Source organism: Coloeus monedula (assembly GCF_965178545.1).
Source record: "Coloeus monedula genome assembly, chromosome: 18".
NCBI lineage: Eukaryota > Metazoa > Chordata > Aves > Passeriformes > Corvidae > Coloeus > Coloeus monedula.
In genome coordinates this window covers 408,194-480,282 of record NC_138798.1, presented here as the reverse complement: position 1 = coordinate 480,282, position 72,089 = coordinate 408,194, and the positions used below count along the sequence as shown (strand labels likewise).

General features: G+C 38.6%; 1 protein-coding gene across 2 annotated transcripts; it reads left to right on the top strand.

The window, feature by feature from the left end:
- The first annotated feature begins 31,539 nt into the window (after window positions 1-31,539).
- Window positions 31,540-70,461, top strand: SFSWAP (splicing factor SWAP). 2 transcript variants are annotated; one of them, XM_082293332.1, is made up of 18 exons: window positions 31,540-31,912; window positions 34,382-34,551; window positions 35,074-35,211; window positions 36,696-36,781; window positions 39,562-39,787; window positions 40,222-40,337; window positions 41,196-41,331; window positions 43,630-43,867; window positions 44,085-44,216; window positions 44,573-44,666; window positions 46,930-47,107; window positions 48,926-49,159; window positions 50,672-50,862; window positions 58,487-58,752; window positions 64,581-64,706; window positions 66,942-67,112; window positions 67,695-67,767; window positions 70,040-70,461. In XM_082293332.1, exons 1-18 carry the CDS (start codon window positions 31,659-31,661, stop codon window positions 70,103-70,105), a joined length of 2,895 nt encoding a protein of 964 aa, XP_082149458.1. In that variant the 5' UTR covers window positions 31,540-31,658; the 3' UTR covers window positions 70,106-70,461. The 2 variants fall into 2 exon arrangements, with proteins under 2 accessions (XP_082149458.1, XP_082149459.1); XM_082293333.1 differs by having other exon boundaries at window positions 31,776-34,504.
- The last annotated feature ends 1,628 nt before the right edge of the window (window positions 70,462-72,089 follow it).

Genomic DNA, 72,089 nt, shown 5'->3' with positions numbered 1-72,089 from the left:
TGCTTTTGAACAATAATTTAGTTTCAGTTAATTAAGCCAGTAATATTTAACTGGTGCCTTCTTTGCTACATTAAGTGATGCAAAAGTCTAATGCATGATTTACTTTTTAAAACTATAATGGTTCCAGAATTTTTCATCAGTGTATGATTCATTGGACAACGCCAGATTTAAATATCTGGCAAAGATTTCTTCTTATAAAGAATTACACACTCCTAAACCCTGAGCAGAGTAGGCTAAAGTTGACCATTAATTTTTTTCTTCAGTTTCAAAGTCATTGGTCATTAAATATTAATCTGCATCCCTGACGAACTAGAGTGCATGGCCTTAGGCATTGAAGCAAAAGAAGAGTTCCTTGTGATTATTTCCAAGGCCTGAGCAGTCTCCAGGGGTTGGTAGGGAGGTAAAGAAAGTCTTTATTACCCTCTCCTGCCAGCCTTGGCAATAGAAACCCCATCGTGTCCAACACAAAATCATGGCTTTGCCACCACACGTGGCTGTGGAGTTTTCAGAGGAGTGATGCTGATGCCTTGTGCAAGTGCAGCACATCAGTGTTGGATTGTAAAACCTGCAAACCCAGAAGAAACCTGTTCTAGGGAAACCCCTTGCTCTTTCCACACTTCCACAAGACCAGTTCCTTCCTCCTTCCTCAGTTTAATTTTAAACCTCTGCTTTTGCATTCTGCCTGGGCAGCCCAGATCCAGCCATCATCCTTCTATCCACACAGCTTCAATCTGTCTCATATAATCCTACCTAGGGAATTTTGACAACTCTCTTATAATTCTTTCCAACTAAAGGAATCCCTACAGGTCCCAAATGGATTATTTGGACATTTATCCCTCCAAGACAAGCCAAATATGTATTTTTTATTATTTTATCGGTTTTCTTTTTTTCCCAGGGCACAGTCTCTAGTTTCCTACCAGGGCTTTCCTATCATGCACTGCCCCATATTCTACCAAATTATCTCCATCCCCTTCCTGGGCTGCCCAGCTTGCTTTTAACAGTCACTGTGAGGAATTTTACCAGAACAGAAACAACTGGAAAAAAATTACTCTCAAGGAAGCAAATACCCTGATTGTTTTCCAGGAGTGTTAAAATAATTGTTTGCACTCCTTTATAAAAAAGGTTAGTAGGCTTCATTTCCAGCAGAATGTCTGTGTATCTGACTGGTCCTATTCCTTGAGCCAAACCTCAGAAGACAAAAAATTAATACCTGTTTCTGGAAGAGTCACATTCAGGTGTTTAAAACCCAATTTGCTCATTAGGGGGAAGGCAGCGGAGAACAAATGTCCTGTACTGCAGTACATTCTCTTTGTTCCTTTATGAATACCTGAAGGTAAACAGAGACCAGAGCCAGTTTTGGGGTTTGTGCTTGCAGCATAAAACAAACCGAGCAGAATTGGTCTTGCTTTTTTAAGGGAAAGATCAACCACATGCACAAAGTGTCTGAAACTGCTGGAGCTGTAAGACTGGGGGTGATGCACAGTTCACATAGCTCACAGATGGACTGGACCATGAAGAGGAATTTCCCCACTAATGACTGAAAGATCACCTTATATCCGAAACAAAAGAGTGGTTTTCTCCTAATATGCATAAGGGCATAACGGTATAAATTTCATACATCCAGAGAGAAATGTAATTCATGCTGCCATTTCATAACCATATCAAAGCCCACTAGAGGCAGCCACATGCAAAACGATGAAGAAAACAGCCCAGTAAAGGTGGTGAGCTGAATTACAAAGTGCTGTATTCCAGCACTGAACCGAAGGTGACATGCTAAAAATTAGAAGGGAATTCAGCTGCTATGGTCGATTTATTCCTCCCTCCTTCTGAGACTGCAAACTAGCTGGCTGTGGGCAGCATCAACCCACTTAGTCATAGACCACAAACAAATAAGAGCCAGCACAACCCAAACTGAGGAGCAGACCAGCAAAGATTAAATGCTCCACAGCTTGTTGCTGGCTGTGTAAATAACCCACTCCTTCAAATCATTGTTTAAGAGACATTTTAAAGACCTTTAGGGTAATTACTACATTTGGTTTCAGGATCAACATAGCCTGTTGCTAATGAATTACTTGTATTAGGAGTTAGATCCTAATACAAGTAATTTCTTCAGACTGCTGCAAAAGAAAATTAGTTATAATGCATCCAAAGATTGAGAGGAAAAACAGTTTGGTGGCCATATGTTGAGCTTCAGACTGTGAAAACCCCAACAATGATGCCACAAATTTTATGTTGGTTAAATTACCCAAAGAGAGGAGCATCACGAAGTTATGTTTTCTCTTTCTTCTCCCTAAATCCCAATGGAATCCTCAAAATAGCAATAGATGTCTCAGGAAATTGTTAAAAGATGACAATTGCAGCCCTGTTAAAGGGAACATCTCGCTCTGGCCAAGGACAGTTAATTCTAAGGCCACATCTGAAAATCAGGAAGAGCTGGAACAAAAGCAACCGTAATTATATTAAAAGTGCCTCATTAACGTAGTGTTAAGCATCAGAATATTGTAAGGAGGGGAGGGTGCAAGAGCTAATAGTTTTATTGTAAAAATAAATTGCTCTGTCGTCCTTCTTTTTCTATCTAAAGCTTCCACTTGTAATTGAGCCCGCTAAATGTAGCCTTTGTTAGATGAAAATGTGGCCAGGCTGTTAGCACCCTTTTTATCTGTTGGCTTAATGCAGTAAAGCCTGCATTATAAAAATGAACACTTCAAAGGAAAATTAAGTTGAAAGAATTGACTAAGGATCATGTTACTTTTTAAGGTAAGTACTTTTTAAAGGAGTTCAGTCAGTGCTACTGTTTCTTTTGGTTTTACTAGAATCCATATATTTATATATTACATAAAAAATCCCAATAATGGGATTTTCATGTAGAGAGTACATTAAATTTATCACTGGTACACAATGAAATCGATCCATTGTGCTGCAACATATGACTGATTTTCTAATGACTGGCATAAGAGAAAGGTAAAAGGATAGTATATTCCTTCTCAGCAATCTTTTTTATGCGTTGTAGACACATTTATGGTAAGTTACTGTAAAGGTGTTTACACCATTCTAAAGATGAAAAATATAAGTACTGTACATGATAAGGGTTAGTTATTTTTCTACACTAATATACACACAAGGGGGAAATATTTGCAGAAGGGTTTGCAAGACTGGAGAAGGGATTGGTCCGGCCTGACACACAAAACCTGTTTCTTCTCCTAAGTGGGATCCAAGAAACATTTTTGGGTAACCCTCCATTGTTTCCTTGCTATGCCACAAGTGTTTAAGCAGAGCAGATGTTACAAGGCTCCTCTTTAAGACAGCCTACTTAACAACTGGTGTGAGCTGTATCCTGCCCATTCAGTGTCCTGCTATTTGTAAATTGTAATTGAAAAATTATCCATCATAGCCACCCACTACAGAATCTGAAAGACACAGCTCTGATTTAGACACCGAACCTAACAAACTTCCAAAATACTTAGACTGAATTACACCATGCAACAGGACACAACATAGTCTCTGCACATGTCAGGACAGAAAGTGTTTATTCTTCCAGAGAAGAATGGCAAATGAGGGGTTTCCCCCATCAGTGTTAGAAATATGGGACTGCTCCTCATGGAAATCAGTTGCTATTCCAAAGTTATAAGAAACCTGTTGGTGACTTGAGACCCTTTCTCCTGAGTTGTGTTCTTGTGCTCTAAGCTTTGAGCCATTTTCTCTATGCCTAATGTTTGCAGGTAAATACTTTCATCAATACAAGATCACAGTGACCCCTTCACTTTTAATTTCCTACGTGCCTTTACACATTCTTAACTTTCTTTCTAACTTTACACGTTCCTAACTTTCAGCTCAGCTTGTTTCTGTTTCATCTTCAACACCAGTGAAAGATGAAAATAGAAATCAAAGTGAGGTGGAAGAACAGAATCTTGGGGTCAATTTTCAGGAGTTTAGCCCTGCCAGGTACTAAACACTCAGGAGCTGCTCCATGTCTTGCAGAGACACAGCTTTGAGTCCTTTGACTCTACCCACATGTTGTTATTTTTGGACTTGTTCCTGCCTGGCTGCTGCAGTGTCGTGACGATGCAGTCTCTGAAGGCTCTCTCTCTCCAATCACTACCCTAACACAATGGCACTCTGAAGAAAGGAAGGATTTTTAATCATCTTTTGGTTCTGAGCTGTCTTTTTCATTGCTATTAATGTTGCCTATTTCTAGAGGAAAGAAAATTATGTATATGTATATATACCAACAATCCTGTGGAAAACTGCCCATCCAATAATTCACAATTCTTATTTGTCAGTGACAAGAATATTAACTGGCTAATTTTCAGCTTTATCAAAACACTAAATTACAACTGCAATGACTTCATTGATTTTCAAGGCAATTTTTTTCACCCCAGAGGGGTGGTTTTCTTTCAACAAACCCTGAAAACTTATGTATTACAGAAACAAATTTAATGATTGATATCTTCCTATTGTCACCTTGCAGTTGGAGGTCTGTACTTTACTCCTTGCTATTTGAATAGCAATTAACATAATAATTAGATTTTTACATTAAGCCGTGATCTTCCCAAAGGAACTCCAGATATTCTGTTGAATATAAGGTATGCAGCTCTGCTTTAAAAAACAGCAGAGTTTGAAATTAGCTGCAGTAGACCAGCTGATTTGTTGGACAATTAAGAGCATCTAGTTATTCAAGCTCTTCTTACTATCCCTTCTCCAGACAAGTTCTTGGGTACAAAAGGCTATTTTTTCCCACTTCATCATCTGATCTATTAAAAGATTTTATCTCTGCCTACAGCATTTTTTCTTCCTGTATTCTTAAACAAACAAAATGTCTAGTGCCATCACTAAATAAAAGCATAATCTGAAAATCAGGCTCCAGACTCTTCAAAGTAGATTTTCTACATATTTACTTCATGTGATCACTTGGTCTTCAAAAATACTTTTAAAAAATATATGATGATGCAAGGAGTTGTAGAGAAACCATTAACAGCACCAAGCCAGATTGAGGCAGGGCAACGTGACTGCCTCCCTGCACAGCTCTCAGCAGAGAGGTTTTAGACAGTTCTGTGAAGAGTTCTGGAAATCCAGGATTTCAGAGAGATTATGAAAATCCTCCCAAGATAGATTTTAGAGGATAAGGGCAGACACCACTTCCCCAAAGTCTCATCATTTGCAGTGATGTAATCTTTATGGAGGATTTGGAATTGTACTCATGTTTGACAGACAGTGAATGTTGGACACCTAAAACTAAAGCACTGGGAAAAAAGTTTTCAAGGATTTATCACCAGTGGAGCTTTGAAGACTTGGTAAATTCAAAGACCTCTATGTTGATCTGGCTCTTCCTGGCAAATAATCAATACCTAGTACCACTCTCTGGTCTCTTGTTTAAGATTATTCACAATTAGTTGACATTTCAAGACTCAAAGAAGAAAAACTGGTATCCCTGGAATAAAATGCACAGAAAATCCTTGTATTGCAAAGCAGAAAAGGAACATGGACTCACACTCTGGGAAGGGAGTGAATTGGAAGAACATCTCCTTTTGGGAACAGTGAATTTAGTGCTTTCTCACTGAATTTCTTGAATGCCTTAGGAAATACTGGTTATCTCCATCAATGTAGAACATCAGTACTCTACATGCCACAGTATGGACTGCAGATTAAATCATACTTCTAATAAAATCACTGGTGTCCCAATGAGGTCAATAGCAAAGAACTCTTGTGTCCTCTTTCACTTTTTCACCGTTCATATTTGTAAAAATAATTTACTGTCAGGCAAATAGCTTAGTTTGTCCAACTGAATGGCCAAACTAAAGGAACTCAATTGTTTTCCTTTGTATATTAAGATATGAATGAAGATAATGGCTACACCATTTTGCAATATTCATTGGGATAATGTAAGAAATAGAAACCAATATAACCTTAGTGGGGAAGTTTTAATTCCCCTTTTTCGGTGCAACACCAAAAAGCACAGGAAAATGGCAGAATAAAACTTAGCAAAGCTACTAAGCTCATCTGAATTTGTACTGCTGCTAATAACAATTTCCTATCTTACTTTCAAGTTATAAAAAGTTACTTTTAACATTTGGTCAAAGGAGTACTTTGGAGGATGACTTTGGTGGGAATTAATAAATCTGAATCTTGCTCCTGGGTAGCTATTAATTACTTATGGTAATTAGAAAGAAAAGCTTGAACAGCTGCTGTGATGGCTCAAAACATGTTTAACTACATCATTCCATGTTAGTAACTGTTTCTCTCTGTCCCGGCCTGATGGAATCACAGCAAAAGAAGCTAAAGCTGAAGGAAAGGGTAGCATAGGGGCAAGGAGACAAAAAATTGGAAAGTCTGGCAGAGGAAGGAGGGATTAAAGATTTGCAGAGGCTCATATTTAGTCTGTTGGTGTTGCTGTAGATCTGAATGTGAGAAAATAGTAGACATAGATAATTTAAGTAACTTCTAAAGAGAAGGAATTAATCTTCTCAGGCTCCCTTTGCATGGGGTGGATTCAGCAAGGAACTTTGTCAAGGTTGGTGGCAGCACCATGTCCCCTGGAACAAAATGCCTCACCAAGGGGCATAAAAAGTGTTCTTGCAGCAGAAAACAAGCACCATCTATAAAATGTTTTACTAGCTGACAGATTATCCTCACATGGAAACCAAAATAAAACCAGTTACAAGAGTACCTGAAAGAAACATGGTTGATATTGTTGAAAACACAGGAAGGAGGTTAAGTAAGATTGAAAAAACTTGCAGTTCACCCAGGGAAACCATGTCAAATGTAAAACTCAATGGAAGAGATGCAGGGAAAGCTGTACCAGTGAAAGAAATGCAAGAGCATAGAAAGACAGCAGATTAAGTACAACATTCAGTTATACAGAAACAGAAAATACTGAAAGAATTTAGGGCCACAGAATGGGATTTCAATCACATCAGTTGCCTCTCTCTCCAGCCTGCTATAAGCCCTCAGTTTCATTATCATCATTACTATCATTCATCACCACAGAAGCGGAGAAAGATTGTGAGTAAACTGAAAGTAGTGCTGATGGGGGTAAAAGGCTTATCTAATTGAAAGTAAGCATCAAAGAGAACAGAAAGTTGTTTACTTTGAAGCACAAACCAAAAGGGATCAGTTAAAGCATGGAAAGTCCAGGGTGAATAAAATGGAATTTACCCCCTTCACTGTGTCTGTTCCCCTCAAGAATTTGTAGAAACTTTTACCTAGGATACCACAGATCTTCACTGCTCCCTTGATGAAAAGGAAGGACCCAGACATACTTCACTCAGTGCTCTGTGCCAAGCTCCACAACAATGTGGTCCTGGACAGAAGGCAGAAGTGCTGCTGGGAAGCATTCCTGGAAAAATATACCACCTCATATGAGGGTGAGGATGGCACTATATTTTCCCTGGAGCTATAGGTCTTTTGGAAGGTATGCAAAGCACTGACACATGTTTTTGTACCTGTTCCTCTTCGCTGCTCCACAAAGTCAAACAGATGGTATTGAAATTGTTTTGTTTTGGTTTGGTTTTTTTAACATGAATAGAAGAGGTTCTGTCTTTTTCTGGTTAATGTTCAGGGTTTTTATTTTAAAGGGATTAGGAGCTTAGGTTTGATGTAGCTTTCACTTGAAACTAAATCCCATCTCTATGTATGATTAAGCTATTTAATAACTTTTGCACAGGACCCAGATTCCTGTGCTTTGTTCCAAAATACCCCCAGCTCTAAACTTATTTACAAAAATTGGCTCAACTTCCTGCCCTGCCATTTATTATGCTACCATTTTCATTAAAAATTAAATTAAGTTTTAATGTCAAAAATATTTGTGTTGTGTGTCATCTTTTTAATCCTGAAAATCCTGTGCCCCTCAGTGTACCTTTGGAATCCCTACCATTAAACTCAGCTTCAATGAGCTGGTGAATCTGATGCTGTAGTAATTTCCTAGCAGCTCAGTCTTCAGGGTCTCCTACTGGGATGAAGCCTGTGAGTTTGGTTAATTCTCTTCTACGCCAAAGACTTCTGACTAGCAAAAGCTGTCACTAAAATATCCCAGATAAGGAGCAGGGATTCTCTTGAAGAAGTTCCAGACCAAATTTGTCTCTCCTGCCTTGTTAGCAGTTTTGTGGTATACCTTTCCATCCATGAACCCTCAAAGTACAATTAGCAAAGGGAAAGAAGATCCACAAGGACAAAACAGCAGTTGTTTGCAGAGCACAGAGGATAAGAGAGATCCCTCCTTCCCTGTAGGCTCCAGGGAAACACAACACACACTAATGAAGCCTGCAGCAGTTGGATTACAGGTAAGACTTCACAGGTTAAACAATACCTGTAACAAGCACAAATCTTTAATGTGAGATAGGAAGAAACCAGCTTTTTATCCTTTCTTCTGGGACTAGACTATTGAGAGCCACGAACAAGCTTTCTTCATCGTGAAACTAAATGGGTTTCTATGTGGAATAAATCATTAATGTAAGGGAAAGAAAAAGAATTATTCCCTAGTTAATCCAAATTAGAAGCCTGGTGGTATTTTCTGGAATTTAAAAAGCACCTCCTAACCTTCTACAACCAATCCAGTTGACCCTGATCTTGAAAACACCTCCGTACCTTTGGTGATGGATTTTAAATCAACTGACCATGTCCCTCTTGCTCATGCAGAAGTAATTAGCATTTGTTTTCATGATGAGGTTAGAGCAGCACAACATCCCTTCTATCACTACTATTGACTCTTGCTTTTGAAAGAGCAGAAGCAGCTGAATGCAGAAAAAGCCTCCAGAGAAGTGAAAGTGGCTACACTGACTCTCATTCCAGGGTCCACAGTCAATGTTAATCAAACGTCTGAGATGTGCACAGCTCTCTGTGTCAGGTTGAGGACAAATGTGAGAAGTTCTCATGCATATTCAGTTGTCCAAAATCTCATTCTCTCTCCTTGGGGTGCTTTGCATTGTGTTGACATAATGTCCACAATAAAAACAGAACAAGAGTTGGTGATTCACATTGCAACATGAAAATAAACCTTCTGATAAAGTGACACCTGCCTCACAGTCCCCAGCTGGCTGCCTTCCCACTTGCACACCTTGGTGACATGTCCCCAAAGCTGTCCAGGAGGTCAGGGGAAAGTGGACAAGTCACCATCCAGAACTCCTGATGTGCTCTATCTGGACCATGACAGTCTGGATATTTCGTGCGCGTGTGGTGCCCAAGGGTGGACTTTGCCCTCCCGTTCAGTCTCCTACTTTCTATCCATTGTTGTGGGCAGCAGAGATACCCCCACACAGAGCAGGCACTACAAGGGAGAGACAGCAGGATTTGCCAGTAAAGTGGAGCATCTTTCAGGTGAAGAGCTAGAGAGCAAAACACAGAAAATCAGTAGGCTGCTAACTCTATGCATTAACCAGGGTCTTATAGATGTATTTTAACATTATCCCTCTTCCCTCCCCAAAATGAAAAATCCCATTAATAGCATAATTAGCTCTCTTTTAAATAGCTAATTATACCTAACTCAGCCATAATGTCTAATTACTGGTTTATAACATGAGAAATTACTGAGATGAAATTAGATCAAAGGGTAACATAAATGTATCTGCATTTCAATCTGCCTTTGAAGGCAGAGGTGGAGCTAGAAGACGGCTGAGGTGGTAGAAGAAAAACAGCAGCTTGAAGGTACAGCTACATTTCTACCAGTAGTCAACATCTGTTCCCTTCAGAGCCCTTCTTCATCCGTGTCCATGAGGGGATGTGTGCTCTACACCAGGAAGAAGCAGGCCAGACCAAAACTGTGAGAGCATTTGTTACAGCTTCATCATGTGCCAAGGGATGGGTGGAATTACTCTCAGTGCTTTTGGAAGATCATGGGAGGAAACCTGAGGCAAAAAGCTGCAGGAGAATCGTAGGGAGCTACACTAAGACAATCCTGCAGATTCCAAGGGCCTCTGTGGTGTTACCATAATAAAAATATATTACCTAAAATGTCTGTACAATGGGTGACGAATAAGCTTTACTTCATCATCTCACAGCAAAATAATGTGGGGGTTTTTACTATTATTTAAAATTTTCCCTATAAAGTAAAAATGGAGCAGTTAACACTCCCAGAAAGTTTAATTGTTTCTCTGTATGGGAGCTGATGTTGGGATAAGAGTGGAAATGGTGTTATGCCAGGAGTCGGGTGGGGTGGGCGGGTTTTACTAGACACTAGTCTAAAAGTCTGAGAAGCGCTGAAATGTCAGGAGCAAAAAGCACTCCTGAAAATGCTCTGTCTCCCTTCTCACATTCTTTTCATTTGCAGTCATGAACAGTAACAAGTTTACATTTTGCACTTAGCAAAGTTGCATAAAAGGCATGTCAGTAGCAAGGAAGTATTTCAGAGTGGGATGCAGTGTTCATTCATGTCGCTAAATTCTATGAGAATTCTGTGGTCAAATCAAGACTGATAACATTGTGAAGGCAACAGCTTATGCAAGCGTTATCTCTTTTGCTCATGATTTAAAACAGGGAGGCATTGCACAATAGTTTAAGAACATTTTGCTCATCTCACTTCTGTCACAGCGTACAATATCCTTATCCTTCATCTGTCTGTCCTTTCAGAGATGCATCAGTATAAACATATTTTCAATGACTGGTAGGCAACAGGCGAGTTGAACTTCATGCATGGCAGAATCAAATTAGCAGAGACAGGTCATAAATTATGCAGATAGTTTGTCATCCACTTCCTATAGACTGTACAGCTAATTATGAATTCTGTAATTACTGTGGCATATGATAACCAAGCATCCCATCCCTGGCTACTGTTATGCTCCATTACAGAAAGTTAAGGATGGTTTGTGGTTCTGAACCACACAAACTAATAGCTGAAAATTGATGTTATTGGGGATCCTCTTCCATGGTCTCTTGCTTGCATTTGTTAAACCCACACATCCTCCTTCCTGAGAAAGAATAAACCCATTTGAAAGGCAGCCTCATCTTATGGCTTGTTATTAACATTACCAATATGATTCAAATACAGTGATTGAAGAAAAATATTTCTCTTTTTTGTGTTCATGGTTTCTGGGAACTCTACACATTACTAGTACACAGACAATGAGACAAAACCCAGGAAACTTATGGACAAGATTTTACTGGGAAGTTGCTGAATGCAGGACTGAAAGGGGCAAAGACAACATCAAAAACTGTAAATTTCTTCTCAATTGTCTTGCAGGATAAAAATCAGTTCCACTGAACTGATCCAAGTCAATTATATCTCAGCCTCTTTTTTTTTGTCTAACACGGATCAGTCCCTTCAAGGGAACACACAGGAAGAAAAGGGGGAAAGGGTGGGGTGAGGACACGGAGATGTGTTTCTCATTGGACCTTCTCAACAAAGAAAAGGAAGAGTTTATTGAACACCCATGCAAAACATCCCATATTCTTTTTACAGTGCTTCCCATGTCTCTCATTTTTGTGTGAAAGCAGATTTTCTGCTCTCTCACAAATCATTATCTCTCCTTGACGTGCTCTGACCTATTCTTTGATGTGACTTTCAATAACCATCTGTGTTATACTCAAGCACAGACTTTTGGGGAGAGGGGAAAGAAACCACACACCATTGCTGCCTAATGTCCAAAACAAGGTCAAAACATTCAAGACTTCTCATATTTTCATGATTGTGTCACATTTTCTGGCTTTTCCTAGATGTGACCACAAAATCCTCCTTGGGTCAATTATGACTATGACATTAATTTCTTATACTTAGGCGTAAAGCCAAATCCACAAATATTTTGCTAAGCACTGTACACACCACTGTATTAGAGACACTAACACTTCAGTACACTCTTTCTATTACATTTAAACAGAAGGATCTCATTGCATATGCAAACATCTTTTGTGTGTGTGAGAAAGGTGGGACAAGGAATACCAAAGGATATCCATATTTTTGCCTAATTGTTTACTCTTAGTTCTGCCTGCACTATTTCCCCACAGTTGCATGGATAGATGCCATTCCCTTCATGTCACAGAACAAACAGGTTGGTTGCTGCCGAGCTTTATTTATTAGCTGAAACACAGATGCTTGATAATTGTCACTAGAGAAAGCAAACAGGACTTTTGAAGAAGCCTAAGGGAATTGATGTCCATCATCCGCTGAATTGCAAATGGAGTCGGGCATCTAATCCTTTAGTACGTTAAGAAAAAGAAAGAAAAGCTAAAGTGAGCATTCCAATAAATGGATTAAGCACATAAAGAAAACTTACTATCCCTTGCATTTATGCAGTCAATGGCTGCACAGAGTGCTGTGGTTGAACAAATGAATGCAAACAAAAGAGGAACTAATTAAAAGAGAGCAGTCACAAGATTCTGCATAATTTAGGTTCTGTTCATTTTTAATAAGGGAATTACTGAAATGCAAAAAAGTTTTCACACTTTAGGATTTGACTGGAGCGTTTTTCTACTTCACATATCATGATGGACACAGAGTCTCCTCTCTTTGTGCACAATTTATCTCAAACAGAAGAGTCATTAGACAATACAGAAGCAGCAACAACTCTGATATGAATGCCTCTGTCAGCCCATGTATTAGTTGGCATTCCTCTAGGTGCTGGTGTCCCTAGGAAAATGACAATGCAATGAGTTCCAGGCCCCTAAAGGGCACAAACCCAATGAAGAGAGCTCTGTCTATCACAAATTATTACACCACTGACTGAAGAGGCAAATCTTCACTGCTCTGCACTCAGCGAAAATCCACATCCAAGCAAAGATGCAGTTCATGGTATTGCACAGTAAACCCTCATAGGAGGAGGAAGTCACTGCTTCTCTTTTTAGATCGTGTATGTGAGACCTTTAGGACAAGCAGCCAACTTTTGCTGTATTCACACAAAATGTCCCACAGTGTGATTTGAACTGATATTTAAACCTCTAATCTTGGCTATAATGCAAGCAGCAACCTCAGACACAACCTATCATGATCACTCGTAGTAAAAGAAAGCCCCTTGGGCGTGATGTTGACAACCAGCTCTGCTTCCTGCAGTGCCATAGGGTCAGAGCTTTCTCTCTCTTTTCTTGCAGAAATCAGCACAAAAAAGTCTTTTAGATACTTTAGCCAAGGACCACATCCAAGCTCAGGAGAGTTATACTCTGTGTGATCTTAAACAAATCACCTCGTGCTCTCACACTTCTGTGCCTTAGTTTCCAAATATAACATTGAGATAAAACCCATTCCAGTTGATAGGAACATGGTACAAAGTAACCTTTCTAAAATACAGCAAAAGCTTCTAATATACTGCTAAGTTTCTTTAGAAATACAGTTTAATCAAAACACTGGGCATGAGCACATCCCAGGATTCTGCAGGATAATTTCATTCTGCAAGTTATTCAGTGCGTGTAAGAAAGAAGCAAATACAACATATGGACAGAGAACCACCAGAGAGGAAAAAATAGCTATTGTAACATACAGCCCCATATGAAAAGCAATCAGCAGTTTGGGGGCCCTATATGGGCTCCTCATCGACAAAAGAAGCTGCAAAATATTCAAGGAACTTGTGAGGCAGCAGCAGCCTGTTCATGATTCATCTGGCTGGCATAAGATAAGCAAGGTGGCTGATGGCCTGACCTTTCTTCGGAAAGCTGACAGACACTGTCTCATCCTTTGAAACAATTCCCTGGGAAGGCAGAAGCAATGGCACATCTTTACCTAGATACTGCTTCTTATCAAGGAGCTGCACCTTTTACTCTAATAACGATTTCAAAAACAAAGCACATGCTACTTCAGTACCGAGAACAGAGAGATCTTAAGGTGTCTACATTCCCTCTTTCCCCCATTAATAAAAGTTTTAGTTAATAACTAAGCCTGTCTGTTGTTTCAAGGGCAAAACAGCAGTCATATTTTCAGGTCTATAAATAGTGATAAATTTTGGAAAGTTCCTATGAATAAACTTTTTCAGCCTTATGCCATATTCTCCTTTTTAGATTTTCCTAGTATCCTTCCTGGCTTTCTTTTTGAGATAAAAGCCTTTGCTAGAAAACAGGAGAGGACAGCAACTTTCAATAGCAAAACTACTGACAAACCAAAACAGAGTCTCCAAGACAGCCTAGAAGTGATTGATTTTTGTTTGTTTGTTTCCAGAAGATATCAGCAATCCAGTATCAAATTTTGAACCATAGTATGTAACATATGAAGGCTGTAAACAAAGAACACTTCCACACTGGCAGTTAAAAGTGCAGAAGAACTGAATATTGAATCAGTAAGAAAGCTTTTAACTATCGTGTTCTAGATAACATCTAGAAAACTTTCTTACATGTTTTCATAGACATAGAGTGACATGAATGTTCTCCTCTGTAATCCATCCAGGCCCCAGCCACAGGTGAGTGATTAGCAAGAATTCCTGCATTCTCAAGACATCCTCATCACATGTTTACAGCGAAATGAGAACAGGAACACAAGAACTCCTTCCTGTGTCAGGCCTTATTTATCACATCTCTCATGTCTCCAAAACTCAGGTCTAAAACTTTGATGAGGCTTCCTGGCCCGAGGGGGATCTAAGCTCTCATGGAAGAGCAGACACATTTGGTAGCTCTCCAGATGCACAGAGGAATTGTCAAGTATGTTTTCAGGGTGACACACCATTTGTCAAAGTCAGTTAGGAGAATGTTACCAAAGACTGATCTTTTCACTGCATTTTGGAATACTTGTCTTGGGATTTGAACAAACTGTTGACAAAAAGAAAACAGGTGGGATACTGAGTTATTCATTCCTGAAATCTGCTGTGTATCTGAGGCATGTGGCTCCGCAGATATTTTTATCCTATCAATGCAGTGTCAAACTGCTTCCAACCACCAAATGAAAAAGAACTGCTCACAGCTTCTGCTTTTAGTGTGTTTGACACAAGAAAGTGGAAGAAAACTGGTGTTCCTGGTACCTTTGCAGAGATTCTTACATGACTGTTCCAGTGACATTTTGGATTTGGAACTCCTTTATGGTCAGGTAGGTATTTCACAGATGGGTTAAAACCAGATGGTTTTTTCTGGCCTCCTTCATTACTAGAGCACGTCCCTGTATTTCTTGTGCAGGGAAGCACTTCTGCAGGGGAGGAAGTCAGCTGTTACACATCCATACATGCAAAGGAGCTTACAGGGGTATTAGTAAAGTACAAAAGCCAGGCACTGGGAAATACCAGAGACAGTCTTATTTGTCCAGCCTTAGTCAAACCGTCCTGCACAAATGCATTATGGCAGTGCCATGAGGTGTGTGACTACACACCAGTTATCTCCAGGACTGTAGCCTCATTCACACACAGACTGGCAGCACCAGACAGTTTTACTGACAGGGAATCTTTGATTTGTTGCCAAGAATTTGGCCCTTCCTCCTGAATCATAGGTAAATCCTAGTTTGAAAACAAAATTCTCTCTCCTTGTCAGCTTTTCAGTAGCGATTCTTACAGGATTTTTATGAGGTTCAATCTACAGTGCTGACAGGAGGCAAGCTGTAGTGCTATTCCCATTTCACAGACTGGGAATGCTAGCACAGAGGAAAAAAGAAATATAAGAAAATATGAGTCACTTAAGGTACAGGGAGGTTTCAGTATGTGATTATTCACACAGGACTAAACTATGCACAAAGATTAGGGTGTCACACTGAAGTTCCTGCAATTTACAGAAGTGTGCTTCAAACGACTTCCCATTAAACATTTCATAACTGCAAGTTTCTGATGGAAAACTGTGTCTGGTTTCCCACAGGAAATGAAACATATACAGTTGTGCCATCTGCCTATTCATCTGCTGTTAATATTCTTTCCACCTCATTTCTAAGCCTGTTGGCTGGTTTCAAACAAAATTGGTGGAGGAAAAGCCTTCTAAGTAAGTGCCTCTAGGTCTAACAAGAACTGGCAGCTAACAGAGAGTAAGACCCAAACAACAGCCTCCATTGAGAGAAAAGAAATTACACTTATGCCCCATCCCTGTCCTGCCAGGCAGTGCCAGACACCCTGCTCAGCACACACAGCTTTCAACTGGCTGCTTGCTCAGGGATTCAGGGCAGAAGTCTGTGGAGTTAATATCCATGCTTCCCTTTGAGAAGTTGTGTTCTCATCTGGTGATACAAAACAGAGAAGCAAAACAGAGTAAAATCATCTCCAACATATGCAGTAATGAGCCCTCACCCTGCAATGAAAGAGGTACCACTTTTGGCAGCTTAGAGGCATTTATGACATAATAAATGCACTTCTATAAAAAATACAAATGTAAGCAGAGGAAAAATTGGCTGCTTTTAGCATAAAGCATTCCTAGATAGGGTGATGCAAGTGTTTGTGGCATAGAAAACTGAAGAAAGACACATCCAAAAAATAAATGGTAATGGTGTAGCAGTAAATTCACACTCTCACCTATAGACAGCTTCACAGCTCTCCAGCAACCGTGCAAAAGCGGAACATATGAGGAGCCAAGAAGACACTAGCCACAAAATCAGTCACTTGCTGGTTACTGCTGCTAGAAACCTGCCCCCGCTGCAATTCATTTGGCATTCCCCACCCTGGAACTGCAAACAAAATGAGAAATCCCAGGCTGGTGTGTCCTCCTTCACTCCCAACACCATACACCTGGGATTAAAGGGACTGAGCCCAAAGCTTGGCTCAACACAAGCCCACTCACTGTGTGTGAGTGCACTGTACTCCAGAGAGACAGGAGTTCCCTGGGCCTGATCTTCCCATTTGGTGAAGTTGATGAATGTTATGCTTTTGGTTACCTTTGTGCAAGACTGAGCACAAAGGAGGAAAATCTGGGCAAGTGAAGGCACAAGAAAGCAGTCAGAAAAATCTCAAAGTACAGAAAGCAAAGACACTTCAGAAGATGGGTTTTGCTTTTCAACACCTTTCTCAGGTGACACCTGCTTTCTGCTGTGCAGCTCTGCAAAATGCTGCTGTGTCTGTGAATTCATCAGTGTGGTCTAAACCAAGAGAGGGGTCACTGTCAGATAAAACTAGTAAAATAATAAGAATCAACTTTGTGCTTTACTTCCTAAAATAGCATTCGGAGCAGGAGCTGAAAACGCTTTTGAACAGGAGAGTGGAGACTCCAGCTGCACAGTTTGTTGCTCAGGACGAGTCTCCAAAGAGAGAAATACCAAGTCCCAGGAGGTTATAACTGCACATACTAGCATAAACTTCTTTACTCTGTGCATATCTGTGGTACCTCTTAGAAGAGAACCAAAACAAAATACTTAAAATGGAGTCCCCATAAACCCACTGTTTCTTCTAGCTGAGCATTCTAAGTGCCAGGTTGTTCATAGTGGATGCCCCAGCGTCTGGCTCTGTTTCCAAAGCAATATGGAAAATTTAACCAGGATTAAGTTCCACATGGCAGTGAGCTGGAAGGCACAACACAGCACATTGTAGGGTAAATGCAACTGGAAAGGAAGGGGGAAACAATAGAAATGGAAGTTAAATGCAGATGTGAATCTGATGTCTCTATACTTAAAATTCCAGTTTGGTTCGTGGAGGCCCAGCAATAAGTAATTTTGCTCTATTTTGTAATGGTAGTCTAGACTAGAAAGTTGTACTGAAAAAAATGGACTGTCCTGAGTTTCCTTTTATCTTCCACAAATTCAGTTCAAATTTTGCAAAGTATCTTCTGACCTGTAACTATGACTGACAGTCATACAAAGTCAGATGAGAACTTGGCTTGAACTGCAGTTTTGTTTCTTAGGTTACTGGAGTTCTTGAAATAAAACCATAAAAGTCAATCTAAATTTACACATTCAAGAGTTAGTGAGAAATTCAAGGAGATTAAAGAGCAGAGCTTGGCTAGAGAACAGTCTGTCATGGTTAGACACCTGAAATAATTAGCCCACTATGACTGCCTATCTTAATGTTGGAAGACAGGCAATCAGAAAAAGAAAATTATAGTTACAGGTGGCTAATCTGTAAGCTGAGCTTTCAAGTGAAACTTATTTTACATCTAACTCTGTGCTTCCTTTTGTGTTTTGAAGAGGTGAGAGAAATGCAACTTTATTCAGTACTTGAGAAACATTCCTTTTTGGGGCAACTCCTGAAACAACTGAGAAGGGCACACCAAAATTTTCGTGGAATGTGTATTCTCAAGTGAGAACTTGCATAGGCTTCAATTTTCACAGCTGAAATATGTTTCAGCAGGGGGTACCCATCTGGATAGTAATCTGAAATAACATAAAAACCTATTACAGCACTTCTGAATATACTGATACACTCATTATCTAATGGTCTGCTGCTTTATACTTCACCATAATAGTTGAAAAATAATGGAGAAAATCTTTGCCTATTTTATGAATAATAAAGTACTGAGATCAAGAAAAATGTTCCATATATCCTTGACTCATAGATCAAATGGGCTTAATAAAAACTGAAATTAGGTGGTTATCAATAATCTGAGGATGTGATCCTCTTAGTTTCTTTTTCCAAGCAGTTCAGCTTGCTGACTCTTTCCTTCCCTTCTACCCTGCTGCCACTCCTTCTCATTAGGAGGTTGAGGCTCTGGTCAAACCATTGAAGAATTTGTTGCTCTGAAACAAAAGAAACCATATCATAATCATCTTCTGAAAAAGTATTTCCTGCAGAAATAGCCATTACTGAGTATTATGTGAAGCTGGGCATTTTAAGGCATTAATTTAATTGCTAGTACCCATTTTAATGAGCAAGAGTTATATTCCTACAACAATGAGCAATTGCATAGAAAACATAGTGGAAAATTTCAAGAAGATTTTTTCCACTTTGTTGGAAACACTGAAGATATTTGGTATCTTCAAGAGCTGCACACTTAGCCCAGGGCTGTGACAACAAACTACTGCATGGTATCAACCCAAATGTCCCATCACAACCCCCTACTTATTTCCTGTACAGTAACACTGAGTCCTCCGGGACAAGGAGCTTCATCTTAGTGACACAGATTTAATTTCAAGTGCAAAGTATAGGACTAAATTTACAGTAATACATCTGTGACTTCTCTGTAGTTTTCTCATGTTAATGTTAGGCCTAGCACAATGATAAAGGATCAAGAAGAAAAAAAAAAAAAGAGAGAGAAAAAAGAAAGGTATAAGGAATTGTGGAGAGAATGAAAGCAGTTAATCACAGTATATAAGCAGCAGTGGCAGGTACTTCAGAATGAACAGCACAGAGCTGAATTTTCATGAAAGGATGCTCCTGCTGTTTCATTCTTCAAGGCTCTTTAATGTTAAATTTTACATCTCATGCATGCATGACACAGTCTGATCTTTGCCATGTTCCAGCTCTCTTCTGAAATCCTGAATGCGGATTTGGATAGCCTGCATAGGCACTGGGGATATCCAGTCCTAGGCTCTAAGGGAGCTGATACCTCAGGCCTGCTCTCAGACCTTTTTTTAAGGACTTTTATAAGTTTTCTGGAGGTCAGAGGACAGGGACATGGGCTACACATGGGACAGATGGGCAAATTGCAGAGAGTTAATTTTATTGTCCGTTGGTCTCACGGGCTGACAAAACACACCAAAATTGGAAAATCTCTGTCCAAGTCAGTGGACCAACATTCAGAGAGCAGCCATCCAAATGCAATCCAATCTCTCATGTCTTCTGTAGTCAGCCTAATGGGCCTGGGGAGGAGGATTTGACCCTCTCACTGCAGGAAGAAAGCTCTAACTACTTTGAAAGTAAAAAGAACTTGTCTTTTAGGTTACGTAACCCATGTTCCTGCTGTCTTACATAACTATGGGGGGACTAAATAATACATAATTGAATGAAAGCTGTAACACTGGGCTCGAAAATTTGCTGAAATAATTAATATCACCAGTCAATTATATTGATTTCTACAGTCACTATTCCAGACAGAGCCAACCACTTTAGGTTATTATCCTTGGGAGTTAATGTATTCAACTGCTGTGCACAAACAAAGGGAAAAGTCAAAGAATAAAATTTGTAACATTTGCAGCTGAAAAAAGGAGACGCTGAATACATTGTGCGTACTGCACAAGGAAAAGTCATGTTGAAAAATGAATGGAGAAAGAAAGAGAAGTAGACATGAAGGATAGCTTAGCACACAGCCTGAAGTATGTGATACTGGCTACTGGAATATATTGTTACTTGCACAGTCCTTTTATTTTGCCTCTCTGGTATTATCCAAAGTCCAAAGGTAGAGTTTCTGCTGTGTATGACTGTGTAAATACATATAAAAACACACATACATGTACATTTAGAAAATAACTTCAGAAGAATGACTACTGGCTGTCAGAGGACTTCAGAGTATGAAGTGCTACAATTTCTATCTGTATGTAACTTTATCATGGTAACAACATTGCCAGCTAAGGCTAAAGTAACAATTTGCATTATTATGCACTGTAATGACAACTGTTATTTTTCACCTGCAAATATAGGGCTGGCTTTAGCTTAAGTGGCAGGATGAATGTTAAACCAGAGCTAATGAATTATTCATAACTACTACCTAACGCAATGGCTCATTCTGGGATTCATGTTTGAAGAATGACTTCTGCTGGTTAGATGCTGCTTAGATTCTGGGCTAGTGGCACCCTGGCGTGACCTGCCTGCAATGAGATAATGATGAAAAGGTTGGTTTGTTGTCTGGGGGTTTTTTCACCATTAAAATTTTATTGAGTTTTCATTACACAGATGTATCTCCAGAAGACTGAAAAAAGCATATACACAAATTCTGCAAGCTTGTTCCACTCCCTGAGCTGGTTGCAGAGCCAACAACTGTGTGGAGTAAACCAAGAGCCTGCTCCCACCACATCCTATACAAAATGCAGCACAGCAGGGAGAATACCACACTTGGCATTAGGAAATCTGGGTCCATCCCAAGCTCTGCCACCTGCCTGGGACATGACAGAAACACAGATGTGATTTCCTTCCATGCCCTGGAGTGGGCAAAAGGAAAGGAAGGAAGACTGTAACCTTCACAGGACAGGGACTGAGCCTTGGTTGTATTACAACTAGACCATAGACTTGTCTGATGTCCTCTCCAAGGTAGCTGAAACAAAGATACTCAACATTTCCTAAGGGCTCTTCAGCTACATAGTCCCAGCATGATGAGAGAGTTTTATTCACAAATCTAAAAGGAGCAGGAATCAGAGGGTTTGGGGAAACTTAGTATAGGAGTTTTAGAGACAATATTGGTTCACATATTTCAGAGAAAAAAAAAGTAAAATCATAACTGACGGGGGCTGAAGGGTTGTACGCGTCTTGATCCAAGGTAGTCCACGCTGAGCTGCTGTACTCAGTGCCTCTCCTTCCATTTCATCTGCTATTGAACACAATATGAATCAAGGGATCTAAACAATGCAACAGTTCAAATATCCTTTTTGTTTGTTTGTTTTGTTTTTTAATGGACTATCTATCAATGAGATACAGCAAGAACACTACATAGGAATCTGCTTTCTCCCCATGCAGGTGAAGGTGCAGTTCAGGATCCTGGCTCTAATCCACTACGGGCTCATGAACCCCCAGTCTCCTTTTCCCATGCCCACAAAACAGCAGATTTCCTATCTCTATTCCTATCACTGTTTAAGGGGCCAATGTTGAAGTGAGAAACCAGCCTGCACAGCCCAGAACAGCAGCATGCACAAACACTACTCTGACTCCCAAAACCATCACCACGGTGTTAGCAGGTGGGAATAGGGGGCTCGCAGCAGGACTCATACACTCAAAAGCAGCAGATTTTGTGCTACTGCTCTGAACCAGTCCTCCAGCTTCCCTATACCATCCACACAACCTTCAGACATGCAAGAACAAGGCTGAGAGTAAGACTGAGTAAGGAAGGTTACAGGGTGGAAGCGTCCCTGAATCTTTCTGGAGGAGGAACAGCCATTAACACCTGCTTAAACACCATTGGGAGGGCGCAGCTGCTGTCCAGATATTCCAGGTAAACACCACATCAGACGCAGACAGCACATGCATCAGTGCAAGCTGCTGCCTGGAGTTATTCCAACAGTATCTCCACTGTATATTGCCCAAACTATGGTTAGACCAGGTATATCACGTGTGTTGCTGCAGTTTGATCAGTGCTCTGTGATGTCAGAGCTGTGACAATTCAAATCACAGCACGGACTAAGCGTTTCTAGTTTAACCCGTTCTATTTGAAGAAAGTCCTTTAGCTACTACATGCATTCTTACAAGTCTCCTAGTTTTGCAAAGGATCACGATTAGCTGATGGTGTGTTTTTATTCAGCTATGCTGCCATCTAAGAATAAACAAGGCACAAGTGCAAAGTGACAAATGAAAGAAATAATTCCAATTTAAATTTACTATTGACGCACGGCTGTCTCCAGTCACACAGGAGACTGCAGCAAACCTTCAGCCCAAGGAACCCTTTTCTTTTCAAGAAACACATCATCTCTTGATTTGAATACAAATTAGATGACTTGAAATATGATTTCCACGTGATCAAGCAGCTGCTCTGTGGTGTTGCTCTAGTGACATGAGGGAGAAGGGAAGATTACATATGGATATGAGATGAAAAGCATATTGTTTGGGTTCAGCAATACTGAAACATACTTAGTACTGTCATTCGTATACAATGCTCTTTTCCATTTAACCACAATGACAAAATGATAATTGCCTGGCTAAAAATGTGGCCATTTTAAACGGTATGGAAACCGATAGACAGGCAGAAAATAAGTACTCCTCTCCAAAAGTCAGAGACTAACCTGTCTAAACTGTGCAGCCTACTGCTAAGGGTAACAAATCACTCAGACCACCCCACTGAGCAGTTAGACAATACCACTTAGACAGTAGGAGACTGCTCTACTACATGTAAAGCACTTTCTGGAACTGTTAACTCACTAGTTATCTGCATGTTTCTGTATGTTGTGCTAATGATGCTGTTTCCCATTGAATGGGATATTTGAGATGCCCATTAAGGATCTTAAATTACTTTTTAAAATAGTAGACCTGTCAAGCCAAGTACTCAGTGAAAAGATTTAAATAGTTGTATGCAACAGCTCATACACTTAAGTTCATCATAATGTAAAACTGTATTCTAACAAGATCTTAAATTTCTAATTAAGACATTTACCTGCTATTTGTCCACCCACTTTTCCTTTGTGTGTAAGCAGCTGTGCTTGGCTGCTGGACACCACTTTTATAGTACTGCTAATAGCAGATAAGCAGCTGTCAAGCTTTTTTGTGACAAGTGACAGCAGTTTGATATCAAAGTCATCACCACCATATTCTTAAAGTGCACAAAGTGTTTTGGAAATCCTCAGAAAGAAAGTGGGCTGGTACAGACCACAAAGCCTGTGAAAGATTAACCCTCTTAGCAGTGATGAGAGCAGTGGTTTTTCCAAGTCTGTTCTACCCATTTGTAAGTTTGTATAGGTGTCAGTGTACAAAGTCTCAGCACATTACCATCTCTCCTCTTGGCATTAGTACGGCAACAACTGGAACTTGTCTGTATATTTTGTTCACAGGAATTCAGTTACAAATGGTGCAGGAAAGAAGCGGGGAGCTGTGAAGTTCAAGTGCCTTAATGAATTTTCATGTTTGTTCCTATTTGTGTTAGCTCGTGAAACTCTGTGTGCCTGTTCAGTAGCTCTCTCCTCTACAGTTAGTAACAGGCTTGGTACAAATCTAGCTAAATCAAGTTACTATAAGACAGAGAAATTAATAGTTTAACAATTCAATTAATTTCTGTCTATATTTTAAGATTTCACTGCCATATTTTAATGTTTTTGTTTCCTGAATGCTGACAGGAACAACTTGCATTGATTTGCAGTATTCACCCTCCATATGACATCACTGACAGCTTCATTACAAGGGATAATATTTTTTTTTCCATGTGGTTACTCTTAAAGAGATTAAATATACTTTGTATTTTCAAGCCATTTATTTGGAAGGGACTGTGATTAGATTGTTATCACATCAAGGTTATTTAACCTAATATACAGCACAAATCAAAAAACAACCCATACATTTCCGAAAGAGAGGTCATCAACTGATGTTATTTAGAAAGTACATTACTCAAATAATTTTTGTGAGATATTAAAGAGGTATTTTATTTGCAATCCTATACCATTTGAGTTATCCAGAGGTGTGTTGCATATTTATAAAACGCCCACTTAGGACAACTCATTTCCTACCTGGATTCAGAATTCAGGTCCCACTTTATTCAATGAGAATTTTTCCATCAACTTTAATGAAATCAGGATTTCATTCCTACTGTATATAACTCAGTTAGCTTCAAACTACTCCAAAATGCTGGCATGAATTATCATTGTCTTCTGCCCCTGTCGTAGAATTGGAAACACAATAATCAGGCTGGAGGTGTAAAAGTAGCAACAGAGAGAGAGAGACTAGAATTGAGGAACAGGGCCACCGTAGCACTACACCATGTAAACACTGTGTCACCCACATTGTGGTGTAAACCTGCATGAGCTTCCAGATTAATCCATCTTCTCTAATTAAAGTCATTTAATATGTAACCCACAGGCATAGAACAATATTTTGTTGCAGGCAAACATACTGCTATAATCAGCATATTTTCAGGCAATTCATGCATAAGAAATGCCACTGTTACATGAATGTCTAATGTATACACAGAAACAGATTATACCTATTGCAAAAGCTTTTCTCTAAGATAGTATAAAATTCTGTACCTCAACTGGTACTGCAAATAATGAAATCTTTTCCTGATCCACTGCATAAAGCAATAATGCAAACTTCTGCTAGTCCTCTATTCCTGTAATGCTTATGACTGAGAGTTTGATCATAATTTGTCTGGCTGGAAGATTGTAAAAGAGGCACATCATTTTAAACAAAAAATCCATAGCTAGTAAGCAATTCAATGTCCAATAATAGCTGCTTCCCCCGAAAAGATTCCACCAGTCAGGAGGCTCTCACACTCCTGTTTCCAAGGAGTTGCATGCAGCTGATGCAGACTCACACTAACTTCCTCAGTTAATTCTGTTTCCCATAAGCATTTCAGCCTCTGTTGAAACCCTGCAAAGCCAGAGGTTTTGCAGAAGAGCCTGTAAAGCCAGTCTCATTCAGCCATACACACTTTCAAAGGCCACTGTGCTGCACTGGTTGGCAGATGGACAGCATGGCACAGTTACAAATAGCAGTGGTGGCACAAGTGAATGAAGTCATCAGACTTTTGACCTCCAGTCCCGTGATTTAGTCACGGGTCAGGCTGTCCTTTCATTGACCATGCAAGCATCTATACAGCTCCTCAGCATTACAGACTAATGGAAGTGGGTATCTGTGCTTGTGTTGGTGGCTACAGAGGTTCTTACCCTGTTCCTCAAAAGAGCCTTGTAAACACACTCCTACAAATCACTGATATGTGCTTCATTTTAGGTAAGCTCACAGTAATGCCAGGCATGCCTGACGCTCACAGGTTTGTGTTGCAAGAATGAAGGAGCCTAGAGTGAGTAGATTAGCTTTTCGATTTATTTGTTTTGTTATCCTAAAACTAGATAATTAAAAAAGAAAATAAGCAGGTTCTCAATAGATTTGTATGGTTCACACCTGTTATTAGAAGCAGCATTACCTTGTTCAGTGGAGAAGCCCCCTGCTCTTTGAAGTTCAAGTGAAAAATCTCTCACAAGCTCTGGTGTGTCTGCTCCTCCACTGGTGCATTAGAAACAAAGCGCCAAAATAAACTGACAGCTTTTCATTTCTTTCCCTAATTAACAATCACAGCAGCTGCTTGGTGGAAGAATTATAAGCTTTCTTCTTATTTTTTTATCTCATTTGAGCAAAATTCTATTCTGGTTTGATGCAAATTTTTGTGCTTTTCTTCTTCGGACACTACACTTGCTGCAGTCAAGAGCTGGTTTTGTGTTCTTGTTTTAGCTGAGGCAGTACAGCAAATAGGAGATAATTTGATACCTCAGTGCTGACACATAAATTAAATACTAGGTGTCAGGAAATCTCCCCTTTTCATGTGACAGTAGCTTTTCACTGCACAAAAGGATTAAGACAAAATGAACACAGAATATTTTTGTGTATAATTTAACCTTGAGCAGGAGCCAAGTTTTATCACTCAGATTCATTTCACAGTTACATTAATACTTTCTGTGGTCTTTCTTCAGAAAAGTCAGTGTTCACCATATTCTTAAACTTAGTAGTAATCAATACAACTCAGTTTCAAAGTCTTCCTATGGTAAAACCTTATGTGGACTTCACAGAGGGACAGCTAGCTTTAAAAAGCTTAAAAAATTGTGCCTGAGCTCAAAAGACTAGTCTAGGGCTTGAAATATGTAGCTCCTCTGCAGTTTTACTGCACACTTCATGCATTACTGAACATAATCTTCTGACCAAGGAAGACAACAGAAGTCCCCTTTGTCCTTGTTACACCTTGCCCTTTTTCTGCAGGACAATGAAGGTAGTAGTTATCCAAAATAATACATTTGCCTTGTATTTTCATGGTACAATCAGATTTCTCTGTAGAAGTCATTGGTATATTTTTACAAGGGCTTAATTTCCACAAGTTGTACACTATCAATGAAACAAACCTTAAAAGAAATTGTATGCTTCAGCTATTGGGAAATTCGGGGTTTGTAGATGACCACAACACATTCGTGACTCAAACCACACATTATTCCTACATGAAGAATAAAACAGCACAGAACCTTTGATGCATCTGGCCATGCCGTAAGGTTGCTTCTATCTATCACTTAAATAGATGAGAAAAGTTGCCAGTTCCTCTGTTCCTCTAATAGACAATATTTCTCTCAACAGAAAGCAAGAACCATGTGCTGATTTTTAGGAAATGTGCCATTCTTTCCCTATGCTAGCACCACTGAAGACAATAACGAGTAGCTCAGAGCACAAAAATACATTTTTATAAAAATGAAACAATGGGTGTTGGCACAGCACCTTATTTGCTCTGTGTGAGTATGGAGGCATTGGGATTGCTCCAGTGGACACCTTAAAATCCTTTACTACATTTACGCTGTTGGCTTCTTGAGTACAGTTTTGACAACGCAGCCAAATAAATCCTCAGTGAATGGTGTTCAGTGATGTATTTGATGTGTTTGGATCCATGGACATGAAAGTCAAATCAAAGGTTGTAAGGAGATAGCAGAGGTTATGCCCTATTTCAAAGGTGAGTCATGTGTATAATCTGAGTCAGCCTGAACACAACACCAGCAGAACTTAAGAGCTGAGCAAATACTCTGGATCACACATAAACCTGTAAAAATTCCTTCTGTGTCTTCTGAATGCCTGCCATTCAACTACTGCCGCTCGTAGAGGGGAAAGGAGTGTCTGGAACAGTACGATTCCTCTTCACCATTAACGGCTGATGGGGAAACATCCTGTTTTGGAGAATGCACTAGCTTACACAAGTGTGAAGCCGAAATGTTCCCATCATCTTCAAGATGTTTTCACAGCAGGTTATTAGCCTGCTAGCTGTGCTCACACTATTTCTGCATGGTGTGCAATATGTACATTGCTCAGCCTCCCCAAAATGCTCATTGATTAGCTACTTCCATATACACAATATTGTCTTGGGGCCCTTCACAATTTCCACTCACACTTTACTCAAATCTAATATGAAACATGCTTTTAATTCAGAATCACGCAGCTGCCTAACACTGCTCCAGTCCTCTTGGAGACAGACACACTCTATCCTGAGCCAGCTACCCAGAAGGTCTAATCAAATGGCTTAATGGATAAGTATTACTCTCGGTCTTTGTGTAATTATTTACATTTGACTAAAGCTTAACACATGTTTTGCCAAAGTTAATCTTCCAAAAAGATACCTAAGTTTAGCTCAGAGGCATTTCAGGGCATAGAAATATAGATTTATCACAGCAGTTGTTACGTATGTTCAATCTTTCAAAACTGGCGTATGTCTTGCTTCGGTTTCCATCTGCTGATCCTTACAAAAATACTATTTAGGACACAATTCTTCTTTTCCCATGAGGACACTACTTCATTGCAATTGAAACCTCTTTCAATATCCTTAATAAGTACATACAATAAAAACCAAAAAGGTCAACCCATTTAATGTTTCATTTGCAATCCTGGCCGTCCACATTTCCAAAATATACTCCTGATGCGAACCGGGATTATGCAAATATATTTTGTTTTGCTTTAATTCCCGCAAACAACAAGTTTTCAACTGATGCTTGGCAGCATTCACAGCAACCCTGCAGCGGTTAATCTTGTGATTGGAGATTGAAGAGCACCAACCAGAGAGTGTCTGACTGACCAGGTCCTGCCTGGATCTTTACAGATCATAACAGGGATGATGCTGCTTGGCAGCATTTACCCCTCTGGCAGACACTGCTGGAAATTTCAGGGAAATCTACAATTTTGTATCTTTAAAGCTATCCAGAGTAGTTGCAAAATAATTACTCATTATTCCACTCTTTTTCACTGACAAACACTCAGGGTAAGTAAGAGTACATTAAAAGTATTTTGAAGAGAGATATTTTGTCCTACAGAATCCCATGGAGAGAAGGGGGCAGAACACTGTAGGCTACTGGACAGACAGGGTCACTTTCAGCAACATGGGAAGTGCTGAACTACCAGCATTTGTGTGAGGTCAGGTCCCAAGCCATAAGAGTCAGCTCCAGTGTGGGGCACGTGAACCCCACTATCACAGGATCACAGAATGGATCCTGTTGGAAGGGACCAGCACCCCCAGATCCTACTCCGCAGAGCTGCTCTCCAGCAGGTCATCTCCAGTCTGTGCTGCTGCCTGGGTTTGTTCCTCCCCAGGTGCAGGACCGTGCATCTGCGTTTGTTGAATTCCAGACTGTTCCTCTCTGCCCATCTCTCCGACCTGTTGAGATCCTTCTGAAGGGCTGCCCAACACTCGGGAGTATCAGCCACTCCTCCCACTTCTGTCCAAAAGCTCTGTATTGTGGGTTTCTGCATAATGACCACCACTCCCATAGCCAGCTGAAGGTAAAAAGGAGGCTTTCGGAGAGACAAGAAAGAAAAATTTTCACGTATTACTTTTAAAAGGAACTGTTCCTCAACAACAGAAGCTTTTTACATTACATTGTCAGGAGAGAGGTTCTGCCTTTTTAGTAAAGGCTTTGATATCGCTCAAACATGAAGAAGCATTTAATTACAGGACATTACTAAAATAACATATTAAGGACGAAATCCAGTTCTATCCATCCAAAATCAAAAGAGGCCATGTCTGGCCAATAAGCTACTTCTTCCTAGTTGGGAACTTTTATCTGGTGTTTTAAAAAATTTAACCTGAAATTTGATTCTACAAATGTATACATTGAAGCATTATCATGAAAACATTCACTATACAAATGTTAATTTGTTTGTAAACACAGTTGATTCTGTCCTTAAATTTACATTTAATGGAAAAAAAATCAAAGAATGAAGTAACTAATTATAGGGACATATGTTTGTGTGTGACCTATCCAAATAGCTAACGGAGCTCTGCAGAGAGACACAGGACCCTTTAACGAACAATAAAATGATGCAAATTGAGTTAATTTTCCAGTATTTTCCGTGCATTTCTTGGGTTGTTTTTTGTTTGTTTTTTTGGGGGAGGGGTGTCTGTTTTGGGAGGTTTTGTGGGGTTTTTGGTTGGTTGGTTGTTTTATTTAACTTTTGATGCAATCCCAACAGCTGCATGCTCCAGGCATGGGGATGTAGGATCAAACCAGTGCTTTTTCTGACCCCTTAAGCATCAATGATCAGCCAACAGTCAAGGCAAGCTAAATTAACCCTCTAAGTTAGCAGCTTTCTCCACCTCTGAAAAAAGTTCTGGACATTTCTAGGTGTCTAAGGTCTGGTGTCTAAGGTCTGGCATAAAGAGCCTACATAGCCCAGAAATCAAGCAGGCTGCTCAAAACTCCACCAAAGCATGAAAACAATGGCAAGCTCTTAATACTGAACCTTGTGACGCAGAAAAAGTGCTTCTTTAATGACTTTCCTCCTCCTGGAGCAAAAGTTACCAACAAATTTTTAAAAGGTGAATGACTTTTGCTTTAAAGCTTTATTTTTTTTAACAGCTAAAAAGAAATCTAAGCAGTAACCCCTTCTGTTCTTAATAATTCACTGGGAACATTATTGACATCTGGTGCTTTATTGTTACTGTGTGTCCTGGTTACCTCTTGGTTCTTCTAGAAATGGCTCGGCTGTCTGGAAAATGCCTTTATCCAGTTCACCATTAAAGAAATCATTAAAATACTCCCTCCATCTTTCTGCAATTACATCCTTTTAACTAAGTTTTCAATTTCTGTCCTTTATCTGAGTTACATGTCCTTGTCTCAAATGCTGATATCCCAGGAAAATGGTCTGAAGTTATCTTATTATGCTGTCACTTCTACTGCACAGAGCCCTTTTAGTGCTATACTATCTTCCCGTTGAATCATTTGCATTATCAGAGGACTTACGGAAGTCACAAAATCATCAGCACACATTGCTTTCTTATACTCCCCCATCAAAAACTTTTTTTGTTGTTGTTCATTCTATGGTTTTCTCCTACTCTTTTTTTGACTCCAAGTGTTTTCCAGCTGGTATTAAATTGTTCCACATGATCAAGGGCGCTCCCACCCGTACACACTAGGTGTCCCCTGCTAAGTTCACATGGTAGGAGGTGTTTTTAACTGCTGATACAAACTATCCACCTCTCTTCCAGCGCTCCCGCATTTCGTCCTGCACTATTTTACATATTTCATCCCTTTCTGTACAATGATGCTAAGAGTTTTACACACAACCCAGCAGCTCTGCCAGCATTTACGGGCACTCAGAATCCCTCGTAACTAAGGATATGGAATAATTCCCACTGCGAACCACAAAACATCATGTCCTTCCTTAGAGAATTTTATTATAAAATATGCAAAACAACGCATTTCTTCATACTTCTTGAAGAGTGATGACAGTAATAACCCCGAGATACACAACATCGAAAATTTCAGCCCAGATCATACAATTTTAGCAAAAAATTCTCTGGTTTATAAACTTTCTTCGAAATTTTTTACGCAGTGCCCCAAGTCCTCCCTTTCCCCTTTCAAGGAGAGACTGGACGTGGCACTCGGCGCCCTGATCTGGTTGACAAGGTTGTGTCCGGTCGTAGATTGGACTCGATGGTCTCAGAGATCTTTTCCCAACCGAACTGGTTCTGTGATTCCCACCGTGGCTCCCAGGCTTTCCCCTCGAGCTTCCCGAGCGCAGCCTGGGATTGATCCCCGCTTTGTGCCGCACCTCCCTGTACTGCGTTGAGGCTCCTCAGCCTCCCCCTCCCCTGGGGGCTCCAAGACAGCGTGGCGGACCCCGGGATACGCGGGCCCACGTTTCGGTTTTGTTTTTAAACTAATGGGCTCCTTTCTGCCGAGCAGGACCTCCCGCACACGCCGCTCCCCGCCCCACTCAGGGCGGCCTCAGAGCGGCCTCTCAGAGCGCCCGGCGGCGCCGCGCCGCTCCGCCCTCCCGGTGTTCCGCACTTTCGTGACGGCCGGCTCTGTGGCCCCACCGCCTCTGTCGGGCCTCGACCGTTGTCACCGAACGCGTAGTGTCCTCTCCGGTACGGTGGAATCGCGTTATCCTCGGAGTTAACACTCGGTCTGCCGGAACTTGACGCGAATCTGCTATCCCCAAAAGCCAGCCCGTCCCTGCCCCTGCGCCGCCAGCGGAAGCGGAAGCGTCGCCATTTTGTTTCGGGTGATGGCGGCTGTGGTGCTCCGGGGTCGGGGGCTTTAGCGCGGGCCCGGCCGTGCGGGGACTCGCTGCTTGGACAGTCGGTGCTCCTGCGAGCTGCCTCCGCCTCGCTGCACCCCCCCGGTGATGTACGGAGGGCTCGGAGGGTCTCGACGGACTGCAGAAGAAGCAGGCCCGCCACCCCTAATGTTGTTGTCAGGAGGGGGAGCGGTGCCCGGGTCCCCCGGAGGAGGTGGAGGTGGAGGCGGGAGTAGCCGTGTGGAGCTGCTGGTGTTCGGCTATGCCTGCAAGCTGTTTCGGGATGATGAGAAGGCTCAGTACCAGGAGCAGGGGCGACACCTTATTCCTTGGATGGGAGACCCCAAGATCATGATCGATAGGTCGGTGTAACACAACCCCCAGACTGTGCTGCGAGACCTACTGTGATAGCCTCTTTTTGTTTCCCCCCTTGTGCTGTGGGCAGTGAGGGCGGGGGTTGAGTAGAGGGCTCGCTCTGGCAGGCGCGTCGGGACCTTCCGTGGCGGGGCTGGAGGCAGCTCCCGGCACAGCACTCCGAGGGTGCTCTGGTGACGCTGCAGGCCGCCCCCCCCCACCCCTGTCTGCGGGAACTTGGGGTTTCCCTCTCTGGCAGCGTTGGGAGATTCCTCTCCTCCTGGCAGTCAGTGTGTGATGTGTCTTTCTGCTCCACTTGGCAAGGCAGGGTCGGCAGGGTGGAGAGTGGGAATGATCTGTTCCTTTTCAGTGCAAACCACAAACATCCTATTTTCTCACTTGGAATCCAAGGGAGCCTGGTTGCATGGGAGTACTTACTAGGCACATTGTATGTTCTGTAGGTGAGAACGGGGCAGTGGGGGGAGTGGAAAGGTGTTTATCCACCTTAAAGGAAATGGGGATTTCTTATTTCTCCTACATAATCTGGCTGCAGGCTGTTGATGGGACACACTAAAAGCAGTTCTTGGCCTGTTTACTTTTCCCGATGCTGTGATTTCCTGTATTAGACAGAATGGATTTGATTTTGGGTGCTCTTGAAATTTTGCTCTTGAAATTTTATGTTAGGGCTGGCTTCTTTTGGTTGTTGTGCCAGGTCCAGGTTCGTGGCCAGAGAGAGTAATAGAATCTGCTCTGATGTTCCTCCTGATCTCTTTGATTTGTTTCAGCAGTATAGGGTGGGATTGGGAAATAAATTCATTCAGAGTTATCTGAATATATTGCTGGAGAGAGGGAACATGGGAGGTCAGGTTGGTTATGTTTGAGTGGAGCACTGAAAGAATAATTTAAGAGTTGTGGGTGACCCTGAAAACCTCTGTGGGAAAGATGGAAGGATTTTGGTTTGAGAAGGGTCACATGGTATACTATAGATATGTATTCCCTCAGTTTCATCACTGCTTTGGTGCTAGACAGGATTTTCTTATTTTGACTTAAGAGCTGTATTTGTCTTGGAAAAATGTCAGTAAGGAAAGGTCTTTTGATTTCCTTCCATAAGACTGGAGAGAAAAAAGAAATGCCCTTGCACTATTTTGGTGCTTACACCATTAATGATGGTTATTATTGAAATAAATTTTTTCAATTGGAATAGACACAAAAGCAGGACAAAACAGCCATAAATGTTTGTAGCTATGTTTCATTTCTCACTTACACAACGATGGAAGTGTTGTGTTGCACACTTCTAGTCCAAATCATTTCTGTGACTGATCTCATTTGTAAGTAGAGGCCATTTTTGGGGTGCTGTGCAGCAGAGCCCTGTTCACAGGTGTTACAGAAATTGTAGGGAGCAAACACTAAGTATGTGCATGTCTGTACACACATACTGAAATACCAAATAACGTACATTTGTGAGTTAAGGCAGCTTGCAATTGCTAATCTTACAAACTCCTTTGGAAGCTTAGATTCCTTTTATCTCCAGCAGCAGGAAGTCTTCATTTTCACCATTTTGAGAAAAGCACATTGCTATGAGAAGACTTGGGTTCAAGTTTGCCTGTGGACAGAGCTTGATTAACCAGACCTATGTTTCATTTGCTTTTTGCTATAAGAATATTTACTTTCTTTGTTTTTGGTCTAGCAAGTTGACACAAGTCAAGAATTGTGTGTGGGAAGACACCTCAGCGGAGTCAAGTTTACTGTCACTTTACTTTCCAATCAGTTTCTCTTACTGATGCATAAACATTATCCCAATGCAGTGCTTTTCCTGCAAATAAAGTGATTTCTTAGTAGAAAGGAACTGTACATCATTGATCTTTGCTGATTTTGCGGTGAACCTCCTTAAATTGCATGTTTATGTTACTGTTCCTATGTATGTGTGTCTCTCTATCACATAACCCAGAACTTATTTCCTCAGCCAAATGGCTAGGGGCCGAGCCTAGCCATGATTTTACCTCCAATGGACGCAAGTTTCTATGGTGAAGATTTCTCCTGAGAGTTCGGGACTAGCAGAAAGAAGCGAGGAAATTTCGACCGTTTGGTTCTTACGGATAGGTATTTATGTACTCGGGTTTGTGTGAATGTAAGCTATTTGACTTTCCAGAAAAACGTATTTTGCAAGTGACATTGATTGGTTGGTTGAAGCACGTACGGTAAGAGCTGTTAAGGAAATGGATCCCACTTAAACTATTAAAGGATACCTTTGCCTTTAATTGTAATAATTTATTAGTTTCTTTGAGAGGAATTTAGACTATTAAACAAATTTTCGATAGTTGGTGACAAATGATTAGCAAAATTAATTGTAACTTCTAAAAGGGAGTATGCATTAACGTATAAGTATTTTTTTTTCATTTTTATTGGGTAAGTATTTAAGTAATCGCATAAACCCAAGCCCTAAGTTCTTTGCATTGACCAGCTGTTTCATCCTGCAGGTATGATGGGCGTGGTCACCTGCATGACCTTTCTGAGTATGATGCTGAATATTCCACCTGGAACAGAGATTATCAATTGTCCGAAGAGGAGGCTAGAATAGAAGCCCTCTGTGATGAAGAGAGGTATTTAGCCTTGCATACGGACTTGCTTGAGGAGGAGGCAAGGCAAGGTATTGCTCAAGGAATAACATGGTTATTAGAAAAGCACGTTTAAGTAAATTATTATGAAATTAAATTTACTCCTAATTTTATACTCTCTTTTTCTGATGTTATCTTGACAGTATCCAGTGGATTCGAAAAGCGGGAGTCTTTGCGTATGTGAGAGGACCTCAGGATAGTTTAACTGTAGATCCACACAGAAATTGCCCAGATTCTGAGGGCAGACTGGGATTTCAGACCCCCCAAAATAAACACATTCTGCTTCATTTTTAGTGTTTTTTAAAGGAAATTCTGTGCTTTTATATGCATAATTGCATTAGAATGTCTTAATCCACAGCCTATATCTCTTCAAGAAGAAATAAATAGTCAGCATGTGTACATGCTGTGTTTTTCTGTTCAGTTTTTAATGAAAGCTAAAATGATCAGGAGAAAACTTCTTATTTAAAAACTAAAGTAAGAAATATTACTTCTTTTTTTTTAATAAGTTAGCTTCTGAATATGTTCTGATGTTGGTAATTGCATTTTTGTTCAAGAGGAGGAATATAAAAGACTCAGTGAAGCTTTGGCAGAAGATGGTACCTATAATGCAGTGGGATTCCGTTATGGCAGTGATTATTATGACCCTTCAGAACCCACTGAAGAGGAGGAGCATCAGCCTGCAAAACAAAGAGGTAAGGGGTAAAAGTAAAAAGGGTTAATTGAGAGGGACGACATAGCATTTTGATCTTGCAGTTGAGGGTTTAAAATATATGTGTCATTAAAATGTAATTAAAATTTCTGAAAGCATTTCATCAAAGTCTTTATGGGACTCTGTTACTGAGTTTTTGTGGACTTTGTTCTTGAAGAGCTTAAAAATGTTTTCCTGCTGTGGCACAGTCAATACTGCAGTAGTCAGGGAATTTAATTCTGCTGTCTTGCAGATTCTTATTCAGGAAAAACCTAGGAATTCCTTACATTGGCTGTCTGCTAACACTGTGTTTCTTAGTCAAGACAGAAAATATCATTGTAAGCATAAAAGAGTAATTGATAAGAATGTATATTTTTAAGTTTAGATTTTGGCATCTTAATTATTATAAATGAGTCTGTCTTCAACATAGTGTGCCCTGCTTCATGACCTTAAAAAATACGGAATTCAGTTGTCATGTTCCCATCTATAATTACAGTAACTTTGTATTTTTATCGCACATTCTTAAGGAAGGTTTTAAATGTTGTTGAACTATGTCTTAGTAAAGTGAGGATCATTCAATTAACAGTTGGGTTGCCTTACTACATCTTGGTGGGTTACTGTGGTATGAAATGTGCTTTTTTACCCCCAAGGTATTGTGTTGCAATGCAGGATCACTTTAGGTGCTTAAGCTTATTTAGCGTTTTTTTGCCGTGTCTGAGAGATTGTGTAAGGGCAGTCAGTGTCTGTGCTACTCCCACTGTACGAAGGGTTTCTCCTCTGCTCTTTTGTACTGAAGCAGAATTGCATTGTCTTTTCTGGGGTTTAGTTCATTTGTTTAAGACTCTATAACCAAATATTGTTAGCTGGAGATGCTGCCAAAAGAAACAGTCTGTTCTACTTTGTCTGCTGCTCTTTCCTTCTTTCTTTGCTGCTAAATTTTTCTCTGCCTTTGTGGAGTTAAACTATTTGAGTTCATTAGAAAAAAAACCTAAAAACCAACCCACCAGAAAGTAACCAAACAAGCGAACTCCCTTTGTTGCATGGTTTGTCTGCAGTAATCACTGCAACATCTCATGCGTGATGAGGTTGTTCTGCTGTTTCCACAGCTCCTGTGATCAGGTGTTCCTGCACTTGGTGCCATCTAATCTGTCAAGGAAAAAAGGGAATATGATTTCTCTTAAGGCTAGTAGAATAGATAGTACTAGAAGTTACTTTAAAAAGTAAATTTTTTACTTCAATTATTATAAAAAAATCTGTAATGTAAAATATTTTCAGAGGAACATTTCTGCTGTAGCAAATAATGGACTGTAATACAAATTGATATTTTTAACCATATTTAAATGTCTGCAATGCAAATGCTGTTTATATAGCTGCATTTGATAAATTCCTTGATTGCACATTGGTTTAGATATACTTTAATTTTTTTTTAACATTTGGGTACTTTGACATGTTTTTTCCTATGGTACTTCATTCTGTCATTCCTTGTAGAAACAGCTCAGACAGAAAATACAGAGGAAAACGAAGAACCTTTTGTTGCGCCTCCGGGACTGAATGTACCTTCTGATGTGGAACTGGTATGTGTACATTTAATGCAGCCTACACTGCTGCCAGCTTTTGTGCAGTTGATGGTGCTGTGTTTGGTGATTGGGTTGGGGTTTTTTTCCATTAACTTTAGTGTGGTACATTTTAAATTATTCTAAAATAGTAACTTAATTTCAAATGTTCTGCCTTGAATTCTTGAGTTCTATGAACACCTTTGAATCTTCTTTTTCACACTGAAATTATCACTGTGCTTATGCTAAGTGCATTTAGTATCACTTGTGATATTATTTTAGCTAATGTGGAAAAAAGGCAGTTGTTCTTGGAATGGCTACTTGCGGAGATGTAAGGTTCAACATTCCAAACATAAAGGGCCATTAAACCAAAAGTTTGCTTATGTTCAAGAATTCTTTCCTGAAATCTTTTTAATTGAGTCCCAATCTGAAGGGGATAGGATTTGATCAAGTGTAAATGCTCTATATAAAACTAGCATATTCAAGGAGAAAAACAGTAATTTATTTCTAATAAAGTATGAAATAACTTGAAAGTATTAGCATATAGAAGCTCCTTTCTTCATGTGATGTTGCTAGATTTTGCTACATGTTCTGTAGACTTAATTGCGGCTTCTGTATTTTTCCTGAAAGGAGCTGAACAGACACCTGCTTGATTACAGGTCTAACTGTAAGGGTTTTCAATGTATTTCAAGTTTATTAAAAGATGCTGGAAAATCAGATAATATTCTTCCTTCTATAACTGTGGTCATGAAAGTGTTAATTTATATGTGAGCTCAACTTGATATTCTCAGCTTGATAACCTTGGCCAGTAAAGATTCAGAACACGGTTAGAATAACTAATACTGAGCACAGAGTATTTGTGTAACTCTTTTTCTACTTCATTGGCTTTTCTTTAAAGAACCTTGAGTTCTCAGAGAAGAGCTTCTTTTGCATTTTGATACTGTTTCCAAAACGAAACTGCTGGTGAAAAACTGTTGGTTTAGGTAGCTGCTTGGCTTGAGTTTTGTTTAGAAATTTAGGATGTATTTCCAATATATGTCGCAAAGTGCAGTGTGGGGCTTACTGAAGTAATTTTTCTCAGTCAGCTGTTGAACTCCAGTGTAGTCACATGAGCAGAAAACAAGTGGAGGTATATTCGGTTTTGACTGAAAAAAAAAAAATAAACCCCACAAACACCAAAATGTCTAGACAGCAGCTCTGAAGGCAATGTATACTTAACCTTGGATTGGGAATTGTGAGAATTTTTTTTTGTGAACCTCGATTTGTTGTTGTTCTATTCAAGTCATTCGGCTTTACCATGGAAGATATTTATTCTGTTTAAGAAATTTGAGAATCAGCTTGCTAACGTGGAGACTTTGCTCCCAGTCTGCAAAGTTCAGTTCAATAAAGACAGATATTTTATATCTCCTGTAATACAGATCAATGCAAAGTGCAAATATTCAATGAAGACAAGTCAGGCAGCAAAAAAAAAAAAGTCCAGAACTATGGAATGTTCAGTGTATGGCAGCTCCAATTGCAGCAGTAATGTCATTCTGGAACTTAGAACTGAAGAGTTATGACAAGCAGGCCGAAGGTCTTCCACTGCTTAAAACTGTGATTATGGGCAAAGATGATTGTTCTTCACCAGGGCATTTTTAAGACGTCTGTGGATGCTATTGAAGTGGGCTGTTAGAGGAAATTTTCAGTTAGTAACTTGTGAGGACAGATAGAAAAACTTGATATATGATGTGAAACTGATAATGCACAAAATGTTATCAGTTTGTTAAGAACCTCATTGCCTCTCATTAAAATAATCTTTGCTGGGGTTTTAGAGGGACAAATAAAACTTGAAACATCTAGTTATTTTCTATATCAAACATGTCCTGGTAAAGGATCCAATTGGCAGAAAACAGCTTTTAAAATTGGGCTGTTTGATAATATTGAGAATTTTTTCCCCTATGTGGAGCACCACTGTCTCGAGTGCTTCCAGTCTTCTGAGAAACATTTTTTTAGGTTTGCAACATAGCTGTGTATCTGTGCAGTAAAAATACAAAGCTAAACCAAATCATTAATGTGACACTTCAGTCTTTATAGGCACACAGAGTATGTGTTTTTACAGCGTACTGAGCACAGGACAAAATAGCTGAGTGTGAAATTAAAAGCAGTGAATAATGAAGTTCATTCGTTCTTTAACTGTACTCTTGTTCTCTTCACATCTTGGGCTTGATATCGCACTTCTCCCTAGGGATTTCTGGAAAATGCATGGATGCTGCTTAACTTTATTAATTTTATCTTTTGCTTTATTGGTGAAGTGTTCAGTGACTCTTCAAGGGAATGCACATGGGAATTGTAGTTTGTATGTTGGTCTTAAGAGGCACACATGTTCTTCCCAACCAAATACAAAGTAACAAATTTCTAGTTAGGGAACGATATTTGCACATTCAGAGATAACAGAATTAAGGACACCTTTTGTGAAGGAAACCATACATGTTGAGCCTTCAGAGCACCTTGAGATATTGTAATACCAAGGTCATCCAGGATCTGTTGCCCTCTTCAGTTTGGTGTTCAATGCAGAAACAGCTGTGCTGGGAGAAGAAAAAGATCTTGCAAAAGGAACTGAATGAGCAGCTGAGGAGCGTTGGGACTGTTTTGGTTATTTTTTAGGGCTGATGTGCTTTCATTAGTTTTAGGTGATTATGGAACTTAAGTTGCTAAAGAAAGCTGAGAAGGACAGGGAACTACTGTTCTTTCTAATTCTTGGAGTTCTAACACAGTGTACAAGCTGCTTATGAAAATGCAAATGTGTTATTTTACTCCCACAGCCACCAACAGCAAAAATGCATGCGATCATTGAGCGAACTGCAAACTTTGTGTGCAAGCAAGGAGCCCAGTTTGAGATCATGCTGAAAGCCAAGCAAGCACGCAACTCCCAGTTTGACTTTCTGCGGTTTGATCACTACCTCAACCCCTACTACAAGTTCATCCAGAAGGCCATGAAAGAGGGACGCTACGCGGCTCCTTCGGAAAGTAAAGCTGACGAGACAAAACGTGAGTTGTTGCTTGGCAAATGGTAGCTTCAGGGTGGGAATCACTGGAGCAGACACTGGTCTTTTTGTTAAAATAGCCGCATTTTTCTGGGGTTCCACTGCAGCTGAGATTGATGTGATGATTCAAAATTTTGCTTAAATTGGGGATTTTTTTTGAAAAAATATTGTTTGTGGAAATGTTCAGCTACAGGAGCTGCTATGATGTGAAGGTTTTAGGAGCAGTCATATAGCTCAAGTCCAACAGAAGGTTGGTCTGTGCATTTAGGGTTTAGTTTTGTTGATGTCTGGCAAGATCTTGGATCTATGCTTTTGTGACTAAGCTGACTTATATGAATGGTGCTTTCCTAAGAATTCATGCTTGTCCTGTATCATCATTCTCTCCCAAAGCAAATTCATAGCAAACCCAAATAAAATTCAAACATTGCTTTTATTTAGACTCGAGAGTGAAATCTGAGGAAGATGATGATGATGATGACGACGATGATGGAAATTATCTTCATCCAAGTCTTTTTGCATCTAAAAAATGCAGTAGGCTTGAAGAGCTCATGAAGGTACTTGACACGATTAAAATTACCTTTTTATCTTGTAAAACACCTGATTCATGGACAGAAAAATTCTGTTTTGCAGGTACTCAGGTCTTTTATTGACAAAGGTCTGGGCTTCTTTTCAGGCTGTAATTTAAGTCTGTTTTTGTAAACTTCTGAGTTACCTTTTCTCTAGTACATAAATTGTTATTTTTCCATTTCTAAGGAATTATATTTCTATTTCTGATGCCCTCTGGTATTGAGGGCATCACTCAAGGATTTATCCCACAGAACCTGTGTTGAAGCAGAAGAGATTAAGGTATTTAATGCCTTATGTATATAAGCTGAGAGAGAGTGTTTTTTCTTTTTAGATTTTAGTAGATAAAATGTTGACACAAAATAACAGTTCCAGCAAATAATATTTCACCAGAATTTACTACTCATTAAATGTAAATTTTACTAGATCCGTTAGTTGTTTTTATTTTCTGAGACTAGGCCGTGATGGAATAATGGGAGTGACAGATGGTTGTACATATTTGAGGCTTTCAGAGGAATGGCTGTGGTGCTGTCTGATATTTAGACAAGACAGGTTCTGTGCCTTATCCCAGCCATGGCAGTCATTGGCTATCAGTAATAACCGCTTTTTTCTTTTTATGTCATTCATTTCTGTTTATGTGAAAGTGGTTTTTGTCTTGTTTTTCACTAATTTTCAAATACGTTGACTCTAATATGAGAGCTACAAAAACGGTAACTTTAGTGTTTGCACAGAATTATTGATGTCTATTAATGTAGATAAATCTGCTTTCTTGAAGATGTTGATGCTATTGTTCTTTAAATATGTACTTACAATTTTAATCTTTTTTTCTATTCTCAAAATGTTTTCAGCCTTTGAAGGTAGTAGACCCTGATCACCCCCTTGCAGCACTGGTGCGCAAAGCACAATCAGATAATAATTCGTCTACGCCGCAGTCAACAGATGGGGCAGCTGTGCAGACATCACAGGCAGAATATTCCTCTGATTGTAAGTGCTTTGTGAGGAGGCAGCTGGTGGTGTGTTTTGGTGAATTGTGTGTGGATGCTGGTGGGAAGAGAATACGTTGGCTTCATGCTTCATCCTGTGTATTTATTCTTTTTCAATCTCCTGAGTCTTGGAAGGTCCATGCTGAGTATCTGTTGAATTGCTGCTTAGGAAAACCAGGAATGGGTTGGAGGGGGTGGGCAGGCAGGAAACCACGTCTTCAGTCTGTGAGTAAGTTTAGCACCATACCCTTATTATATTATTTTGTTCCTGCAAATTTTGTAAATTCTGATACTCAAAAAGGTAAAGTCAAGCTTAAATGAGTTTATGTGCCTCTTAATTCTTTTCAACTTCCAGGATTCTGATTCCTTAAAGAAATGCAACTTACCCTTTCATTTATGGGACTGAACATGTAACACTACTCGGATAAAAGAAAATTTGTAGTGATGATGCCTTTTCCTGATCTTAAAATCAAGAGTCAAACACGGTTAGAATGGAAAAAGGGATTTTACCTTGGTATTTATTTTAAGGATCTTTAGGTGCACCACGTCTAGGTCGAATGCACCGAAATGCACACCACAATGCGCACCCCCTAAAAGATCTGGTATAACTTTATAGGTCTTATTAATTAGCATATCTAATCAAAAATTCCCCAGTGAGAGGCTCGAATGAGCCCCCGCTCTCCCCAAGGAACCTCCCCCTGGATGGTTCTATCTTAGTTTACAAAATGTGTTCTGGAGAGGATCTTGAGGTCTGGGGCATATTGATCCCTAACTACGAAACTTCTAAAATGTTTAGTCTCCTAGCTTAGCAAACAAGTCCAAGAATGTAGGCAAAAAGCACTAAAGAATACAGAAATTGTAGAAAGGTATAAAAGGGGTTTAAAAGAAAAGGCAAAAAATCATCATAGCATCAGTGAAGCCTTCACTACAGTAGGGTTATTATACATTTGTAAGTAATGAGTAGTGTCACTTCAAGGTGGTGCTTATTGAGTTCTTGGTTTTTCAGTAATGTTGCTGCAGATCAGTTGTCACCATAATAATCTGAGTTGATTTTTATGCATTATAGGTTCAGAAGCGCCAAGGGGTTACAGGTGTTGTCAGAGTGTAATATGTGGAGGGAAATACGCATGGAAGTAATTTGTATTTAAAACTGTATGATAAGGAAATCTTAGTAAAGGTGAAATAAGATTTCTGTGAAGAAATTGAAAATTACTGGTTATTTCAAGAAAGACTAAAATCAGACTATGTATCTCCATAGAATAGAGCTAGTCAGTTTTTTGATTACTTCAGTGTCAGGCTTGAACCTGAATGTATGTGATAGAAACTGGGAGATTATAATTTAGTAACAAAACAAGTTCAGTTTGCAACTCCTCTCCTTGCTTTTAAAACAGAGCTTTATTCTGTTCTTGTTACAGACAACTTATTCTTTGAAAAAAGTAAATAGTGCCACATGGGAATGTTTATGAAACTTTTAAGAGGATAATTCATTGTAATTTAATGCATTGATTAAACCTTGCTTCCAGAAAAGCAAACTCTTCCTGTAATTAATTTAAAATATTTTATGTTAATATTTTCTGTTTATACATAGTCTTTCTGCAGAAAACACTTAGATTTACAAGAATTATCTACCATATAAATGTATTAAGCTAATTAGAACGTTATAAAATACTGTCCTTAAAGAAAGATAGAAAGACGTAATAAGCCTTTGCACGCTCAGGAAGTACTTAGAATCAGAGGAGCCTTTAGTGTGGAAAACCTGTTCAGATGCATTGTTCGTTATGTTGCTGTTGAATTCCAAACCTGTCTACTTTTTGAGGTTTAAGTAAGTAGGTGTGTGTCTATATATAGTAATACAGTGGTTTAATATGTATATAGTGATTCTAGTGGTTAATTGTTAATGCTAATTTTGAATATATGCACATTTCTTTCTTCATGAGAACATAGTTTTAACTGAGTTAAATTGCCAGAGCTGAATTAGATTAGGAAGTGTGATTTCATACTAGCTCATTTTTAAATATGCCTGTACTAGTTCACTTCTTTATTCACATCTATGACCTTCAGTACTTTTGCATTCTGTCCCTTGATCCACATATTTCTTGTTCATCCTAAATATGTCAATATGAACCTTCCTTTTTTGCTTTAAATTTTTTTTGGGTTTTCTTACACAAGAAATGAGATGCCATTTCTTAGTGTGTTGTGTGAATCTGGATTCTCGATGCATTTGTACCGATGCAATAATGTATTTCATTGGGTGGTTTTCGTCTAATTAGATATTGTTCTTAAATGTGTCTTTTTGTAGCAACTGTGGCAGCCATGTATTACAGCTACTACATGCTCCCTGATGGAACCTATTGCCTGGCACCTCCACCTCCGGGAATCGATGTTGCTGCCTACTACAACGCCCTGCCTGCAGGGGTGACTGTGTCCAGCACTACAGGTGTAGCAACGGTTCCTCCCCCTCCTGGTACAACACCCCCACCTCCCCCAGACACAGCTGACAGCACCAGTGGGTTGACTTCTACCACAACATCTACAAGGTACCTTGGACAGATTTGCATGTTGGTTGGGAGAGTCTCGTTCCCGCACTTCAACAGGGAGTGTTTAGGATGCGTTCTGTTACTGAATCAAGCTATTTTAGCTGCATGGTGAACTCAGAGAACAAACCTCTCTACTTTTTTTTTTTGTTGTTAAAGCAAGAGTCTGAAAGTATTTTATGTTCTATTTATAAAAACTATTTACTCTTGATGTTTTCAGCACAATTACTCCAGTGGTTGCCATTATACCTCCACCTCCAGATATCCAACCTGTCATTGACAAGCTAGCTGAGTATGTTGCTAGGAATGGGGTAAAATTTGAAACCAGTGTTCGTGCCAAGAATGATCTCAGGTAAGAGAAAATGTTATTTAAACTGCTATTTCAAAAGTTAAGGTTTTAATTTTTTATAATATTAAATTACAGGACATGCAGGTTTTGAGAAGTACTATCCTGTTTGTTTAATTGAAACTTAGGGACCTACTTAAAGGCAATGGGGAAGCATAATTGCCCAGATTATCAAAACAACCTGTCAAAAATGTCTCTAGCAAGCATACTCTGAATGTGTATCCTCTGAAGTTTAGGCATAAGTAAGCGTGCTTTCAAGCATCAAATAACATTCCATTTGCTAGGGAAGATTAGGTGATGAGGAATTGTTAGTATTAACTATGTTCATGTGCATTTTCACATATTCAGTTTTCTTTTAAAAGGTTTGAATTCCTGCAACCATGGCACCAGTATAATGCTTATTATGAATTTAAAAAACAGTTCTTCCTTCAAAAAGAGAGCGGTGACAACTGCCAGGTACATGTGTGTTTGTATATGCTTCTATTAAAAATGCAGTAAATGTGAGAAAAGGACTTATCAGTTGTGTTACCATGAGACATTTTAAAAATGGAATGCTGAATTAGAGACAACTTGATCAGCAAAGGATGTGAATGCTTTTTTGTTGTTGTTTTTTAGTTTTGTATGGCATTTAAGTAAGCATCTGTGAAGTGGTGTGATACTTAATTCTTGCTTTTTACTATAAGCCGCTCCACTGTGGTTGTAATATAAAATGACAACCTGAAAATCTTCTGGCTTTCTATATGAGGGAGTATATGCTTTGCAGAGGTTTAGAGCTTTGTAGGATTGTGATTAGTATTCTGCTGTCAGAAAGGTTGGCTATGGCTTTTAACACCCATACCTTCCCATATGCCTCGTCGTTCTTTGTACAACAGTAGCACAGAGGCTGCAGTAGCTTTCTGACGTGCGTTTTTCTGAGGGAGATTTTGTTAGAGTCCAGTCATGACTGCAACAATACTAGAGCTTCAGAATCTCACAGCAGTTTCCTACTTGCTTTGCTTCTTCTAGTCCATGTTATTAGAAGGTGGTAGCCAGACTTGGCATCCATGTTTTTAACTATTCTCATGTTAGCTAATTAGATTGTTCTCTTACTGAAAAGAAAATTGCAAATAATATCAGAACTACATTATCTGATGTTAACTTTTCATGGGAAAGAGCTATTTTTTTTTTAGGCCCTATGTCATTTGTCATCTCAAGGCTTAGATTGGGGAGCCTTAAACTGAAGAAGGTAGGCCTGTGGGTAAACTCCTCGGAATTGCTTTGTGGAAAATGAAGAAATTCAATAATGGTTGCTGTTTGGAACACTTGTGTCTGATGTTTTGTTTTAATAGTGAAAAAATGTTTTGAAAACACTATTTCTAAATATAAACTGTGGTAAATGTGATCTTACTCAGCTGTTAAATTACAAGCAGAATTGTCCTGTGCCACAATGCTGACTGTTGTTCTAGAATGTCTTATTTGCAAACCAGTAGATTGAATTCATAATACTTACATAATTAATAAGGACTTGTTAACATATATTTGGGGGGAAATTGTACACTAACTGAAGCATAATAATAAAAGATTCATTTTAAGTGTTCAAATGAGTACAGCTAAAAAGGAACTGAAACCAGTTGAAGTCCCTTGAGGTCAAGCGTAGCAATGCACATTTTTGTACTGCATGGCTTTGTAGATAATGCCATTCTCTTCAATTTTTTAGAATAATGATTTTGATTTTATCTTTATGCTCTAGTAATATATGTATAGGCAACTAATGGAACTGATGCTTTTTTTCTGGCCATTAAAATTAATAAGAAACTGTACTACTGACTTCAGTAAATACAGGATGAAGTGCTTACTTCATTGTGCTTTTCCCCTTCGAGGACTTTCAGAAATCAGTTCTGTTGGTCAGGGAGTGGCTGCAGGGAAGATCTGATCAATGCCTCAGTTTCAACGTCACATATGCTTAACAACAGCCAGAGCAGCCAAACTCTCAATTGAAAGATGCACATTTCAATGTTAAATTACTTAATGTTATCGCAGGACTCACCATGTAAATACTTTGAATGTTCTATAATATCATTCTTGAAACCTCTATACTGTTCAGAGGTATAGGAGTTCAGAGATCATCCTGAATGATTCAGTCATGTAATGGTAGAACCAGTAATTCTGTACTTCCTTGAAGATCTCAGCACATCTGTATTGTATCAAAAAACATTACTAGGCCCAATGTCCTTCAGCAGAATGTTGGAACAAATCAAACATTAACTTATGTTGATTCCTGTAAAATCTGATTCTGCAAAGAAGTTACATGCAATTGTACATGAGGAAAAACATGTCATAAGCTTTCACCGTATCCCTGGGAAATGACTTTAGTGGATTTGCTTCGGAACCCTGGGGATCAAGACCTAAATAAATATAGAAAAGAAGTACATGCTTCTAGGGTCTAATTTTAAAACTATAATTTTAGAGCAGTTTTTGGCAAAAGCATATCAGCTGAAGAACATTTTATTTGCTGTAAAGTAACAACGTGGTCTTACTGTAGGTCTGTAGGTTTTACGGCCTGTGGGTTTACATGAGGCAGAATTATGGTCATGAGTGCTGAGTGATATAAAATTAGCTGTTGTGTGATTAGCTGATAATGTGATTTTTCAAATGGCTGACAAAATTGCAGCTCCACAGACATTGTATTAATGATTTCATAACTATCTTGTTTGTAATTCTGCTCCTTTCTTTTGAAAAGGGAGTGTCTTCCTCTGAAGATGTTCCAGCAGACACTGCCAGTGATACACCGAGTGAGACTCAATTTGTAGATGAACATGCACCTGAAGATGCATCTGAGCCGAGTGCTAGGGGAGTTCCAGGAACTAAAAAGGATGTTGTTCCTCCTAAAGCTGTCGGTGATGGTAAACTGGTGAAAGGTATGGTAATATACTTTATTGGACATGAAAATATTTGGTAACATATGCATAAATTGAAAAAAGAAGGCAGGGGAAATAAGGGAAAGAATTTCATAATGCGAAAAGTATGTTTTCACTGAAAGCATCAAAAAAGGTCTGAAATAAGTAATTTGATTGATTTCATATTTCTTTCTTATCAGACTATCAGGTATTTGTGGTCTGACACAATAAATTTTTACTTCAGTTTTGTGCAAAGTTGAAGGCTTTCATCAGTGACACCAGTAAAATCTTATTTTTGTCATTTTCAACTTGACAGTTACAAGCTTTGTGCAAAAGAGAAGTCATTCGTTCTGAATAAAAGCAGTGGCCTTATTTGAAAGGATACATGTGGAGGAAGTACTCGAGGCTTGTTGCCCATTCTTCCCATGTTGGACATTAGTCATGCTGGAAGAAAATGTCTTTCATGTCTAAATGGAATGTTTTTACTCTTGCAGTCATAGCAGCAGAGGGGCAGAATGGGAAGAGCTCTCTGGAAGCCACTCAGAGAAAGCCAGCTAGCACACTATTTGTGTTCTGATTTGGAGAAGTGATTGTTTATATCTGGGAACTGATTTATTGGCCTATCAGGAAAAGATACATTAAAAGTTCTTATTTTCAGTAAAAAGTAAAAATGTGTGTCTTTTAACTAGAACTGAAAGCTGCTGAAAAAAAAATAAAACAGAAAAAGCACTCTTTAACTGGACTTCCATGGATGGAAACTTCCTTCTTGCCACCTTAGTGGCTTACTTAATTGCTGATAAGTTTATCTACACCCTGTGGTCCCTTGGAATTCTCTCTTCCTTCTTCTCACTGCGATCCCATTTCCTCTGCAACCAGCAAACACCGGGCTCTTTGCTGTGGCTGTCATACTGTCCAGACTCTGCAGTTTCTTCTCTGGGCAGCCCAAGTAGCTTCCCTGAGGAAGGAATAATCTTCTCTGCCTTCAAAGATGCCCTGTTAAGCAATGCAAGATACACAAGGAAATGATATTATTTCTGTTGTTCTGCTATTAATAAGTGGCAAACTGGAGCCCGTACTTTAATAGTAGTAATTTGCTCAAATTTACATGATGTAATATAACCAGTGAGTCATTTTGTGACATTCTGATTCCTATAAACTTATTTTCATTTCCTCTAATATGGTACAAATCCCACTTCATTGTAACCCAAATACAGTACTTGCCTCCAAGACAGACATAACATCCATACTAGATTTTTCTTCTGCCTCTGAGGAAGTAAAATCCCATTTTAGGATTTGTTCTATTCCATGAAGAAGTTGGAAAATCACCGTTACCTCTTCTCTTGGAATTCTGGAGTTCTTTGTTTCTGAGCATATTTCCTTACCCCAGGATTACCAGAATCAAAGCTTGTATTTTATAAACCTTGGTATGTAATTTAATTACTCTATTTAAATTTCCCTAATTGCAATCTCATAGGATATATATGCAGAAGGTATCCTGAGGAAGATGAGTATTGGAGCAGACCATATGGTACTAGGTAGTGAGAAATTCCATTCTTTATTCTTAGAAGTGTCATTTTGGATAAATGGGTTGGAGATTAATGCTGTATTTTTTTTTTGAGATCTTTACAGAAAATGAAGTTTCCAACCTTTGTTAAAAAACACAGAAAGAGAGAAAAAAGGATTATGTTGTCCTTTTCACCAAAATAATTAGCGTTACTGGATGATGCAAGTTCCTTTTTTTGTGGTGTATTCTGCAGGAGTAATGGGGAAAGTCAGGAAATCGAACCTGCCTTCTACTGTAGTCTAGTGATGTGTGAAATCTTACCCATTCATTCACAGCATCCTTTGCTCCAATAAGCTTTGCGATCAAGGCCAAAGAAAATGACCTTCTTCCTTTGGAGAAAAACCGTGTTAAATTAGATGATGACAGTGATGAGGAGGAAGAGGAGGGAAAGGAAGGCCAAGAGAATGCTAACAGTGCATCAAACCATACTCCAGCAATTACCACTCCTTGTACTGCTCCTGAAGAGAAAAAGCCTCAACTTACACAGGAGGAGTTGGAAGCTAAACAAGGTATTCCATGTGGCGCTGAAAACAAAATGAGTCTCTCACGCGGACTGCAAAACTGCCATGTGTGACATTTTAGGTGTTTTGAATCTGTGTCATGTTAACAGGAATCAGAATTCTTTTCCCACAGTTTCCTCCTTATTTTTAAGAATGAAATCTTCATTGGTTGCTGAGACTAAATCAAACTTATAACACACTGGAGTGGTTGAGTGCTTTGTCCTAGTGCCTGATCTTTCTGAATTTTGTATTGGTTTTCCATTACAACCTTCTAGTAAAGCACCGACTTTGTAGTTTCCAGATTGCATTAACAAAGCCCAGCAAAGACATACCTGTTTCTCGTTTTCTTCAGAGAAGAGTGAATTGCTTCAAGCTATTTTTCATTTATATAGCACTCCCCTATAGACTAATATTGCCTTGTTGATGTTTTGTTGCTCTTATAATGCAATGCCATTAAATCTTTGTATGGGTTTTTCCTGTTCTGTGTTAATGTGCGTAAGGGCAGAAGGGTATGCTGTGTGAATTTGAATGGAATGATGTTTTGAAAGAATCCAGTTCACCCATTCCTCCCCAAGGCTGTTTGACAGCAGAGTGTGCTCATTAAAGTGGATATTCTGTCAGTATTTACTAAGCTTAAAAACTTAGTACTTCTCACAACTATGAGTATGCCACAGGAATTAGTTTTTCATTTTCAAATGGTGGTTTTTTGCTTCTAAGTAGTAGTTCCTTTGTAAACTGCAGCAGCACAAAGTATGCTGCAGTGTTACATATCTAAAGCAAATATGAAATATTTTGTATGATAATAAGAATGAAGTGTAAAACACACTTAGAAGAAGCTGTGTGTTGAAAAACCTCTGCAACTGAACAAAAAAATCCTGCTGTTTTGTGCATATACAGAACACAAAAATGGAAGTGTTAGATGAAAAACATTACACAAAGTAGCTGTTAGGTGCATAGTTAAATCAATTGGCTTATTCTTTACGTGTAATCACATACACACAACAAAATCTGTTGGTTGTAGCAATGATGAAACAGTTTCTGAAAATTTCTGGAGCAGGTCTTTCTATAAACGTATTAACATATATTTAAGTAGGGCTGGAAACTGTGAAGATCAGATCAGTGGAAAGAGCAAACTGGAGAGTTTGCATCACTTTAAGACTTACAAGAAAAAGCTTCTGAGTTTACAAAGCTACTTTCTTTAGGTAGCTTTTATAAATAGAAAAGGACAAGTATCCTGAATAATCAGGATTGGATTTTCTTGTCATTTTAAGTTGGAAGTTTTTACTTCACCTCTACTACTTTACATCAAGCAAATGATATTTCTATGAATTAAGATGCTTGGAATTTCTTAATTTCAAGCAGATATGTCCTTATAGTGTCATTGAATGGCTGTATTGGAAAGGCTTGAGAATGGCTGGAGGGGCTGTTTGCTGGTTTGTGGTGACGGGATGTGTGTTTGTTTTAAGGGAGCCTGAGTTCCCCAAGCATGGCTCACTCTAAACGCTTAATTGTCTCTCTTAGCAAAGCAGAAACTAGAGGATAGATTAGCAGCTGCAGCAAGGGAGAAGCTTGCACAGGCCTCCAAGGAATCAAAGGAGAAGCAGCTACAAGCAGAGCGCAAGAGGAAAGCTGCCTTGTTCTTGCAGACCTTGAAAAACCCTCTAGTGGAGGCAGAAACTGAGAAAATTGAAGAGAATTCCTTCAGTAGTGAGGTAAGGAAGAAATAAATTTCTCTTTCCCATAAAACTGGCAGGAAACTTACCTCTAGAATGTGAATCTGACAGTGTGTTATGAACTTGACCGAAGAGATAGAAGCTTTTCTAAATGGGGAGAAATTCGAATTTTAAACACTGTCAATCTTTTTCCATCATCTTACATATGTCTCTCATCTGTCATTAAAGAACTGGTAGAGAAGTATGCTGCACAATTCCTAGGTCAGTTAGCCAGGTAGAGAAAGGAAAAAGAGCTTCCATGTTTTAACTCTGTACTAGTGATCCAAGTGTTGGAATGCTCACCTTGCAAGAGTATTGGGATGACTTACTTAAGTTGTGATACTTACTTATTTGATGTGTATATTGATGGTTTTGCTGTACATTACAAACACAGATTTTGTTGGGAAGTAGACTCTCCGTTTCCTGGGTTTGGAATTATATTGCTTCCAGAAAAGCCAGTAAAATCACTCTTGGTTGCACTACTCAAGCAAAACATCATCTCTGGATACTGATGGAAAATTTTAGATGTTGATTGTGACACAGACTGGTTACAAGAAAGAGTGACATGGCTTTCCATTGTTTTCTTTCCCTCGGAAAGAATTCCAGTACCTAGCAAGTATTTCATTGCCCAGTTCTCAATTTTTCTGAATAAATCGTGGTTTAACCCTCAAAACACTTTCAAGAGAACAGTTGAAAGAGACATACCTGCAGTTTAGGTGATCCATATCATCAGAGAGAAGCAGATATGTGAATTAAGCGTGGTCACATCCCAAAAGAGATCCTGTTTGGGTTTCTCATTGCTACTGCCAACAAATTTTCCCTGACACAAGTGTTCAGTACTTCTTTTCAGTTGTATGTTGAAAAGTGAATGCAAAGAGACAATGACAATGCAAAACTCCCCACATTTGCAGTTCTGCTCGTTTTCTCAAGGGAATTTGTCAAGGACACAGGTATTCCTAAGCTAAGGTTCTTTTGATATTTTTCTTTGAGAGAATGCCTGAAATAACCAGTGACAGCTGACTCTTGCAGAAGAGCAGATGAATGTTCTCACTCAGATCTGAACTTACTGAAGTTCTAAGCTGAACTTGCTAGTGAACTTCTCAACAAAAAACCACACCCTATCCCACTTCTCAGTAAACTGATTTTCTAGAAACTTCTTTTTCTTCCACAGAAGTACAGTTTCAGAGAAGAATCTATTTTTTCTTACGCAAAGAATTCCAGTGTATTTGAGAAAGTAGCCAGTTTCACTGTTTCTTACCAATAGAAGTGGTTTGGAGGTGCTTTCATTATTAAAGGGTTTATTTAGAATTTCAGGTGTATATTTAAATGTTTTCTGATGTGGCCTTCCTTATTAAAAATAAAATTGGCTATTGTATTGGAAGTGCTTGTACTGTTTCGATGAACAGTCAAAAATGCCATAATGTCTTTGGAAGTAGTATTCCTGCTAAGTGTGGTTTGCTTAGTGACACACTTACGTAGATATATGCATATAGACTTTTGCAGATAAAAGCTTATTTTGAGACATGAATGTTTCTCAAGCTGCTGTTCCATTTGCCATATTCGAAAAAGTGTCCATTTCCATTCATTCCAAATAATCTGTCTGCCTTTTTCTCTTCTTGCCTTCTTTGGCTATTTGTAACAGCCCATTTGAGTCAAGAAATTGTATTGGAGAAAGATGAGTGAAATCATATTGCAGATTTGTTAACCTCTGTTTTATATACCCTGAGAACCCAGTATGGTGCATTATGATGTCTAAATCAGCTTGTAAATAAATATGTAGCACTGGCTTGGTTTTTTAAGCTTTTTCAGTCATGCTTCAGGAACAAAAAGATGCATTTAAAAACACTGATTGCAAAAGTAACAGGAGATAACTACAATGGCTGTAATAAAAAGAAAGTATGTTAAAAATTTGAGAGAGAAAGATACGTAATTTTGGTTTTGTAGTTTGGTCAATGGAACTAATTGGGGTAATTAAATCAGAAAACTAATCAGAAAACAAAGAAAAAAATTAAATATTTGTGTCCACCAAAAATGTCACTAAATGAATTTCATCTCTTGTTTTGGGGGTAGGAGCATCCAATGAGGAGCCCAGGAAACAAAGACTGATATGCACTGGTCAGAGTTAATGTAGTGGCATGCTTTTTGTGGCTTAAAATGTGTCTCAAAAATGGAGTAATGACTGAGTTGTATAGTAAAGCATGAAGAGGAGTTGAGAATATCTATGGGAGATGCATAATTTCCATTACATTGCCCCGGCCTAATAAGTGTATAAAAACTAGTAATGCTATTTATGTGTACATATAGTGTACGTTTGTGCTGAAAACCTGTTTATCACAATGTGCAGAAATATATTAAATGCACAAAGCTTTTGTGACCTCTGTCAGATTTTCTTGATACCTTGTATTTCTTGAAAAGATCACTGGTACTGATTGTACATTACATCTTTGAATGAAATCGATTCTGCTAACTGCAGGTAAAGGACAGTCAATACCACAGAACAGAACACTTCTAAGCTGTTTTGGCTTCAGCTGAATCTTAAAAATAGTCAGTTCTGTGTTTTCCATAGCTGAATTACTTCTTTTATATGGCTTCCTGTTTTTCTTTAAAGTGAAATCAAGCAAGAGAAACAAAAGGCTGAAAAATCTTGAGCAGTGAAGCAGACAGCTTTTCACAAATGGCTCCTTAGCATTCTTGCATGCATTAGAACAGACCAGTTATGCATAATATTTCAAACCAGTAATAATTCTCAAACCAGTACTGGAAAGCATGGAGCTTATCTCAGTTTCCAAAACTGATTAGCTTCCAGCGATGCTGTGGCCAGTGAAGTCTGTGCCCTTGTTCAGGACGTGAATAAACAGTAACTGGATGATGTTTCCCTTCTTGTGTTTACATTTATAATTCGTATAGACTTTTGGTACACACAGACTTTATATAGACTCTTTGGTACATCTATCAATGTCACTGAGGGGAAGTTGCCTTCATTCTGCAATGAATGTAGGTTCCTTGTCCTGTAACAGCAGACAGCTTGCAGTTTAACAACTGCAGTTCTGTGCTGAGCTGGAATATGCCAGGCTATATGGAGTGCTTCATCGAACTGCCTTTTTTTACTTGAAAACTATTAAATAAAGTAAGGTGTTTCATGATCTGAAATGCAAATCTCATTCCAAAATTATTTAAATTAATTCAAAATTTTAAAAATAAGATTATATATCCTTGGTAGTGAGGCTTGGCATGGATTATTCTGCAAATGTCATATTTTACTCTGTGTCAGAAATGTTTTAGTGGTGACAGTACTTTGATAGGCATGTGAAAGCCAGGTGGTTATACCCAAACTGTTACCTGTATACACCTTAGTATCTGATTTAAATGAGAAGAGAAATCCACAGTCATTACGTTGCAAAACCAGACAAGCACATGGTTTGAAAGTGATGCTGTTTTAATGGCTTGTCCCAAATGTCATCTGTTACATCTCTGAATATAAAGATTCTGTGGCACAAAGCAAAACTTTCCTTCTTTTGGCTCTTTCATCTTCCCAGGTTTTGAAGCCCTATTTTATCATTTGTTTCTGTAGATGGCTTGTCCTTATGTTTGTCCTGTATGTAACAGTTATTTTTTCCTTGTGGAAAGTAGTCTGTTTACGAGTGAAATAGAAGTGTGCCATGTTTTAAAAATGAGATGCTCCTCTAGTTTTTTCAAGCATAACAGGGTTATCAACAGCTGTGGATAGTGTATGTCTTTCACATTGCTATATTTTATCCTACTTTTTTAGCAGTGGACTGTAGATATTCCTGCATGCCTCTTTGGAATAACAATGTACAACATCATTTTATGTTTGCACATTTTTTTTGTTAATTTTTGAGCAAAATATAATTGTCTAATCAAAACCATCCAGTAAGTATTTGAAAAAAAAAATTCTTTAGAATATTTCAGAGCCATTCACTTCTTTCTTTACTTTTTTTTCAGACTATAGGTATCTACATCTTCTGGTTAGCATGGGAGAGGGGGTTGGGTTTGCTTGTAAATCTATCTGTCCTTTTGAAAAAGCAAGGTAAAGGAAAAACATAAATGTCACATACTAATGTGGCATTTGGGGAGTGGATAACTTGCTGGCATTTGGAACTTTTTTTTTATTGCAATAACCCTACTAACAAAAACTACATGAGAGTTGTAGTTCCTTATAGCATAAATACTTTAGTCTTTTTCTAACGGGGGGGAAAAAGCTAAATATTTATAAATGAAACTGCCATTTTAATTAAGATAGGTGAGGAGGTAAGAGTGTTTATGCATTGATTTTTAGTCTTCAAAGCGTTCAAAACAAAAAGGCATATTGATCCACACGGCAAACAGATTCACAGTCACTAATTTCTTTGCAGTTGGCCTGTCAAAATTTTGTCTGTTTTTGAAGACCATACCGTGGTCAGTGCACTGTTTATAGCTGTTAGTGCAGCAGAGTAACCCAGATGAAACTGTTGAGTCTTTGTGTTCCTATAGAACAAATTCTGTAGGAACTTAACTCCGTAGGAAACACTTTTATCTCTTCAAATTAATATTTTGGGCCAGTTTATTAATACTAGGACTGTCAAACTGCTAAATAGAAGTAACTGCTTGCTTTGTTCCACAGAGCAATGAATACAAAAATAATACACTTCCATTGCTGGTAGACAGTTGCTTATTAATTCTCAGCCAGGCAATACTTCACCATAAACTTTGGTGAACCTCTAGTAAAAAAGATACAGTGGTAGAAAAGAATCTGAAGTATTTTTGGATTTTAGTGAAGCAATAGAATTGTTGATTAACTTTTTACAGTGCTGACATTGTTCACTCTTTGCAGTTTTGATCTAACATAGGATTCCAATTGCTGTAAAAGAAATATTAGCTGTTTGTAATATTATTGATAGTGTCTTTTGCCAGTTGATTTTGTTTGAGCCAGACACAGTGCTTGTGTTTTGCTCTGTTGCAGTAAGCACATGTTGGTTCATTTCTAATTTTGGCTTTGTGTATTGATTAAGTAGTGTAACCCCAGAAATAAATAATGTGTGTTCTGGGCTTATGAATATTGGAAATATGCAAATGACTTATATGAACCAAAGTACTCATTTCTGTTCTCATATAGCTATAAATTCTCCCTATTTGCAGAGCTCTTTCCTAATCCATTCCTGCTAAACAAGAGTTGTTGAACCATGTTTTGGCATTACTTTTGTCAGATTTGCTTCAGTCATGCAAATAAAATGCTGAAGAACAACTCTGCCAGTGAATTTGTCTGACACTAGCATTTAGTAAAGGCCAAAAAATTGTGCTGTTACCCAAAACGGACAAAGAAGTGAGATTTAGTGAATGCTATCTGAATGTTTGCAGTTTAACTTCTTAGAAGAGCTCTCCGGCAATGTAAATCTCTCATCCCTTGAGATGCATAATAAAATTCATCAGGTAACAGATTTGTTTCCATGCTTTCCAAAACTGTTCTACTGGTCTGCATATTGGCAGAGCCTGATCAGTTGAAGCAGAGTGCTTTGTAATCTCCCAGTTTTGTGCTTACTGTTATTTTTTTTTAATTATTCTTTTCTGCATTCATGCCTCCAATTTCAGTTCCCATTACCTTATTTTCCAAGACAGTTTATTTCTTTCCAAATAGTTACACACCTAGAAATTTTATTTGTGGCCTAGCCATTTGCTGGCTGCTGTCACTGAGCTCTGTGTTCTGCTCTGGTGGTGAGTCAGGTCATTTTGCTGGTGCTGTTTTCCTTGAAGGCAACTAGAGTTGCCACTGAGGGAAGCAGTCCATTTGTTCAGGCTATTGTCATAAGGACATGACATCTGTCACCAGAGCACCTGGGCACAGTGGTGGATGGGGGGGTGACTTCTCCCTGTGTGTTACCTGTTGTATTTCACTGAGGAACCTGCTTATTTCACCTGGGGGTAGATAAAGTTACTTCAGTATGGCTCTGCAGATGTAATTCATCAGTAGCTTGAAGCAGTGGTGTTTGAATCCACCAGCCAGCCAGCCTGCATCTGTGTTTCCCAGCAATCTGGACAGCGCTGTCACTCCTTAGTGTCAGCTTGCTGAAAGTCAAGGAAAGCCCAGTGTCAGCAGTGGATGGTTTTGGTAGAAACATAGTTGGGCTTAGCATTGTGTGGTTCTTGGTTCAGGTGGGTGAGATAAATGTGTCATTCATTTATTAACTTCCTTCTTGGCAGTCATAGGGGAGCTTGTGTTTTATGTGGCCAAAGGAACCCGAGCACTGAAAACCATTGGGTTTTTCTCCCCTCTCTTGTTTTCCTCTTAACACTACTTTTTGCCTACAGCTTTTTCATTTCAAGCTATGAGAGGTGACTACTTCAAGGCAGACTGGGATATTTCATATTCAGTAGAGTTCAAAGCAAAGGCTCAGGTACTGTATAAAGAGATGAATAATGTTGTCAAAGGAATGAAAGTCAACTCTGGTGGCCTCTTAGGAAACCGGAGATGAGGAGTCTGTGAGGCGTCTGCAGTTACATGTGGAGTTTGTGAAATTGGAAATAGGCCTCTGGTAAACCAGTCACTCAAATGATCATGCCATACAATGTTTATAATTTTTGAAGCAAGCTACTTTAGTACTGCTTTGTTGCTGGTTTTCTGAATATTGTGATAGCAGTTATCAGTTAAAGCATGAAAAAGTGTCATGTCTCTAACTTGAAGCAGAGCTACCTTTTTGATTATTCAAATGTGGTCAGTTACTGTCTTTATGTATTCATGGTAGGAGAAGGGCAAAAAGAAAGGAAAAGATCACCTGTTTCTAATTTGGTTATTTCAGGTTTTAATGTATTACTTTTTATTCCAGTCATAGTAAGTATCCTTGCAGCAAACAGTGAAAGCGTCAGACCAGGTGGAGCAGAAATTATGACAGGGAAACTGATTTCTCCAGTTGCCTTGAAATGGCAGCTGGGGGAATGACAGGCTTCGAAATGAGGAGCATATCTGTAGTGCCTGGCTTGAATTGTTCTAAACAAGGCTTTGAGCAGAATTCTCTGGGGTTCAAGCTGATAATTTGAAAATGTTGTGGTATGATTTTGCTTCACCTCCTGCAGCTGGAATTACTCACTGAACATTAAATGTGCATGGACCTGTTCTGTCTTTGAGATTAATAATGTTTGTGATCATCCCGATCCTTTACATTTAAGACATTTATTTTGCAAAGTTCAGGCATGATTTCTATCAGCACTGGTTCATTTTGCTGTTTTTCTTGAAGTTGTCATCCAAACAGCACAGTTCATGGAGGAAAGTGACACTAAAACTTAGCTTTGAATGCTGGTAGTTCCTGATTGTATTTCCAGGTTTGTCCTGTTCTAAGTAAAACATGTGACTAGACTAAAAGATACCTGATAGTACCCATTTTTTTAGAACACGTTTCTTCTAAAAACTAAAGATGAAAACTTCAGAACTGTATCCTGGTTTAGCTGACAGTCTTAGCATGCATATACCAACTTGAATATGTATCTTTGGGGAACTGTACACGCCTCCATTAAATTCAGCTGGATGCATGTGTTTGAAGATGTCAGCCTTACTTCTGCACACTTTGCATAATCCCAATGCAACACGACTAACTTAGGAAACTGAACACTGTTCTTTTTTTATCTTTGCTTTCAGAGTGTCAGTAGTATACCATGTCCTGTGACTGCAGTCAGAACTTTACCCACCTTAGAAGTTAAGCAAGCAGAAAGGCCTTCAAGCAGAAGCAGAGATCCTCCCAGGGATGAAGAAAAGGAAAAGAAAAGAAAAAAGCACAAGAAAAGATCTCGGTCAAGATCTCGATCACCATTCAAATATCATTCATCATCTAAATCCAGGTCTAGATCACATTCAAAAGCAAAACACTCACTTCCCACTGCCTATAGGACTGTCAGGCATTCAAGGTGGGTTTGGAAACCAAATATTCTTTAGAGTTCTGTATGGGTTAACACTTAAAACATCTTTGCACTTCTTCCATTACATAGGTGGTTTTATACACATTGCTAAGGTTACAGTCACCTTGAAGGCGGTATGTGGCACATACACATCAAATGTGGCAGGTATTTTGAAAATCATTTTAGTAAAATAATCATTAATTTCTAATTACATAGTGCAAAACTTTTTCCAGTAAATTTTTCATGATGCTCTGTGAAATATCTGGTGGTAATATGTAGGAATGTGATGATAAGAGAGCTTGCTGATAAATCTGTGGCTGTTACTGGAGCAAAGTAACTTAGACAATATTCAGATAAGAAATAGAGATAGAGAACTGGGTGGTTGAGCAGCAAAGCTCAGAAGAAAACAAAGCAGTTGGGTGGCAAGTGAAAAAATATGATGGATGAATTTCAGGAGAGATATGACAGGAATCCAAGAAGGGTGAAAACAGAGTTGAAAGAGAGAGAGACCACAGAAGAATGTAGCCCAGTGCTGTTAACTCTGTACTTAATCATTAATGAGATTAAATACGCTATGCTAATTATCCAGGTATAAGGTGTTGTATATTGTGGTTTATTGATACTGTTAATTCTTTCAAAGATATTTGGGTCTCAGCACCTTCAAAGTTTACTGTCTGTAAAATTCGTCATATCTGAATGCCCTGCCACAGTGCAGTTACTGTGGTCAGTAGGAAGGGCTTTGAGGGTACGTTCTGTGGATCAGGCTACAGGTACTTAAGTTGCTTGTAGTTCAAGCAAATTTTGCATATAAATACTGCCACAGCTGTATAAGTATGTATAAGTATGTATAAGCTGTATAAGTATGCAATGCATGTGAAACCATACGCTACTTCCTCTTTGTGTCTCTGCTTATGGCACAAGACTGAAAAAAAGCTTCTAGCCCCTGGCGACACTGTGCCAAAACTTCTTTTCATTTTCTTGTGCTTTTTTTATTTAATGAAGTGTGTTAACTACTACACTAATAGAAGTGTTAATATGTTACAACTTACTACTTTATACTTGATTTTTGAGTTTAAGAACAATACTTCGCTGCAGAAATCTCTGCTATTCAGAGATGCCAGGAATTAAGTGAGCATAACTTGGACTGAAACGATCAGTCTGACATGCTGCTTATTTGATGACCTTTGACAATAAGTTGTCATGACATGCTGTGTTGTAAGGCACATTCCAAAATACTGTGTGCCATTCCTTTTCTGTGATTACCAGCATTTAAAGGGAATGATGTTGAATGTAGCTTTCCTTGCTTAAGAATTGAATGCAGGTCTTCTCAGAGTTAAGCATATCTTGGGGAAAAGCCTCCTCAGGTGAATCACTGAACATTTCAACTCCCTGTCAAGATGTATCTTCACTTGAACCAGCCATATCACTTCATCCAAGCTATGCTGCATGTATTTATCCACACTTGTACTGATACGTGGCAGAACCAAGGAGAAACATCAGAGTAATGCTAAGAAAAAAATTAAGCGTCCTCTGTGATACTTAAGGACGAAGAATCATTCGAGAAGGCCCTTAGCAATACTTGGGTATGCTGCTCAATAACATAAAGATAATCTTTCATCCTGAGTTTGCAGCAGGCAGTAACAAGATTAATGGGAACTTGCAAGTTCAATTTGGTGTATACTGAGATATGTCTTTAATGACTTCAGGGAGAGCAGTTAATCTGGTCCTTTATAGCGGCTTGAATACTTGTACCAATCAACAGGTCTGCATTTGGTTCTGCCAATGAAAAATCAGCAGTCTACTGAGGTTTACCAGGTACAAGGTGCAGAGTGTCATTGTGTTTTGATAGGGTTTTGATTGTTTTGGTTTTGGTTTTTTTTTTTTTTTTTGTGGCCACAGTTCAGCTGATGAAAAAATCACATAAAAGTCATCAAGAATAGGTAATCTACAGGAGCTAATCTGTGTTTGCTGTCTTGAATTTGCCTCCTGGCACAAATCAAAGGACAGGCACGTAATAGCATGAAAATCATGAATCACCACAACACCTGATTAAATCTGGTTAGATATTTTCTTGATGAGCTGTTGAATTCTAAAACCTCAGAAGTCCAATAAGCTTGATGCTGGCTGACTGAGTTTTAAAATCATGCAGAAAAACAGCACCAGATTTTGCACTGAAAACCTTTTGCATGTTTTAACTTCACAAAATCCAGAGCTGAACAGGAAAGGCCTTGTACAAGAAATGGTGATGATTGAAGGCGTGCTTTATTGAAGGTGTTTGCTATGCCTTAACATACTGTATTTCCAAAATTAGAGCTCTTGCTACTGAAACAGAAAAATTGTAGAATAATCAAGAGCAGGAGGCTGATTCATAACCCTGTCAGATACTGATTTCTTTTGAATCTCAAATGTTTAGGCAAAAATAGTGCCTTGTCTTAGTAATTGCCAAAAAAAAAGCAGGTGTTGTTGCCTAGGTAGAAGATATTACTGGGGTTTGTCTTTCTTTTTTTTAAATTTGTTTTTATTTTTAGTGTTCTTTTAGGTAACATTATTTCAGTGCATTGTGTTGCTTCATTCAAAGCTTGGCATGTTTCACATCTCTTTGCTCATCAGTTTTCCCTAGAACAGGATTCTTCAGCTTCACCTAGAACGGTGTTTTATTCATAGCTTCCCAAAGCACTGGGTATTACAGCTTCCAGCTGAAAGAACAGTTATGTAAAGAGCCATACCCTCCTGGAATGAAGTGTAAACTGTTTCAGGATGTTAATGTGTTCATCTTGTATTAAGTGGATGGCACTTAGAGACAGTCATTACTGTGTGGACAGTGATGCTAAATTCCTTTGGACTAAGCCTATTTTGAGTATCTGTGCACTATTTGAATTTCCTGGTCTAATGGTGTATTGTTTCCTTATCTTAATCTGTTCAAAATCACCTTTATCATATAACTTATTGTGATAAGTTAATGGGAAATAAAACGTGGGAAGTGTAGGTAAACACCGAAATTCTTTGCTCTTTATTCAAGGGATGTTCAGGATACTTTGCAAGCTCTTCCTTTGTGGTTTGTCATCTTATTCTTTTTTTCCAAAATGAATATTATGCTTAGAATTCCTGTGGGTGAACTTCGCAGTATATTTCGTTGTATACCACTTTACATCACTTGCTTATCATTTATTTTTGCAGGTTTAGAGACTCTGCTGTGTTTAAGAATAGTCTTTAGTGATAAGATACAATTTTGATACTGTTGCATTTTTTATACTTTCTTATGCATCTTCAGCAGTAATAAAGTTGAAAAATTCTGTTCCAGTAACATGAAGTTGATTCAAAGCATGTTTTGCATATCCATTTCTCTGGTTAACAACCGAACCTATTTTACAGAAACAAATTTAAAAAATCATAGCTATATAGAGAGCCCAGATAATATTGGTTTAATTGTGGCGTGTGGTGGGCTAGCAGCAATTCTCTGTATAAATGCATGTTATTTTCTGGAACAAAATTAGTCCTATAAAGCTCCTAGTATCATACAATTTTAATTCTAGACCAACATGACGGATTAAACAAGTCATGTACACAGTAAACTGTGTCCCAGAGTTCTGTAAGGTACTGCAGAACAGACCTGTCAGTTCCAAAGAGATAATTAGTTATTACAGATTAGTACTTGATATCAAAGATGAGGCACATTTATTAAATCTGGCTTGGAAAACAAAGTTTTTAGTATCTTAGAGTCACATGTAGTAAATGCTGAATTACTGATTTTATTTCCCATTGGCTTCAAAGCACCATTAAAGAATTAGGTCTGAGCTGTTTCTGGCAGTGGTGCCGGGTGTCATACCTGGGGTGGGCAGTGGGCTCTTCCAGGTCACATGTGTGACTGTAAACAGCAGTGATGTTCACCTCAATCTCTGTTTCCTACCCACAGATATATCTACTGGTTTGTGAGTGTGAGAGGAGAGGAAGGGAAGCAGAGGCACTTGTTACATACCAAATGATTTAGTGATTTGATTGGGTGAACTTTGGATGTTCATTTTGAACTAGAGATGGAAAGTGTGACCTTCTTTTCAGTATTGCTGTTTTACTGTACTGTTCAGCAGTAGAGTAGTAGCAAGGCACATAATACATCCAGTTAATTAATTATTAGCAGTAATTAGTGGTATATTTTATTAACAGGTTACTTTGCAGTAAGTTTGGATAGGGAGCACCTGTGTGGGAGTTTGTGTGAGATTTTTTCCCCCGTATTAGGAATTTAGTAGACTTGGAAGTAGCTGTTGTTTGTTAAAAAAGATTGTTAGGGGGTGGGGGTTTTTTCTCCTCCAAAAGTGATTTTCTTATTGCTGAGGCAGTGTCTAGTCACGTAATTTTAATTCCACTTGTGTAGTGAGACATGCCAAGCTTCATAACCCTTTGAACTTTTGGGACCCTTCTAAGCATAAGTCATAAAGGAATAAAGTGCCTTCTGGAATTACGGTCTAATGAAACTCATAATTTATATATTGCAGTAAAACTGATTAGCTGTTTTTTAATTGTTTGAAGCAAATGGCCAAAGTTCTTAATATTTGGTGATTGGAAGAATGCTTTAGAACCACAAATGTCAGTTCATAAAAATGAAGCTAATGTCTTTTTCTTTCTGATTGTTTGGACTTTTTTTTAGGCTGGTTCATACAGGTGTGTTTCACTAAGGTTCAGCTTTTGGTTAAGGGACTAAGCCTTTTCAGGATTCTAGTTAATACCAAAACTAGGACATTTTAGTCTGAATGTGAAGTGTGTGCCTCCATATCACAGACTCACAGCGTCCACAGCAACACTGAGCATAGAGCCGAGTCTGAGCAGCTCATCAGTGGCAGCAGAAACAGAGCGGGAAAATTATCAGGCAACTTGGGCAATGAAAAGATTTGACTGCTGGAGCTCTTTTGAGGGAAATCCTGGTAAAATATCAAGGTGTCTGACTGAACCCACGTTTTATAATCTTCTGGTTTTTTTCCTTTCTTTTAGTCCTTCTGAATGGCCTGGTAAAGATCAGATTTTTAAGTGTCAAAGCAGTTAGTTTGCAACAGTTACCTGCCATTGTGACCATTTCTTTTCAGTTGTGCTTTTATGTTGTAGGTGTAACAGAAATGGCTCAGGATTTTGTGTGTGTGTATGTATTACCTATCTTGTGTGAATCTGAAGATCTCTGATCTTAACTGGGCATGCTTTCTATTTACCCTTCTTGATCTCCTTCTCACTTTTCTAGGAGAAATATTCCGAGTCAAAATGCTAGTGCCAAACACCACTGATAATGGGTTGTTGGTCATTTACACTGGTGAAAATATTGGCTGTGCTAGGATTATTCTGCAGCATCCAGGATGTTTCCCGGACTTGTCAATGTTAGATAGGCACTGCAAACAAGAACATGTATTTATCTCTGTGAGGCAGCAGTTCTAAAAACACACCACTAATTTGGGAATACAAGGTCGGTCCTGCCAATCCTAGGCTTCAAGCCAAACTGGATTTCTGCATACCAATGTTAGTAAACTATGTTGCCACAAAAGGTGGCTGGACTAAAAGAAAACTTTTCCATCAGCTAGTACAGAAGTTGTACAGTAACAGACAAGACCAAAAAATAATTCTTTTTTTAGCCTCCTGTTGGGAGTGACAAGCAATGGATAACTTCATCTCAAATGTCTTGGATGAGCAAGAAATTTTTACATAGCTGACAAGTCTTGGAGCCTAAATGCACCATGTTGGTATAAAACAGGTGTTTGAAAGATGGTGTATTTGCATTTGGTGAAGCACAATTCCCCTGAAGTAAAAGTCTTGAAATAAGTAGCAGAAAGCAAACTTTTGAATGTTTTTTCTCTGCTCAGGTCACGATCGAGGTCACCCCGGAGAAGGGCTCACACACCAGAACGACGGAGAGATGAAAGAAGCGTTCCCACGGCGTATCGCATCAGCAATAGTCCTGGGAACAGCAGGAAACGGCCCCGCTCCAAGTAAGGGCTCCTGGTCCTGGATGACAGGGTCCTGGCATCTTAACAGACTGATGTCTTGTAGACTCCTTAGCTAGAACTTAACTTTTGTATGTTCTGGAGATTTATTTTGATAGAAAAATACTTTTGCAGAGGAAAAAAAAAAATAATGGAAGCACTTGTTCTTCTCTGTTCTTGCATATGCTTCAACACCGGTTGTCCAGTCAAATTGGTGAATGTTAATACACTGCTGTCTGCTGGCCATGAGAGTTCAGATTTCACTTGGAGTTTTGTATTTCCCTCTTGTTGGGTCATTTTCTCATGCTGCACTTGTGCAAGCTGTGTGACCTCTGCACAGGTCATAGCACAACTGTGATGTCAAATTTCTTGACATCACATCATACCTGTATAAATAAGGGCAACTCTGATTTAGCAAACAGTTATTTTGCAGTTATTTTACTGGCAGACTAGAATGTGAAGTAGGAATCGAGGTGTCATTTTGAGAGTACCCTGCATATAGTCCCTCTTAAACTATTATAATCAAAATGGCATTTAGTCTTCAGCTTCTTTCTCTGTATGTCTTGTGGAATAAGAAACAAAGAGTTCACTTTGAGCTTCATTAAAAAAATTCTACTGTTTCTTATGACAACTTTCCATCTCTTGATAGCCTGTAATTAATTGATGTGTGGTAGGTGTAATTGAGAACTTCTTAAGTATACTTCAGCTGATTTAGTTTTTAACATTCACCAAATGAAGATAATAGAGGCTCCTGTGGAATTCATGCAAATTTGGTTTAGCAGAAAAGATGTGGAAGCTTAAAATGTTTGTTTTCCTATAAACACACAAAAGAATCTATTTTCACAGCCCTGTGCTGTTTTTAATGCTGTGTTGGTGCGTTTGCTGCTTGACCATTCAGCATTTTAAACTATAAATTATTTTTAGAATTGTGCCACTCCAAGTTGTAAATTATAAGGGCAATTGTGAAACAAACTACATTCCTCTGTGAATAATATTACTTATATAAGTCAAAATTTTAAACTTCTGTTAGGCCTCAAACAGGAAACCAGAACATGACACAATAACATATGGCAGTAAGTACAGAAGATGTAGACTGAAGAAAGAGTATTGTAGGTAAACACAGAAAAGGATATTTTGCAGCACTGATTGCAGAATTAAATAAAAAACTGTTGCAGCCCTGATATGTTAAATTTTCAAGTAAAAATGTGATGGTCCAGTTTCCATGTTCAATTATGGAAAAGATTCTTCATCATTCAGCTGTTCTGTTTGTTCATCGTAATCTGAGATGAAAAACACTGAAAAAGTTTACTGTAAAATACTTTTCTTGCATGACAAATGTTTGCCAAGATTTTCAAGATTTAAATATGAAATCTGGTCGCAGCTTGGTTACATGATGATGTTTTAAGAAACGAAGCAATTAAATTACATAGCTAGCCAAGGAACAACTGACTTTGTCACTGATGGTTTTGTGTAGTCATGAAAATATTGGAGGCTGTGGGGTTTTTTGCCTGCCACTTAATCATTATTTGTGCAAGTAAAGTGTAAGGAGGTTTTTGCAATTTTAAGGTTTGAATGTTAAATATGTTAAATTCTATATCTAAAACTGTGGGGTAAATTCTAAGCATCACAGCTGTACACTATTTCTATGGGAATTCAATGTGTTCTAGCATAGCACCTTTTAAAGTAGGAAATTCCCATGAAAAATCAAAGGAATGAATAATGTGATATTTGAAAGATGGCTTAAAGTTCTAGTGTTTTAAGATGTTCTAGAAGCTTCAACAGCATTCTTCTGAATAGACTTCTAGCAGTGCATACTAGAGAGAGATGCCTACAGTGAGGTATTGCCTAACTAATTGAGGCATCACTCTAGTTATTCTAATTGTAGTAATATCAATACTAGTATGTAAATCATACAGACATACATTCATAACCAGGTAAAAAGTTTTGATAGTTCCATCTTTAATATATTACTAATTGAATTCTCCTTGAGCTTAATATTGCCTATGAGGCATCTATTATCAGGAGCCAGTAGTTAATGTAATATATTAAAAAGAGCTTTTGAGAAAGTATTTTGTACAACCATAGAAGTGCAGTATTGGGTAAGACTAATGCTTGCTGAATGCAAGAGAAACATCCTGTGGAAGAGGGTACATAAGCTTTCAGAAGTGTGAAAAGTAACTTCAGCTTAGCTAGTGTAATATTGTTTTAAATATTCTTCAATAAAATATTTTCTTCTCACAGAAGTCCCCATGAAAAGAAGAAGAAGAGGCGGTCTAGATCACGTACTAAATCCAGAGCTAGGTCTCCCTCACCATCCATGTCACCAGGCAAACCATCCACACACAAAAATTCTGTACATTCAACTAGCGTCTCTCCTGTGGAGAGCAGGGAATCCAGCCAGGAACGCTCCAGGTACCGTGCTCTGTTACTGTCATACTGCAGTGCTGCTGTCTGTTGGCTCTGAGGGGATCTGTGACCAGACTTGTGGGGTGAGGAGCTCTGTGTTGAGTGCAATGTGTGCTTATCAAAAGTACAAGTCACTGGGAATACAGCACTATCTGCATCAGTCTGATGAAGGTGTTGGGTTCCTGTTGCTTTCTGGAGTAAACATCTCAACCTACTCTTACAGGAAAACTGGTGCAGAAAATTCTGCAACCTATTTCTAAGTTGGAGTTTGGAAGCTTTCATGAAATGGGATAACGCTTTGAAATAAGACTTTATTAAAGTGGTTTGAATTGTAATGTGTGTCAAGATTCATTATTAAATTAATTCTACAGAATATAGAACAATTCTGTTAAAAATTCTCAGAGTGCTGTTCAGATTTGTCTGAGCAGTTGTACAAGTGATTTTTCTGACCCTGTCTTACCTCCTCTAGTTGACTGAGAGAACTGTTAACTAACATATGAGAGACATGTACAATAAAACCCAAATCAAGATGGTGAGTGAAATGCATTTTCAAAACTTTTACTGTAAATTTCTAATTTTATTTTTTAGGGGAGTTTCTCAGGAAAAAGATGGCCAAATCTCTTCAGCAATTGTGTCGTCAGTGCAGAGTAAAATCACTCAGGTACAAATAGGCAAATTAAGAGTATGTTGCCTTATTAACTATGTCCAGCATATTGTTTTCTTCTCTTACCACCTTGGGCAATTCTGAGCTTCGCATGTGATGTAGAGACATGTTTTTTGTCTTTCTTAATTTGTTTACTTATGGGAAAAACAGTTTTGCTTCTCTAGGTGCTGTCCTTTCAATTTTAATCAAGCCTCTAAAGACCAAGCTAAATTCATTAGGCAGCACTGTATCCACTGTAAAGATGTTAAAGTCCACACTATGCTGCAATACGCCCCTATCAACATCCCATCATACCATGTTGAGCTCTTAACAAGTTTCATGGAAAAAAAGAAATATTTAACTTTTTTCAATTGAATATGCCATCTTTAAAGGAAAAACTGTCTTAATTGTGCTTTGAAAAGCTTACAGTAGAAAATCAGAGTTGCTTTTTATATTTTGATGTTTTTTCAGTGGATGGGTTATTCTTTCAAGAAATAAATATTATTCAAAGATTTAGTTTAGATTTAGATTTGAATCTGCTATGGAAGTAGTGGTAGTTGGGAATTAATACTTATGTACAGTATTTCATCCATTTCTTATGAGAAACCCTAAACAAGATTATTCAGGAAAAATAGCAAGTATAGGCAGCAGAGAAAGAAAAAGGAGTGTTAATGCCACAGCACTTCTTAGGCTGCCAAACAAATGCATGGGAATTCCTGGTATGAGAAATGAGATACAAACCACAGTGTGCTCTTCAAAGGAGAGTGAACATCCCAGTCCTTGAAAACATAAACCCTTCAAAGGTTATTGGTTTGTGCATTTTTGGGTTAAATGTTGCTTATGGCATAGCATTTTCTGGTTTAATACTAGACTGCTTGCTTGAAGTGCTGCTGTAAGAGAAGGAATGATTATTGTGTCAAAATACATTTCTTGGTTGCTATTTGCAAATGGTAAAAAATAGGAATGAAACTTACCTGAATCTGCAAGATATTTCCGAACACAGATTAGTTTAGCATTTCTTTTTAAGGGCTCCAAAAAATGGAATTTACCTAATTATTAGATTGTTGTGCTGCCATTGTACTGGCTGACCCTAACCAAGTCAGTATCTTTTCTCATTCAGATCCTTCAATCTGTAAAGCAGAAGGAGTAATGATGCTAAATTCCTCTCTAATGTGTTTTGAGAACTTCAGACGCAAAATGCTTTAAAAGAACTGAGGAATTTATTTGTATTGCATTTGTGAACAAATGTTTAAGTAACTCTGATTCATTACTGATACGCACTTTTTATTTTGTCATCATTTTTTGCAACCCAGTTATTCAATGCTGTTTACATGAAATTTCATTTCTTTTTGTAATACTGTTCCAACTGCATGCTCAGACAAGACGGAGAGTCTGTTTGGTTTCACAGTCACTCTGTCATATGAGAAAATGCCTCTGCTGTGTAAATTTTTGGTTCAGATTTACAAAGCAAGCAAAAAACCCTTTCTGTTTTAAAGCAATCGTTACATCCTTTTCTTTTTCCCTTTTCTTTTTCCCTTTTCTTTTTCCCTTTTCTTTTTCCCTTTTCTTTTTCCCTTTTCTTTTTCCCTTTTCTTTTTCCCTTTTCTTTTTCCCTTTTCTTTTTCCCTTTTCTTTTTCCCTTTTCTTTTTCCCTTTTCTTTTTCCCTTTTCTTTTTCCCTTTTCTTTTTCCCTTTTCTTTTTCCCTTTTCTTTTTCCCTTTTCTTTTTCCCTTTTCTTTTTCCCTTTTCTTTTTCCCTTTTCTTTTTCCCTTTTCTTTTTCCCTTTTCTTTTTCCCTTTTCTTTTTCCCTTTTCTTTTTCCCTTTTCTTTTTCCCTTTTCTTTTTCCCTTTTCTTTTTCCCTTTTCTTTTTCCCTTTTCTTTTTCCCTTTTCTTTTTCCCTTTTCTTTTTCCCTTTTCTTTTTCCCTTTTCTTCCTCTGGTGGTTAGTAATTGTATGTTCTTTACAGGGTTTCTTTGAAGATATAGTCATAGTTTTTTTCCATTTCAATTGATGTGATTTCTGTGCTTTGTTGTATAGAAACTGCTTGAAATATTTATGCAGAGCACTTTGTTGCATTGTGGTAAAACCAGACTTCAGTTGCTGCCATAGGAACTTTCTCCAAATTATTTGGCTCATTTAGCCTAGGAGCTAAACATTTGATGGTCATGAATCGAAGAATCCAGTGTGAATGGAGCACATGCTAACCCTTTCATGCAGGTTTTTGCAGTCGTGTTTTAGCTCTATTCAACGCTCAGACATGTCTGATAATTTTCCTTTTATTTTCTACAGGATCTTATGGCCAAAGTGAGAGCAATGCTTGCAGCTTCCAAAAACATCCAAACCAGTGCCTCCTGAGACCTCTTGGAACTGGCCATCAAGAAATGGTGTGAAAAGAACAATTGGAAAAAAACTGCCTCATCTCAAATGTACAGCTGAGCTTGGCTCTCTTGGTTCACAACTCGCCTAATTTACCAGAACTCAAGAAGCTAAAACCTATCTTTCTGTACAGAAGCATCTCCTTGAAATTTCATTAAATTTTTTCAGCCAGAATATCTTTGGAAAGATTTTGGGTTTTGTAAATTGATTTTTTTGACTAATTCTTCAGTAACATTTTATGATCAGCAAGTCTGTATGTGTATATTTGTAAATACTATGTTTCTGTGAAAAGTATTACACAATAATAAAGAAGGAAACATCTTTCATTAGCTAGAGGTTTTGTGGAGTCCTTCATTGTTTGCAGCTGGGTTTTGTTACAAATTAATTTTTTTTGTTTGTTGTTTTTTGCATTTTAATTTGACAATTGTCTTGCCTACTGACTGCCTTAAGCTGAGACATTTTATTTCTCTTCTGTCATGCGCAGGATGATCTCAGAAGAATGCTTGTTTACTTGGATGTCAGTAGTAGACAGTTTTTGAACAAGGGGTGTAATTTTTTATCCATGAGTTAGAAAGATCTCGGACCCTCCATGCTAGTAGTTGACCCTTTGAAGTCAATAACTAATGGTCAGTAGCCCCATTGTCTTAATGTACCTTGTTCTCTCTACTTAGGTACAGAAAAGAGGATATTTTTGGACACTGATCAGGCATCCTGTGCAGAAATCCAGCATTTTTCTGATTTAACATCTTTCATACAGTGGAAAAGGATATTTACTAATTTATGTTTCACTGACATAGACCTATCAAATTTTTTCAGAAAGTTTGTGGCCTCAGTAAAATTGCATATTTGTTTATTGTGCAATCTTTGTTCTACACTGAGACAATTTAACGTTTTAATTTAAATGCTCTTAAAATGAGTATAAAAAATGTGTGGATTTTTACCAAAGCCAGCTTTAACAATGAGGGGGATTTGTAATAGTTGGTTATATTCAAAAGGTGCCCTTATTGGCAATTATCTAATTCAGTAAAGAATGGGATCATAGCTTTTCCTGATCCTTGAAAAAGTCTGTGATCTATAGTTAGAAAGATTGTGGGTTTAGTGACTCATGGTCCTGATTTTCTTCTTTTTATGAAGAGGAGGTGCATGTTGGAAACGGATTAGAGAAATTAAAGTTCTCACTTCCTCATAGACCAGTTGGTAAATTATCTCCATAGAATGACACAGATTAACAACCCTGATGCAAAGTCTTCTTGTTCAAAGCAAGGGGAGGAGAAACAGTATTGATACAATTTAAAATTTAAGTAACATGATGGTCAGAATGGTCCCTGGCATGTCCCTTGCCCCCTTGGAATGCAAGCACAGTATTTAAGCCATTGGAAACAGTAATTTTTGGTTAATAACTATCAGAAGTTACACTCATGCAAACAATATAAAATGCTGGGTCTGATGTGGAGAAATTTCATTGTGCACATAAGCTGTGATGAAACAGAGCCATCTAAATGGTCATGTAGAATGATGTTATCCACCATTTACCCAATTATTTCAAAGTTATTTGCAGTGTTTTGAGTAGGACAAAAATAACTTTCAACCAGTACCAGAGAGGCACCATTTCCTCTGCACCAGTTGGTGAAAACAGTACTGGTAGAGACAGATAAAAAAGGACATAAAGTAGATTTCAAGACATTTGTTTTAGATTGTTGTGCAGCCTTGGAATTTACAGCAGCTGTATTTTTCCCCCATAAATGGAGTTAAAAGTCTCACCATGGTTAAATAATTGGCAGCTTGGATGCCAGTTGTTTGTCAAGCAGTAGGAAAAAAATCCATCTCTTTGATAAAATAGGCTGGGCAGCTTTTTTGGCTGCTGCTTTGCAGATTTACTCTCTTTGGGAAGGTTATTACTTTAATGACTTCTTAAAATATTTTCTCTCCCTGTAAGCAAGTCTTGCAGTCTTCTCTTTTTTTC

What these genes read in the sequence shown, in the direction of transcription:
- SFSWAP (XM_082293332.1), top strand. Translation starts at nt 31,659, where the DNA reads ATGTACGGAGGGCTCGGAGGGTCTCGACGGACTGCAGAAGAAGCAGGC. An exon ending in TCTACCACAACATCTACAAG is followed by an intron (nt 43,868 to 44,084) that starts GTACCTTGGACA and finishes TGATGTTTTCAG; the next exon opens with CACAATTACTCCAGTGGTTG. An exon ending in AGAATTCCTTCAGTAGTGAG is followed by an intron (nt 50,863 to 58,486) that starts GTAAGGAAGAAA and finishes CTTTGCTTTCAG; the next exon opens with AGTGTCAGTAGTATACCATG.